Source organism: Mya arenaria, chromosome 17, assembly GCF_026914265.1.
Source record: "Mya arenaria isolate MELC-2E11 chromosome 17, ASM2691426v1".
In the NCBI taxonomy this organism is placed as follows: Eukaryota; Metazoa; Mollusca; class Bivalvia; order Myida; family Myidae; genus Mya; species Mya arenaria.
The window spans coordinates 23,569,068-23,641,156 of NC_069138.1; positions in this window are offsets into that span (position 1 = coordinate 23,569,068).

Sequence of the window (72,089 nt, forward strand, 5' to 3'; positions counted from 1 at the left end):
AAAAGTAATGTTTGAGATGCCTCAGTTGTTGCAAATTCCACGCGAAATGGAAAGTCAGAGAAACCGGACTCAGGTCGAGTTGGATTAGATTTTTGCTTTTACGATATATTACATTGTCGAAATCTTTTATTAAATATACTACAGTGTCATAAACCTGGTAGCACTAATATACTTATATTTCAAAAGTCATTGTTTGTTTAAAAGAAGTAGCTATACTTAAAATGTTCTCTAGGCCACACCAAATTGATATTTCGTTCCGCGGATTTACCGCTCCTATTTTTTTGATAATGTAAAAAAAATTTTTTTATTTTTTTTGTGCACCCGCACCTCCATTTTGATCGCCAAGCAGATTTTTTTTTCAGGTAATAATTTATTAAAAGGCTAAAAATAATCAAGTTTAATTTTTCTACGCTAGTTTTCGTGTTTTTGTAAAGGGAAGGTACCGATGCGTAGTGTTTTTATACTGTATATCGATCGGTTTAGCATGGGTCCAATAAATTCAATCAAAATGGCCGCTTCCGGTATAAACAATGTGGCTCGAAGTTTGGAAATTAAATCTTATTTTTGACAATAAATATGTTTTGAGCATGCTTGAAGTCATTGTTGATCGTCTCATGCACTAAAGGATCATTATTTAAAGCAATCATTATGCAATAAAGCATATGTATCTGAGACTGATAGCGATTATATTGCGTAATTAGTGACTCGTTTTGAATGGAAATCGGAATGATCAACTAAGTACCATTTTATTCAAGTCATAATACAAGGGACCAACATCATACCTCGTTACGACGATGCTGAAGATGTCACAGGTCGACTTAACTGGAACATGAGTCATTATTTGGTCCAAATTGATGTATCAAGCTCATTTTTGATCAAATTCTGACAAAGCAACAGTTTTGAACAAATATCTTTTCACAAATAGCGATATAAACACTGGTCTGGATATACCTCAACATCAGTAAGCCTAAATTTATCACCTTATATTTTGTTTTTATTTGCAACATAATCCGGGATTGTAATGCACTTGTCAATTGTAACCACTGCCCCGCCCACCCCTTGCCCTTGTTCCAGGGGTATACCAGGGACAGCAGAGGCATATTGAAAATAGTCGGGAATGGGCCTCACATAGGTATTCGGGGTTGAGGGGCCATTTGGCAGGGATTTTACCAGCAGTGTGTCCCTGCAGGTCGGGTTTTTTACCCGGTTTTGAGAGACCGGAAGTCAAAGTCCCCGCTATTCTGGACTTAGGGGGGGGGGGCATATACAATTGGCTGGTGCATAAAAACATCAAAATAACCAAAATAAGTACTCGAAAAATACCCTTGTTCTTTTTGTTTTAATAAGCACATGTCATTGCATTTCCTGTGATAATAAAAACAAACTTTAGTCTATGCTTTATGGAGTCTGATGTTTGATGATGCCAGTGTGTAAGTGATCATTTTTTACAAATCCAAAATCAATCCTAAGTTATGTCTAAATACAGTTGCATATTATGTTAAACTGATTCAGGTAGATTTATATAAGTCGTTTCAAACTTTACTAAAAGCAGGGTTATTTATTATTATGAATGGTCGTCATATTAAAGTACGTTTTAATTATATAAGAAATTAGATTTATCCATATAATGTTTGTACTAAACACGGATGAATAAATAGTATGTATTCCGACATTTTCCCAATGTCCATTAGAGGTTCAGTTCAAGATGGCATTAAAATGGGTTTAAGGGCAATCAATTATTTTGAACAATCTTTCTTATTTATATTGAATATAAGGAAAAATATATTTTTCGCTCTTCGCTCGCTTCGATTTTTATGAAAACTGACAATTTTTTTTTTTCGCTCGCTCGCTCCAATTGTTTTTGGCAAAAATCCGAGGAACTAAACATTAATTTGGTGTGGCCCTATAATCACGTTATCATTTTCAAATCATCAATATGCAAGGCCTAGCTTCAAAATAATTAAATTTACAGGCTCTCAAGCTGCATTCATGAGTGTGTTTTGTCTGGAGTTGGTCTCTGGGGTTGGAGTTATGCACTGGAACACAAAGGATGATAATTGTTTTTGAAATGTAAGTAGAATTAGAGGTTATTTATTCCAGTCTCGTGTATTGTAAAGCATGTAGTAGGAAGCAAATTTTGACTATCAATGACACCGTATTATGATTTGAAATTGGGTGTGAAAACTTACGTGCTTTCCAAATATGAACAATTCAATCAACTTGTAACGGTCTAGTGCATTTAAGTTAAGTCTGAGGTTGTGAGATGGTTTTCAAAAAAGGAACATGCACTTGAACAAGGTGTTCTTTGAATGGTCTGAATACCTCAGTGATCTGGTTCTGTGGAGTGTGAAAAGCACCGCGGAACATATACATATAAGTTGGCGTGCGCGTATGCACGTTTTTTTTTTTGTTTTTGTTTTTTTTTGGAGGGGGTGGGGGCGGGTTATATGGAATGTGTAAAAAACGTGGAACATGATAATTTATTTTATTCAACAATGGGTTATATCTCAATAAACTCATTGTTTGAAACCTTGGTTTTATTAAAATAAAATTTCAAGATTTGACTCGTTTGATTTAAGATAAAAGGTAATATAATCGCATAAAATGCCGGGAAAAAAGTGCAATCACGCCATTTAATTTTGTTGGAATTTCGCACAGTTTTCGATAAAATACCAATAAACATTTTGTTTTGTTTAATTTTATGCATGACATTAAAGTGTAGATTGCAATATATATCACCAGGTGAATAGATTCCAATATATATCACCAGGTGAACACCAAAAGAAAAGCCATTCGTGAACTATTACTTTTGGTGGACTCTCGGTGTTATATATTACATCTCTTAAACAGAAACAAACATTTAGCCTCTGAATATTATTGATATAACTTGCTATAATTTAGTATTTACAGAAAGTGCAACGTAAAGAAAATTCAAAGTGTGCATTTCTTTATTGTACAAGAAAAAATATAACTGTTTATTGTATTAGCCAGGTATCAACTATTGTAAGGAAGGTCACGAAATGGCGAACCGTCATACATACTTAAAACAAACCGACAAAAGAAGACAATATTAATATACATTATGGTCATAGTAAACATACGTATTGAGGTATTATTGTGTAATACTTATTTGTTGGCAAATGTCCATATGCTTAAGGAATGCAAAACACGTCATATGCATAGGGGATAACAATCATCTATAAATGGTTGTTTGTCTTAATCAATCTGCTCGGATATTGGTATATTCTACGTTTATTTATTATCATCCTCATGGGGGATGGTGCAAACCAATTTGTTACATGAATAAAGAGTTTGATATTATCATGTACAAGTGGGAATGTCAAAAAAGTCATCGTCACTGGAATGTCTAGAGTTATTTGTATCTATAATAAATCAGATTATCTTGTTTCAGTAGTACGGTGCGAACCATTCAATAATTCACCTAAAAGATCTTGTGCTTCAGCAAAAGTATTGATCAAACTTAACACAATGCCACTGTTTCAAATCTATCCAGCGGATTTTGCCAAATAAAATCCAAATACCTTTTTATATCGACATATATTAATTAAAGTATATGAAAATGTCTGTGAGTTTTTAACGCCTACTTTTTATCTGGTTTTAGAGTTATCTTTAATTAAACGTATCTAATGTTACTATTTGTAACAAAGGCTAATAAGTGTAAGTTTTTGTATTTTTGTTCTATTATATCAAATATGTTGACGAAAGAAATACTTCAACAAATCGGTTTCGACTGGTCGCCAATTTGCAAAGACTTTTACTTTATAGACTTACAAATTCTCTAGTTGCATTTATCAGTACGTTTGGTCAGGAATTGGTCTTATAGTTCTAGTGATACACAATTATACGAAAGATAAACACTGACCATTTTTTTTTTAAATTTTGTATTTTACTGATAAACGTTGGGACACGTTCGAGGATATAGCCAAACAAACTAATTTAAGCAACCAGTAGACTCGTGTTTAACATATCTCGTGTTCCACTCACCAGTCCAAGGCGGTTATTCCATAATTTATCGATTATTTGTTATTAATGTTTGGTCTGTCTGTGATGTTTGTATATGTGTTTGTGGTGTTCATACGTGTTTGTCCCTACCTCATTGTCGTTTTGACCATTGCCTTTTGCCAGAAAAGGGTTTCGTTTCGTTCTGTTAGCTACTGACCTTGTCGCTGTATTGCTTTTGTATCTACATAATTTATATTAAGTTTGTTTTTCCATGAAGTGAGTAAAAATGTTAGAATACCGAACGATTATTAACAGCTTTGAATGTCTGTGTATTCTTGTCTTCATTCACTAGCATATTAATGAAATTGATTACGGTTTGGCTCTGCTTTTTAACTGTACCTGGTAGTATTCTAACGGAAAAAAGTCACTGCATGACAATTTTTACAGGTTCTTAAATAAGTGAAGTGGACAACGTGTAATCCTCATACTACTTGGCATTATTTTGGAAATAATATTCGTATCATGCATGCATTGTTTTCCGCTGGTTGTTAAACGAACATACATTTTTTTTTCAAATACTGATACAATGTATAAACTATTTAGCGGTTATGTTATTGCAACATTTCTCTATTAAAGAAATTGCAAAAAGTCAAACCGCAATGAAACCTATATACCAGAAAAGGCACGTTTTTTTAACAAGATAGATATGCTGTTGGCTTGCTAAGCAGCAAATTCTATAACATGAGTAAGTTATAATATTAAGTATTTAATAAGTTAATCTATCGTTATTAAGAATATAGTTATATTTCAGCGATGTTTGTATTTGTTTTAAAATATGTAACCTAGAAAATTAGTCGAATATTGCTTAAATATCTGATACAGTAGCATGCTGATGTCTCCTTGATCGTAACAAAAACATGCGTTGTATTTCTGTTTCAAAACGCCGCCTTAATATCGAATTAAGTACATAAAAGGTTTTAAAATAGTATTAATTAATTTAATTTAACAGGTTTAACATGGTAAACAAACATTCCTGTCGTCTGATCTTTTTGTGTACACATTGATTAGTGACGTCACTGCTTTATGTGTATAAGGGAGGCAATCACGTCATGATTTAGCTAACATTTTGAAGTTATTTGCCCTTATTTGACATTCAAAATATCAATGCGGTTACATGACCTGACAGTGAATTTTCACTTGGTCACGTGTCAAAAAAGTTGAAAATGTTTCTGATAGTCAAAATACCTCTTTTTCGGGTAATGGGAATTTACCATTGTAGACAAAAGTGTAGTATAATAAATGCTTATAACAAATAGAGTACGTCGACAGAGGCTAAGTCAAAGAGTGTTTAACTGCAATCAACAAATATTATACGACATCTGTGATGGATGAGTAAGCACATATTTCTAAAACTGTTACACAGTATCTGTCTCAATTTACCGGTAATGCCTTGTTCAATCATTGTTCTAACCAAAAATGTAGCATGACAGATTCCTGCACTGTCGAAAAGGTCATAAATGTTGTGCAATCTGGGAAACATCCATAGAGCATTTTTAGAGAGTTGACAATGTTCTAGAAACACTATCAGATTGATACGATTTGAAAAAACAACAACAATGGATCATCGCTATTGGCTTCTCCTGGAAATCCAGTTATGTAGGTCAGAAAAATCACGAGGTCTGTTTGTATTTTAATACGACAATGTTTTCTTTCCATAACCTTATATGCTCGTCCCACATTGACGAGAGTCCATTTCTTACTAACGTATTGAGTCTGAGTTTCAGACTCAGACTCTGAAAACTGAAATCTGAATGTTTCAACACATCTATTATAGGGCTAATTTTGACGAAACAGGTATGCCTGTTTATATAACATATTATTTGTAACACATGCATTATATTTTACCATATTTGCTCCTATAATGACATTTTTACAACCAACATCAAATTTAGCTTATCAGAGTCTCAAACTCAGACTCAGGACGTTGGTGAATAGAGGCCCAGACTACTATAAATGAGCAAAGAACGAATATCCAAGTCGATCCAAAGAGGAAATCGAGCCAAGCGATATCGATCATACGAGATTCGACTGTAGACCTATTACAAACAGAAAAACACTTGGCTGATTGCTCAGAATTGTTTTTAAAGATAACAACGTTGTTAACATATTCGCTGTTAACTTTGAAACCTTTACTGAACTTGGAATTCAGTGAATACACTTATTATTGCCATTATTTTTTATAAGATTACTTTTAATAAGATATATGAGTTCATAAAATATTTAACCTTTGTAAAATAAACAAAGATGACGATTACAACAACAGAACAATCGACCCACTGTAAGTGACAATGTCCTTAAATTGTAATGGAACCACCAGGGCCAAACGACGCAACAATTGTTTTGCACCGAAACATTCTCAAATATAGTTTACACAAAGCATACTATGAAGTTGTTGTAGTGATATCGTGGTATTCCCCTTTGGATATATTGTGGCTTCATACTCTCCGCTAAACAGCCGTAATATGATTATGCACTATTTCACTCTAAATTGCGAAAAAAAAATGTAATCTTTATGTAAATGCTCTTACCCAAAGGTGTCATCAGATGACTATCTTTATGGGCCAAATAAAGAATGACTGTCCTTTAAGATACTGCCTTGGCCGCATGCGATATTTTTCAGACAGAATTATGTTATGGTTATGAAAATGGTGTAAATAGGAGAAACAATACGTAGTGTTAAGGCTTTGTTAACTTTTAAATGATAGTTCTCATTCATTCAATGAATGGCATTCACACTCGACTGTGTTCTAAGCGCGTGATATTGCAGTTACGCAAAGACACGATTGTTTATGCAGTTTGAATGCTCGAATCATATGTGCGGACTACTATGTTAGGAATAAAATCCAATGGATGGACGTTTTGAGCGAATATTAATTAAATGATTAAAAAAAAAACGTTTATTTTATTCTGTTTCGATTTACTACTTTTTCGAAATAAGAGAAAGAAAAGGAAAGATGTTTGAGATGTTCGTATTTGCATTTGATACATTGCATTGTGTTAGTCCGAATAAAGGTAGAAACGGGATATTAATTCAAAAACACCTTGCTCAATTGTTAAATGAATAACTGTTTTTCTTGTAGAAGGGATTTGGTTAGGTTTAGATTAAGGTATAAATGGCGATAGTTATATTTACCAATATAGTTATTTTCGGCAGTCAGCTTACAAACAGTATTCGCTCCTCCAATCCGCTTAAAGGCAAGGCTAATAATTTCTTGAAGTTATCTATAAGATAACACTGGTTTTCTCAGAGTGGCAGCGTATTCTATGTTTCTTGTAATCCCATTGACATTAAGAAAATATGACCGTCTAATCTGATTCGAGAAAGAATATAAGCATGTGTCGATATGCTATAATGAAGCACATTACGCTTTAAGACTCTCGTCATCATTTCTACAAAAGAAAGGTGTTGTCAATTGTCAGCAAGCTTTTGTTAGTACGAACGTAAAGATCAAACATCTTCCATGTTTTGCATTAAGTAGAGTCAGGTCACATAACGGATTTTAACTAAACGAAGGTCGCTACAAGCACGTTACAGTTTCATTTACATGTAATGGGAGATCAATATCAAGACAACACATTGGCGGATATATACGAGGGGTGTTCGGAACGTTTTGGGGCAAGTGCCGTAGCATTCTTATTTTTAATATGTGTACGCAATTGTTTAAACATACATGGCTCTATATACGTTTAATTCATTTTCAAAAGCAAAAATACAAAATAAAAATTAAGTTATTATTACCATAGCAACATTATGTAAACGTAATAAACGTGAATTATAATTAAATGCAGAATAACATGCTTCTCGTTTCTGTAAACCCAAGTTTAAAAGCAGCAGTTGATTTAGTTTTCTGTTGGTGTTCTCCTGATACACTCCCGAACTACCACTGACAGGCCTTTGTCGTCGACGAAACGACAATCTCTCAACTCGTTGTTGACTGCACCTAAAAGCGGTAATTTTGAAAACAAATAGCTGAACTAATTATTAATGCTAGTTTTACATTTAATATGTTATATTACGTAAAAAATTAACAAAAGCATATACAAACTAATTAGTACATTTGAATAGTAGAAGGCTGTCACCCTTTTGGCTGGGGGTACGGCGTGGCTACGGATGACGCCCGGCCACTGAGGTGGGACTTCCAGCCCTTCCATCATCTACCGCGTCACGCATAGGGTCTTTCTTGATAGTGTTTTGCCACCCATTGATCCGAGTCCTAGACCCAGCGGTAGCACCATTATATATTTTGGATCTTAGGTAATGTTCCTTGTCTGCTTTTACCCATCAAGACGCAAAAATTGACGGAATATCGTTGTTATGATTCATTTCTCATGAAGTAACTGAATGCCTCTACCTGTTTACCATGCAGAGCGGAAATGACGTCGTTGATGCCCAGTAGATTCCCGGAATAACGTCAACATACGTTACCTTCCATTTGCAAAGCTTATTAGGACCATAAATGTAAAACAAACCCGAAGTTCTACATTCGGTTTTGATATTGATGTAATAGTGCCCTGCTCACGCTTACCCGACGTTGCTATAACAATAAAATAAATCGTCTTATTCAAAGAATATGTGTATGCATAATTTGAATTATTAGTTGAAACTTGTAGGTAAAAAAACTGGAATAAAACGTACGAAAATGTCAAGAAATAAAAATATGACAGCAATTGTCCTGAAACTTTCCGAACACCACTCGTAGTTTGATAGAACTATCCTTTATTGTCCCTACGTCATGAAATTGATCAAATATCAGCGGGCAAGAAACAGAAAAAGACTTAGACAAAATACAACGTCTTTAATTCAGTAAGGAACGAAGCTCAATATTTATGGGAAAAGCTACAGAAACAAGCTCAGTAGCAAAAAGCTTAAACATAAACCCGGTTTAATGGCACTGGTTAAACGCCAAAGACATAGGAAATAAAATCACAAACAAGAAACATGGAAGAACAGCACAAAACTCAACAAGCACCACAGTGCATACATACTATATATAAAAAACTAGGTATGTTTATCATGGATTGTTAGGTACCGCCTTGGAACGGTCAGTAAAATGTAAATTTACTGGGAGGTTTAAACCAGTTTAAGTGCACAAACCTCAAACTTATCCCAACTATGCTAAATAAAGATATAACGCATAAGGTAAATCTTATCAAAGTATGCAAGTTCAAAACTTAAATCTTCCGAAAGAATGCTTTCAGAACGTTTGTATGTTCTTTCATTTAACCGTAAAAGTGATTTTCAAACCCATAAGTCCGCACAGTTACTAGCCGATCAATTAAAGGGCAAATCATTCCATCTCTGCAATGGTTTTGACATTTAAGGCAAGTCATCACTTATTTCTAAGCTTAAACAATCACCTTTATGTTAATTTCTCGGCTGTAGGACCGCTATTTTCCTTTTACGATCATGGGCAGTATTAAAAAATCTCAAGTATCTATAGTCTTTTATCTCTTTATAATATGATTTAATAAGTAAGTGTCATCTGAAATACTCCATTGTTCATACATTTATCAAAATTACACACTTCTATGTTAAACGCACTTATACTTATCTTTAAATTGACTGTTGGCATTTTAGGAAATCGACTAAAGCTAGGACTTAAGAATTTTTATAATTACCGCCCCTGGTTATGACATTTATCTTAGTTGCCTTTATTTAAAGTTTTACTTACGAAGTGACTAAAACATGCCCGTTTTTGAATCTTTTCAATTTTAATTAAATTTTAAGAGGTGTTTTGTATTTTGCTTACTTATAATAATAATTGAATCAAGCAAGTAGTTTACGGTTCTATTATGACAAATGTAACAATCAGTCCTTTGTGTCCCTTGTTCCTTCAATGGCAGCCTAACCACACTCGGCCTGGTTTACAAAATAGCATTCTGTTTATAACAAAACAAATATTGAATGTTGAAATGATCTTACTAGTATCTTTGTTAGCAGAAATACATAATTCATATTATTAACCAAACTTAAAGTACACATTCTCTCAATATGTTTTAAAATGCTTATTTAAGTTCTATTTTGTTCATTTCTACGACGAATATGTTTTTTTCATTGGATTCTACCTTGTTTCATATCGTTAAAAAGACAAACATGCATACGAAATCATTATGTATTTAATATTTCGATATGTATCATGTTACTTGATCAATATCAATTGTCTAAAAAGCTTGCCGAATTAAATCCCGTACTCTAAACGTTTCACAGGGTTTTCAAAATAAAGAGCGTTTTGACGCACGGCAGGCCGATTTGATGTTGCTAATGAAAACGTTTGACAAGTGCGATGTACCGAGTGGTTCAAGTGCAAAATTCCCTTTTAAATTCATTACCAGTTGGCTTTATTTAGGGATTTGTTTTGTACCGAACGCCTTAAAGCGAGTAATCTTCGTCGTCATGTCTTGACGCGAACGAACTGGTAAAGCTATTGAAGGAAACAAGCAAACATTTGCATGAGCAAACTACTTACTTTCTTGAAACAGAGTATATTAAAATGGCCGTACGTCAACTTTTTCTTACATGCCTCGTAAACTTACAAGTGTAATTATCTATGGTAGACACATATCATCTTTACTTCTTTTCTTCTCATTTTATATCTGTCTAATTCTTTTTTGGTTTGTCAAAATTTCATTTAGCGTAATATCATTTGGCCGTTCGGGTGAATGCATACATTTGATTTTTGGATTTATTGTAAAATGACATTCGTTCATTATGTGAACATTAAATTGACAATTAAAAACGATAGATGAAAAATAATATATAAATAAAAAAGTAAATGTAAACAAAATGATTAAGGTAAACATGTCAACAATAAAGATCTGCATAAATGATGTTATACCTAAATAATCATACTAAGGAATCGATTGAGATTCTGTTCGTTAAGTTTATAAAAGTTCGCGCCCATTACAAATGACTGTAACTCCAAGACATATTCACGCTACCCTTATATAAATACTACAACATTTACACGTGCAATATAACAATTTGCGAAGGAGTCGACAATCATCAAACTTAGGAAAAGCTATATAAAATATGATCCCTGTGATGCTGTCAATAAAGTCACTGACAAATGATCAAGAGGAACTGCATTCGAATGAAGCTGCCGGCATTTGTTTTGTATTTTATAAGCATCCATCTTCCTTTGTTATCTTAAAATTGTATATAGATCTCATTTAAATGTTTTTCAAAATTTTCAGAAATATTATTTGCCTTTTATTATTATTATTATTATTATTATTATTATTATTATTATTATTATACTTTTATTATTATTATTATTATTATTATTATTATTATTATTATTATTATTATTATTATTATTATTATTATTTTCATTATTATTAATATTATTATTATTATTATTATTATTATTATCATTATCATTATCATTATTATTATTATTATTATTATTATTATTATTATTATTATTATTATACTATTATTAGCATTATTATTATTATTATTATTATTATTATTATTATTATTATTATTATTATTATTATTATTATAAACCGATTCGGGGATTTCAGGATGTATAGTATTAAAATTGAAAATTAAATGTCTAAAAGGAATTCTGGTTTCAATTTAAACAATACTTTTATGCAATTTTAAGGGCTTCATTTAATGGATTATTCATAGGACTTAAAACATATTAGATGATGTAATCGGGATCAAATATTTAAGATGGACATCTTAAGGTTCAAGACAAACCTAGCAAGTGCGAAGAGGTATTAGAAAACAACTTAAGAGATTTATATCGTTTTTCTTGAATTTTCATTGTCTGGATTGAGATCATTCGTATGTAAAGACGTATTTTAAGACCGTTTTACTGTTAAGTATAAACATGTATTGATACCTAGAATTACGAGGAAGTTTTTATATGAGAAGAACATTAATTGTATTTCTGAAATGATTAGCACCTTGGCTATTTTGTGCTTTAATGCTGCATTCTGATTTGAGTAAACCGCTCACTTCAATGTAATTGAAGCAATTACAATAATAAAGGCTAATATTTTGTTTTACTTTTTGTGACACCACTGTAAATAATTGATAAAATCACTTTGGTTATAATGATCTATGCAGTTATATGAAGAGACCGTTTAACCGCTTGTTTAAAAGCAAAAATGCAGTGGCTTAGTCAACCAACTTAGACAGCTGTTACTTAACCAAAACCACCAAATCATCTCACAATGCACTGAAAAACATGGTTTAGTGCATGTTTACCGCTTTTTTATGCAAACATGGTTGAATTTTTCTGGCAAATTGCACGATATTATAAAATGATCGTTGAATTTTAAACAAACTAGAATACCGCTTTTAACACCATAGAGGCTAAAACATGTACCTTTTTAATGCACACCATTATAAAGTGCCTAACAGGTTAGGGTGCACCTTTGTGAATGAAATATGACAATGTTTCTAGCAAAAACAATCTGATAAAAATATAACAAGATATAATAAACAATTATAATTCAATCAAATACAAGATCGGGCATTGACACTTGACCCTCTAAGAGCTGTTTATATTCAGTATTATATTCCTCTCACGAACTTTCATGAGGTGTTTCTGTTAGATGAACTTGGTGAAATAAATATTATAATCATGTTTGATAAAACTTTAAAAGTAGATGAATAATGTTTGATCACTGCAATTCTTATATTGAATGATGGCCATGATCGGAAATGAAAAGAAAGTGAACACAAGTCTGGATTCATTTGTACTTAAATAAAGGAGGGGGTTCAGAATTTTGGGATTATGATGGGATTATTCTTTTGAAATACCATAAACTCTAACGTATATAGGTTTTAAGAACCGGACTGTCCAGTCTTGTTTGTAATGCAACATAATGCTATTTGGAATATATTATACTCCAATGTTCAATTTTTAACTATTCAGTTAGTAATTAGTCGGAAGAATGGCAATCCATGCTTTACATTTATGACTTCGATTGATATTGATGTTATACAATAGTTTTTCTATTCAGGCATCGTGCCTTTGTCTGTAAATAGTTTGGAATAGCCATCTGGTCGGTCATCTTGGTTTTGGATTGGTGAGTTAATCATACTCCCAGAGGTCGGTTATTTTTTCCGAATGACACGCTTATAAGGATGACGTTTTTTGTAAACAATTGTTTGTTCGGATAACTTGACCAAACAAGGGAGATAACCATTATGTGGTTAGGACATATCCATGTTTATACAAATGGCTACTCCATATCACTCGAATTAAACAAAATAAAGATTGATTGCAGGCCCTGAGGTAACTTAAATAGAATAATTTAAAATAGTAATTATGAGTATTTTTTTGCGTTTCATTCTCAAATGAAAGGTCGAACAATTAAACCTCATTGAGTTAACAAAATGCGTTTGCATATTATGATTATGATATATAAACATAAGACATAAGCTCATTTATGATAAATTCAACGTTTCTATGTTTAATACACTCCGCGAGAGATGTCCTAAAAACACAAAAGACATCCACAGTATGAACTCAACAGTTTTATTGAAACTGTATATTCAAGGCTATAAAATGTGCAATGTACCAACGAACTGTAGTTTTGTAGTTTGGGTCCTTGCATTGTGCTCTAAACAGGGTTGTTTGATTGTTCGACTACTGGGCTTGTAAATGAAGAGTTCATGCATTATTTTCGAGAATTATATAGATATTATATATATTCTAATCAATTGCATTTATTTTTGAGAATCATATACTAGATATAATATATGTCCCATACAGTATCCAGCTAATACTATATCATGCACGCAGACATCACAAAAACTAGGCGAGAGCAACTGTATTATTGACTAGCTCTGAAAGTGATAGTTCATGTCAAAATCAATGTTTACAGTTATTTCCTGATTCTGTCCCCGGCTGCATTCGATTTCTGTTGCATGTTAAAGTCGATTGCAAAACATATGTGCACGCGACATGTTTACATATAAAACTAAACTTAACACTGTCTGACAATGGATAATACATATTTTGAATCAGCCATATAAATACAATAATTCCCTGTTCATAAACAAAGCTAAATGCAATCTTTGCAAATAATAATTTGCCTTCACATAGCATTGAAATCTGAATTTAAATCTTGGGGTTATTTTCTTGTCATTCTTATTTATAGTTATTTAGTGTCCTTTCGCCGCGGATAATATACCAAGAATATACCTATGTTTAAATGATATGATATGATACCAACAACGTGCTTAGTTCAAATTAAATTTCATTACGAAAATGTTTAATATTATTAGAACTATAAACAACGTATATGCTTACACAATATGCTTATCAGCATCCAAAACTACTCTTTTTCAATCCATATAGTTCAGTCTAGAAATTATGTCTAAATAAAATATGGAGTATCTGTGACGGTTTCCCTGCATCTCATTTTCACATTATGTAATGATGAATGCAAATAAATGGATACAATCTGAAACTGTTAAGAGTAAACTACAAGTGTTTGTAGAAAAGAGAATAAATTATCATCTAGAAAATTGCTGCTGATCTTTATCAATCTGTAATGGATACTTATATAAAGTCTGTTCTTTTGCCATTCTAATGGAGAATGGTGAGAGAAAACTTATTTTATAGAAGATTGAGGAGTATCCCATTGTAATGTAAGACTGAAATCCCTTCGGGAATGTCAAAAGTCGGGGTAGCTTAAGCCTTAATTACTTTTTCTACTCAGCTACATTGGCATATCGATAGCTATTTGTATTTATGCCCTAACATACGACGTTTTATGCGTTACACGGTGCGACCATTATTTAATTCACGCATGTGCTTCAAAATTATTGTTAAAACCCCACCAATATGCCAATGTTTGAAAATCATTCAGTGTTCGTCCAAAATTGTATAAACGTCATTTTCAAACGATCGCAGTTAAAGTATATGCCAGTGTGTGTTTTGTTTTAAAGCATTGTTTTCATAGTCCAAGATATCATACAGTTATCCTCAATCATCATATTTAATCAGTATCATACGTAAAGATCTTTATCCCCTTATTAAGAATAAGCATTTGTTTTTGTTTTTATAACTCATGCTGACATAAAACTAGTAATTAATCTTTACACCATGCATCTGTTAGCTCGCCGAAAAATAGGATCGGATAATTATTGAGGAGTTCATATTCGACTTACAGCCTGACTCCTTAGCATCAACGACATTGGAGTGTTTTCATCTACGATTATGATGAGATTTCGCGAAATACATGCATGGGATAAATACAACTTCCACCTAATAATAAGTATATTACTACACGGCATACCTACTGAATAAAGAGGGACCAGAAAGGAAACGAAAATGTAAGATGAAGTAAAATAACTCATTTACAAGTTTTCGACGGTTGATTTCGAAAGCTTACTTTTTAAACATTTTTATGGCTGTATGCCATACAAGCGTATTTTACAATTTATTTTACAATTATGTTTACAGGCAATAAATATCATAATTCAAACAATATTTTGAGTGCCTGTCATCACCCAAGAAAAGGTAATGTAATTTGATATATTTGATACAATTAGTAAGTTTCATAACAGTAACCGACAAACCTTTATGCACTAGGATATATGAACATTGCTTTAATCTTGTTAGTGGTAAGTTAATTAGATGAAACCTGATATTAGTTGAGGATGTTTTAACTATTTGTAGTACGTAAAGTAAGTCTCTTTATTAGTCAATACATTTTCATTTTCTGCGTCATTATCTACAATTATCTATCCCCCTCGGTTCCTCGCCAATATTTATCTACGATTATTCGGCTTGCTTTCAAATATACATTAACTTTGCAATCTTCTGAACATACTAAAAGAAAGAAGTATTTTCATTCGCACTATATTAAACTACATAACATAATACGATCCATTTTGCAACCCTTACGCATTATTTCGTTTAACATGTAAAAAGTAGATAGATCGTTAAATAATTTCGATTAACAGTACTGAAGTATGTAAGTCTACGGCCGTCAACATAAAAACACAGTTTACTTTGATAACATTTGCCTAAATAGTCTAGTTATTCAGGTACATGTACATTCCACGCAGTTATAGGTGTGAGGTTTGTATGGAGGTGTCCGTAAAAGCAACAATGAAGGTAAGAGCCATGATCGGTACGTAGACGGAAATAGGTTGATATTCAGAATCATGATATCTTACAACATTAACTTCTCTTATAGAAGCATCGGACTCTTGTCGAAATAACCTTGGATGTAGCTTAAACCGTATTACAAATACTGCAAAGTGATTTACATGATAACTATATTATATTTTTTTCTTAAGTCATTGGTTGCTTAATCGTAAAGGAAAATATTTTCTCCCGCGTGAAGATTTAAGTAGTTAACCATACGTGATGTAGCATTGTCATGAAAACGCCATTTGTTTCTGCTTCAAACGGCCGTTGATTAACAAAGCCCTTACTAAGATTAGATTTACAGACACACAAGTGCTATAAATTGGTATTTTTGGTCTGGAATAGGTCCCTTTGGTTGAAGTTATGCACAAGAATATGCAAGATGAAATTTAAAACCATTTATTTGTAAGCAAAATATCAAGTATATTGGTATTTATTTTTCAATATGACAATAATTTGATGCGTTAATCGTATTTTAGCTCTAGTATTTGAAGGATAAGGAGGTTTTTTTCTACCAACCGGGGCGTTAGGGTCTGCCGAGGCAATAGAAGTCTGCGTTGACGTCTGCGTCTGTCAATTTGGGCATTTGACTCATATTACGAATATCGTTTGTTCAATTGACTTCACAAAGTTATTCAGGGCCCTCAGGCAATTTAGTTAAACCACTCTTTTTGGTTCGAAGTGCATGTTAAGGCACCTGATTGATTGATGCAAATATACCTATAGCGTAATCGTATTGAACCCACAGTTAGTATGACAATTACAAGTCATTTAGGCGTATTACAACATAATTTATATGGACCCATCTTGTTGATATATCAATATGGCAATGCTTTCAAACTCTCAGCTAAAAATGGACGCATACTGTCAAACTGGTGGGGAAAATACTGCAGACGTAAACCTATAATGCACTTTTCCGCTTGAATCTGCGCAGAAGTGAACTCTTTATGACTAAGCTTTTACCCGAGGTGTTATCAAATGGCTGTTTTATGGTCCAAATGAGGATGAACAGTACTTCAGAGACTGCTATGTCCGCATGCGAAAATTCACAGACGACATTATGCCATGATTATGCAAATGAAGTAAAGAGGAGTTACAATACGTCGTACGTACTGTTGGCATTTTGATATAATTGCATAGTTTATGTTTGTTTATTGCAGTCAAAAACATATTACGAATTTCTTCCTATAACGGAATTCACAATAACGTATTGAAAGCGCGTTTCATACCTATTCACATACACTTTGCTGTTCATATTTTATAAAGACTTCAATCGATGATGCGTAATACTATAATTATAAATGTCACGAAATTCAATAGTTTTAACCCATTAATCGTTAAGAAATACAAATAAAACAATTTATATGATTTGAATTCCGGTTACATTTTGTTGTTTTAAGGTAAAAGTATTAATTATTTGAGGTATTGTATAAGAAAGGAGACATGTTATTGGAGATTACTATATACTTTAAATATAACTATTCAATATATTTTAGTCTAAGCAGTGGTTTTAATGAAATACAGAATGGCTTCTAAGCACAACGCTGTTCCTATAAATGATTTATTGTTAAATTGATTCGGTTAGTTTTTGACTATTGCAAACTTAATAAAGGACGATAATAATAGTTGGAATAAAATAAATTTTGGTATATAATGTTGTTTCCAGTAGGGTTGTCTTGATTGAATAAAAGTATTAGTATAAAAAGAGGTCTCGTCTCGACACTTTTATTCGACAATGATGCACAAATTAAACTTTTGCTGTGGTAAGCCTAAGGCATTTTAATGTGGTCTCCGCTTCTACACTCAGCATATGGTGTTGTCTATTGCTAACAAGCTTTGGTTAGTTAAGAATAAACTACTAGCCATGTGTGGCATTACAAAGAGTCTGACAACAACTTGAAACTTCTAGAATAGAAATAGCTGCCAGACAGTTTTTTCAGGACGTGTGTGTCATATTAAAGGTCGAGCATTCCCTATAGTGCTTTTAATACAAACACAGGAAACAGAAGTCTACACTGAAAAGATAAACATGGGGTAAAATGAAGTTAAGTATATTAAAAAAAAAACATTAAAATTTATTGGAGAACTCAATAAATTATACACAACGTCATGAAAGCAGTACGAAACGAAGATTTAACCTTCAGCCTTTCCAAATTATGTTATTTCCTATTATTTATCGTCTCTACATAACATAGAGTACCTACGGTAGCAGATAAGCTGTTCCTTATCGTTTAAGTCTCATGTCACTTTCACATTCAAATCTATTTAGGTTTCTGCAGTTTACGAAAGGCTATTGTTCTGTAGTTACTCAAAGCGTATCGACTTGGTGACGGAGTTATTCAAAACAAATGCAATCTTTATTACTTGCGTTAATATAAACTAGGACTCAACTGGAGAACATTAAAAGTCACTGTTAAAGACACAAAAACAGCTTTTTAAACATAGTATCCAATCTGGTAAATACTATCTGGCTTCGAGTAATTTATAAAATATTTTCAATGGGTGACGAAATCTTCGATAGCATTTGTTACAAGGTCCCGCAGAATCTATAAATTTGATTAATATTTCGTTAATATTGGCCTCAAACCATAAACTCATTGTGCGCAGTAGGTTAGCTGCAGGGCCCAGAATAGCATGTGTCAGAAGAGTATTCTATGATTATTCAGTTTTATATAGACTATGAAACATACGTTAAAACAGATTTAAAACGATAAATCGAAGTTACTTTATTTTATTATTATGTATTGACTATTGAACATTTTTCCTTTTCAACAGATACAAAGGTTTAGTTAAAAAACGGTTTAACCTTGGCAATAAAACATGAACGACGGGCAAGTGATATATGCATACAACGAAATACTCATTACAGAAGAGAGAAAGAATTTTAACGCTTTGTTTTGGTTTTCTTACCCTGTTAAGCTCCTTGCCGTACTTGATCAAATTGTAAAGGAGAACATTAAATTAACATAGGCTCATGTCAGCGAAATTGAATAACTGGTAACGAAGGCAGAATGTATTTAGTATTGTGATATCCATCGATGTGGCATTTATATATCGAATGTCAACACAATATGTTTGATACTTGTTAAATACATTTCAAAAGGGAAAGTTCTTGACATTTGTCATTCTAGCATGTACTATGCTGGTAGACCTTCGCTAAAAAATAAGACTGCAAGGATAAGTCCGATATCCGCAAGTAAATCCGACCTTCATTAAAAAAAGGTACAGCGAAAGGTCAACGAGCAAACAAACAAGGCGTTTGCAATATCTTTCCAAAGTAATTCAACATAAAATATTTTTTGTACGTAACTTCATTATTAAGGTCAACGCCCGAGGTGGTTTGATCCTGGTAGTTGTATTACTCCAATGCTGAACGTCAACCATATCTCCTATATCATTAAGTTCTTAATTATTTAATTAAACAAAATCAGATTACCTACGTACATGTAGATGTTTTTTCTTTGAAGTAGGTGTTACTATTTCGTTCACATTTTTTGCAAAGCATCAGCAAGGTTAAAAGAAATCATTAAAACAACTTTAGGATTAGCCAAACAAATATTAAAACAAGAGGAATTTATATATTTTCAGTATTGTCTTTACGTATTTTAATAATGATATGAGGCTCTGTAAGAGATGCAGCAACAATACTAAATAGTCTTCCCTCATCTATCACGAAAAATGTAGAAGTACATTTGTATTAAGTTGAACAAATATATTTTGTTTATCCAGGACGACTCCTTGTAAAAATGTATTGCCATCGTTTGAATCTTGGTAAATGAGAGTAAAGTGCAACGTTCCCATTCCTATTGAATATGGAAATAACATTGAACTTTACAAATATGGGATTGCTGCTCCATTGTCAAATATTAATGCATTGCAATGTCTTGATTGATGCCAACAGTGCATTTCCGAATATAAAAGAAAATTATTGTCAAGTGAGACGGGATATTTTTGAAAATGTTAATTATACTATTTTTTCAATATTCTAGGGGCTTTAATTAATTGCATACATTTGTGTATTCAAGTTATGTAAATATAACGGCAGACACATTCAAAATTACTTATTTCAAACTGACAGTTAAAATTGCGCAAGGAAAGCGAAAATGTTTTGTCGAGACACTCTCGTGAATTCACGAATTTATGTGCAGAATGTTAAGCTTGTATGAAGAAAGTTATATGAAGAAAGTTTATTCATGGAAATATAACACACAACATACATTTGAAATAGGCCAACATGACCCGTGATCAAATTCATCGAATACAATAGCTCACGTATACAAATTCAAATAGCGAACAAGTAAACAAGTATAATTGTATCAAATAAATAGCAGCTGTACCTAGGAGAGTTTGATATACATATCATAAATACATAAATGATCTTAACTATGAAATATTATATTTATATCATATTATTAACAACAGTGTATATACAATTTGATAAATATATCATAAAAAAAATAAAAAAATAACAACAACAAAAAACTAACAGTATAAACTTCTTACCAATAAATCATATCATGCATACTTTCGTAATGATGTTTGAAATATTGGGTCATCACTGTAATGTCTACCAAAAATACAATAATACAACATGCATATGATATGTATTAAATTTGAAATTATTTTACAAAATATACTACTAATGCGTTATATTCTTAGAAGTACAAACGTGTCTAACTTAAATGAATATGTCCCATTCCCACCCCACTAAAAGAGCGAAAACGAAATATTAGGAGGGTTTACAGGGTAAAGCTATGTCGATCTTAGTATTGTTTTGCTTACAAAATAAAATGCATTGTGATTATAAAAGAACATGTTATACAGCTGAAAGCACACATAGTTTCTACTCATTAGAAATCTATACGTGAACATACGTTTTCCTTATTTCAAATGCATTAAATATATATACAGCTAATTTTTTTAAGATGTTTGCATTTTCAGACTTTAGCAACGAAACTGCCTTAAACATACTCGGTCTATCCCTATAATATTTCTTAATGTATTTACATCGTATGTTGTTGTACAAAAGACATTCAAATAACAGGTGGTACTCATCTTCTAACTTATTGCATGCTCTACATAAGCGATCATTTCTAGGAATATTTGTTCATCTTCCAGTCTCAACCGAGAGCCGGTGTGATGATACTCGTAATTTATTTAATGCTGTTTTATATTTATTAATGTTGACATTCTTCAAATATGACTGAAACTCAAAATTTGCAAACACTTTATAGAACGACGCTCTAGTTGAGTGTTCTAGTCTGCTGTACCAATTTTGGATACAGCTATCCTTTACTCGACGCTGAAAACTACTGATAAATGTTTTTGTGTTCCCCAACCCTTGGGCAATCCAGACTTTATGAAAACCATAATTGCACAACATATTTTTAACATTTACTGCCCAATTAATTTTTCTTGGGTTATATTCAATTTCATTTAACATCGTTTTATACATAACCTTTGAATACTTTCTGTCACAGCAATCTAATATTTTGAACCAGTATTTTAAAATGTACGTCAATCGCATAGAAAACAAATATATTCTTCCTAATTCACCATATACGAAATCATTTTGTGTCGAAGTTTTAACCCCTAATAAGTTCTTACAAAACATTGTATGAATTCTTTCTATATTGTTGGCACTGGACAATCCCCAGACCTCACAACCATAAAATAAGATGGGCTTAACTCATTTATTAAATAGATCTAATACATGTTCAGTTGATAAGTTGGCAAAACTCTGAAGATACCTTTTTAGTTTAAAAATAGCCTTATTTGCCTGACCTGATAGTGTTTTATAACATTCCATAAAAGAGCCCCCAGATGTGAAAACAATACCTAAATAACAATATTTTGATACAACATCTATTTCTGAGTCACCATAATGAAATTTCAAATTTTTAGGTAGTCTACGGCCTTTCCTAAATACAACAACTTTAGTCTTATCCTTATTTACAGATAGCTTCCATCTGTTACAGTAGTCATGTAAAATGTTTAAATTACGTTGCATTTCCTCACTTGTTTTGGCAAATATTACAATATCATCTGCATACATCAATAGAAATAACTTCATTGTATCAATATCTATTCCTTTGGCTCCATTCAAAAATAATTCATCTTCTAAGTCATTTAGGTACATAGAAAAAATAAACGGGCTTAAACATTCCCCTTGACGAACACTAAGAAAACTTTCAAACAATTCACCAGTTTCTCCAAAAAGCTTGACTTTTGTTTTGACACTACTATATATACCTTTTATAGCATTAAAAAGTTTTCCTCGAAGACCTAACTTATATAATTTATACCATATGTTAGGTCGAACAAGATAATCGAATGCTTTAGAGAAATCAACAAATAGACAATACAATTGTTCATTCGCATTAAGTACATGATTTATCGAGCTATGTAAAACGAAAATATTGTCAGTAGTTCCCATTTTTGAACGAAACCCGGCTTGTGATTCAACGTATATGTATTTTTTTTTCAGCCCATGATGCCAAACGTTCATTGATACATTTAGTAAATAATTCCCCTAATACACTCAATAATGTGATACCTCTAAAATTCTTAACGTCTGACAGACTGCCTTCTTGAGAATAGGCACTAAATATCCATCACTCCACAATGCCGGAAAATGACCTAATTCTAAAAGTTTATTGAACAACAAAGATAATACTGGTGAAAATGTATCATTTCCGTAATATAAAAACTCATTTAAAACTTTATCTGGCCCAGTACTTCGACCTAGATTCAACTCTTTAATATTTCTACTGATATCAACAGTAGTAAAAGGTGCATCCAACTCACTGAACATTATCTTCATCTCGTTATCAACTACATTTTCATTGAAATAAATAACATCTTCATCTGCTAGAAAAAATCTATCTTCAGGATTATCAATTGCTCTAAAATATTCCGTGAACGTATTTAAGGAGATGTTATGAGGGGATTTTACGCCAGAAGTTTCTTTTAACAAGCGCCAGTATAACTTTGCATTTTTGACTCGTGCCTGTAATAAAACATCTGTTTTATCCTTGGCCTTCACAAAATTAAACGAACGTATACTTTTCTTATAAATACTTCCTGATTGTACCATCGCTACTCTATTTAAATCACTGTTATCTTTTCTGTACAAATTAAGTTTACAATAAAAATCCTTCCGTTTATCTTGAACATGGTCAAATAACGGGTTCGAAATTCTTGATGTGTTACTATTTATATAATTGGTATTTCCACTATTAAGCAATTGACTGTTAATCCGTTTACTGAATAAAGGCTCGCATACACCTTCAATACATGATAACAGGTTATATATACATTGATCAATATTATCATTACTATTCGCTCTATCAATATTACAGTTCAGTTCAAACATACTTTGCTTAAATTCCTCACTAGATATACTACAAACAAAGTCATCTTTATTGCCTGACTTCCATTTGAAATAATGGCCATCTAACGTTTTTGTTACATATATATCATTTAGAATATTATTATTTACATTCAATTTATCAACATCACCTTCAAATGAAAATTCCACAAGACAATGATCTGATAATATATTAGGACCATTCGTGGTAAATGTCGTAAAATGCTTAAGCAACTTCTCACTAACAATACAATAATCTACAAGACTGGCTCCAGAACTTCCTATATATGTAAATGTACCTTTATCATCACATACACGTCCATTGGCAACACATAAGCCTGTCTGTTTTAGAAAATCCAACAGTAATGACCCATTAGCGTTAGTACCATTATCAAACGATAGCCTAGGTAAAATATTATCAATATTATAATCGTCTGGTAAAATATTCAAATGAATTAACGATTCTGTATCTTCCGAAACAAAGCCTGGCAAAAGCCCTATTCTAGAGTTTAGATCACCAAGTAACAAATATAAGCAATTTTCCTCATCATACTTATCCTGAATATGTATAATATTTTCCATGATAACATTGTATGTGTTAGTGTCAACAAGAGCATTCCTGCTTGACGTACTTGGAATAATATAACTAAGACAACAAATAAATCATTTTTGAAATTGAAAAATCTACCGTCAAGTTTAATCCAAATATGTGTATCACTATGCTCCATGATAAACATATCTTTACTCACAAATTTATATCTGACATAGATAATTATCCCTCCAGAATTACGGGTTGTGAGATTGGTATATTGTCAGTAAGAATAGTAATTTGTATTTGTAAATGTTGGACATATCTTTAGATTTGCGTTTTAATGATTTTATGTTTAAGAATTTGATGTCATTGAATGATATTCCTCGATTACATCATCAGGTGTAACAAAACTATAAGAGCTTAACTAGGACATACTGTAAGGTCGGATATTATTGCATACGTTACGTAATGATTCATACCGATATCATTTTTGTCATTTTCTATACTTCATTTGTCATGATCAAATGACTTAGTGTGTCCTAATCAATTATTTCTTGGAAAGGCAGTATGCCTACTGTGACAAGTTCCTTGCAATTAAAGATAAGACACAAATGTCTCATTGCCTCTATAATCTACTTGAACATTAATACGAGCAGCACTGACTTTTGCTTATTTTCTACTGTAGTTCCAGTTAACATTTGAGTTAAAGAGGCTAAGGCATTTAAAATGCACGTTTTCAGTGTCCCTTTGGCGTTCTGTATACTATTCAAAATTAGGGTTGTAGAATGTATTCCCATACATACCACAAAACCCGTAATCAAAAGGTCTTCAACAGATTGATCATTGTTTGAAGTTATAAGACAAACGTATGAAATTCCTAGTTAAGGCGATGACTTTGAAAGGGACTGTAGCTTACATGCATAGAAGGTAATAATTTGTACTCATACTTAGAAGACGCGATTCGTTTTTCCCCAGGTCCAAGGACAGGATGTGTGTCATACTCATTAACAGCCATACGAGGTATGAGAACTCTAACACATTACGAGTTTTCTTAAAATAATATAATAATTATGTTTCCTTGCTTCGAGACTTTCAGTTTCAATACAAATACCATTTTTCCGTAAAAGCACTATTAAAATTGTCATTTGGCCTTCAGGCTTATCTGCTTTCACCTAGTAAAGTTATAATTATGTACATAATCCCTTAGAATGTAGCACAGGAGATAACAAACACCGTAGCAATTTAACGCGAACAAGATTTGGGGTAAGGCAAGGGAGATAATAAATACCTTAACAATGCCAAGCGAATAACACATCGGGACATGCAAAATACATCACAAAGAATACAGCAAAACAATCATAGCACAGGGGTACATGTACTCGAGATGACAAAAACTTCCGTTTTGAAAACACACCTAACAGCATCTGGCTGAAACTGGTTTGAACAGAACTGAATAAAATAAGCCAAAACTGATTCAAATTCTTATAGCATTACGAACGCTGATCAGCAAAGTAGAGCATTTTTTGATACTTGTATCAGTACATGTTAACAATGGAGCTTTATTGTGAACTTTTAGACCATTTGACATCTGGAGTAAGCACGTTCTTCATATTTCACACGAACTAAGTTACTGTTTCCAAATCTGTAAAACGTGAATGAATCCATTCAAAGGCTTCGGATATTTTGAGTTTGGAAATCAGGACCATACATTCAGTCCATTTTCGGTACTCCAAAAGTGTACAGGAATGTTCAGATAAGCATCAGTGTTTGCTCTAAAGGTTTGTTGTTTAGGTTTAAAACAAATTTACAGTTTCAATCAAGAATACTAACTATCGATTCTTTAAAAAAGGGATCTTAACTACAGCCTGAGCGCATGTGAATTTGGATTAGTTTAAACATACTAAGTCGATTTCGTTGGCACGATTTTGCGCGAGAGGGTGGTCTTGCTGCTATAGGTTTAACCAAAGTACGACACCAAACATAGTGCGAACGAGAGTGATTAATATAGCGTTGTTATAATTTGTTTATCGTTGTTAAATAAATAAAATTAGACTAGACTAACTACAGTTGAAAGCCCAAATCCTTCGGATTGTATTATCAATCAAGGTCTTGACACACATCCAAGGGTTGTATAAAAGAGTGTAGACGTACATCGGTATCCATGTACATATTGATTGTTCAAAAGTGTTTGAAAGGTTACGTATAATTTAAAGAAATTATCATCTGCAAGTTGAATTTTTTTTCAATATGTTCCTTAACGTTGATATACTTTGCAATTAAATTCGATCCAAAATTAATCCAAGCTATTACGAATACTTTCATATAATCTATAAAATATTTTCATTCATAAAACAATAAATCATAGTCAAACTAAAAAAATAAGTGACGATTGTTTGTATTAAGACTGGATAAGTCTGGCTCAAGACAAAGTTGTTTGTGAAACAAATGTGAACCTTCTCGAAGTATGGTATCTTTCAGAACTGTACAACCTTTTATATCATCATCATCATCATCATCATCATCATCATCATCATCATCATCATCATCATCATCATCATCATCATCATCATCATCATCACCATCACCACCACCACCATCATCATCATCATCATCATCATCATCATCATCATCATCATCATCATCATCGTCATCATCATCATCATCATCATCATCATTATTATCATTTCAAGTAGTAAGTGTTAAAAATTAGCATCACGAAAAACAACACAGGTACTCCCTTTTAAAACACAGGTACACATTGTCCTAATACCGTTGAATTTTCATATTAATGTCTGATATAAATATGCTACATGTGAAGTTTGTTTCAATACAATGCTGTCCAAAAAGGAGACTAGGATTTCTAGTAAAGGGGATAACAATCATTTTTAAACGGATGCTTGTCTTAATAAATGTGCTTTAATATTTGTATATCCCATGTTTTTTTTATTATCATCCTCGTGGGGGATGGTGCAAAGCAATTTGCTACAGGAATGAGGAGTATGATATTATCATTTACGAGTAGGTCCCTATGGGAATGTCAAAAAGTGTTATAGTGCACTGAATGTCTAGCGTTATTTGTATCTATAATAAAACATATTATCTTGTATCAGTAGTACGGTGCGAACCATTCAATAACTCACCTATACGCGCTTGTGCTACGGAAAAAGTATTGATCAAACTTTATAACAATGCCAATGTTTCAAATTTATCAAGCGTTTTTTTTTCCAAATAAAATCCGAATACCTACCGATAATATCGACATATCTTAATTTAAAGTATATGGTCTTTTATCTAGTTTAAGAGTTATCCTTAGTTTAACGTATCTAATTTAACTATTGGTAACAAGGCTAATAAGTGTAAGTATTTATATTTCGGTTCTATTATATCAACAATGTTTAGGAAAGAAATACTTCCATATTTCTGCTTCGACCTGCCGTCAATTTGCACAGCCTTACACATTTTAGATGTACAAGCTCTCTAGTTGAATTTATTATTACGATTGATCTGGAATTGGAGTTCTGGAACTGGAATTGGAGTTCTAGTGATATAAAAGAATTTTGTGATTTACTGATCAATGTAGGGTCACGTTTGAGGTACAGCCATAAAAAACTAGTTTAAGCAACCAGTAGACTCGTGTTCAACCTATCTCGTGTTCCACTGAGCTTTCCAAGGCGGTTGTTCCATCATTTTCGATTATTTTCTATGAATAAGCTGTCTGTCCGTTATGTTTGTATTTGTGTATGGGGTATGTTCATACGTGTGTGTCTCAAACTCAATGTCATTTTGACCATTGTCGTTTGCCTCTAAGAAGGGTTTCGTAATTTTGACTACTGACCTTGTCGCTGTATTGATTTTGTTTTTCTATAGAAATGCAATATTTGTGTAATAAAGTGAGTTAATGCGTTAGAATACTGTACGATTATCTAGAGCTTTGAATGTCTATTTATGACACATGTGTATTCTTGTCTTCATTCACTAGCATAAATAAGAAATTGATTACGTTTTGGCTCTGCTGTTTACCAGGTAATATACTAGCGGAATTAAGTCACTGCATGACACTTTTTACAGGTTCTTAAATAAGTGAAGTAGACAACGTGCTATCCTCATAATACTTGGCATTATTTCAGAAATACTTTTCGTATCATGCAGTTTTTTCCGCTGGTTGTTACACGAATATACATTGTTTTCAAATACTGATACAATGAATTTAAAATTTAATGGTTATGTTATTGAAACATTCTTATATTTAGGACATTGTAAAAAATCAAACCGCAATGATATCCATATACCAGAATGGGCACGTTTTTTACATACACTTTGAAGTTCCTTGCCATTCCTTCAAATAGATATGATGTTGGCTTGCTCACCAGCAAAATATTTAACAAGAGGTAGTTATAACATTTAGTGTTTAATAAGTGGATCTATCGCTTTTCAGAATATAGTTCTTTTCCAGCGATGTTTGTATTTGTTTTCAAATATGTAACCTTGAAGATAATGTAATATTGCTTATATATCACATACCATGTTGATGTTTCCCTTATAGTAGCACAAACATGTTTTGTATTTCTGTTTCAGAACGCCGCCATCATTTTCTCCCTAGGTTACCTGTCAAGCACAGGAGGACTTACGGTTGATGTAATGGAAGCAAGAACATTTACGACATATAGAAGAAGGAAGAAATATCAAATGTTTACAGTCGAGTTTGTTGTTTGCTTGTCATAATCAGGAGATATTGAAGACAAACGATTCTCTGGTTATGTCACTCACGCGCGATTGCTTTAACCATATTAGTCATCTCCAGTACAAACAATGTCAATCTATGAAATACAACTGATATAATATTGGGCCTGAGTTAAGATATACTCGTCGACGAGGTACGATTTCAAAAATAATAAATCATCGCAATTGGCTGCTCCTGGAAATCTAGTCATGTAGTAAGAAAATCGCGGGGTCTATTTCTATTTTAAAACGACAATGATTTATTGCCATAACCTTGTATGCTCGTCCTATATTGACCATAGTTCCATTTCAACTAACGTTTTGAGTCTGAGTTTCAGACTCAGTTTCTGAAAACTGAAATCTTAACGTTACAAAATATCTATGATAAAACTAATTTTGACGAAATTGGTTTGCATGATTATATAGCATATTATTTGTAACACAGGCATTACATTTTACCATCTTTGATCCTTAAACGGCATTTTTACAACAAACATAAAATTAAGCATTTCTGAGTCTCAATCTCAGAACAAGGACGTAGGTGAATACAGGTCCAGACTACTATAAATGAGCAACGATTGAATGTCCCCTGAAAAATGAGTGCATCAATTACAATACAGTCGAAACCCGTTGACTCAAACCCAGAGACCGACCAAAATATTTCGAGTCTAACAAATATCGAGCCAATCGGGAATGCCTTCAAAGAGTTAAATAAAATCGGTCCTTTACATCCAGTTCGATCCGAAGAAGAAATCAAACATACGGGTTTCGACTTTAGTCCTACTGCAAATATACTAACACTTCGCTGATTGTTCCGAACTTTGTTAAAGACGACAACGTTGTTAACGACATCGCTGTCAACTATTTACTGAACTGAATATTCAATGAAGACACTTATTATTTGCAATATTTAACTTTTAAGGTAAACTAAGCTACCGATTAAAACAACAAAACAATCGGCCCATTGCTAGAGAAAATATCTTAAAATTGTAACGGAATCACCAAGGCCAATCGACGCAACAATTGTTAAAGATATTTAATACAATGCATACTATGAAGCTGTCATAGTGATATAGTGGTATTTCCCTTTGTAGATATTCTGGCTTAATAATATCCGCTAAAAGGGAGAAAGAATATCGCTAGGAACTGTGAATTTTTACGGACTAATTGCTTCAGCCGTAAAATCATCATGCACTCTTTTGCTCGAAATTGCGAATAAAAATGTAATCTTTATGTAAAAGCTTAACAAAAGGTGTCATCAGATGACTGTCTTTATGGGCCAAATGAAGATAGACTTAAGATACTTGTTCGCATGCGAAATTTCCCAGACGGAATTATGTTATGGTTATGAAAGTGGTGCGAATAGGAGAAACAATATGTACACATACAAATATGTATCGCTGCATTTTGATAAACTTGCATTTTCTACGTGATTTCATTAATTGAGTGTATGACTTTTTGATATTTTTGCACATATACATACATATTCGTCGTGTAATTTGTTGGTTAACTTTCAACTAATGTTTCACTTTCTTCAATGAATGGCACTCACAATGTTTGCAAAATACGTTATTTAGCAGTTACGCAAACACATAAAAACATGTTTGTGGCAAAACTATGTTCAGCATAAAGTCCGATGGCGTAACGTTTTGATTGTAAACAAATACTAATCAAACAAACAATTTAAACAATCGTTTTTTTTTGTTTTGATTTGCAACTATTTATCGTTTGACATAATTTATAGGAATGGAAACGTGTCTAAAATTTTCATATTTGTATTTGATAAATGGCATACAGTTAGTCCAATCAAAGGTAGCAACAGAAGATTAATTACAAAACAAAGAGTGCAGTGCATGTTAAATGAAGTATTTTTTGAAGAAAGGATTGAGTTAAGTTAAAATACATTGTTTATATGGCAATAGTTATATCTCATTAAATAATATTTTTCGGTAGTCAATGTTTAGTTTACCAACGTTCTGTTAATAAAAAAAAAATATTTGAAGATAGTTTCAAATTTATCGCCAAATGGCAACCAGTACGTTACATATAACGCGTTTGACTCCTCATGAGGTACGCTGGTACACTGCGTGTTATACATTCCAAACGATAAATGTTAGATAATTTCACTTAAGGTTTGTGTCCTTTAAATAACAAACCATATATCGGCGAATGTACAGCACATTGTAGTACGTATTAAGTCTTCCGCGATGTCTCAGCTCTTGCATTCGGTGATCGCACTCTTTTGTATGTTTGCTGCTGTTCGCCTAAGGCAAATTAATGTTGTCGTCCCTCTTCCGATCCGCTTATAGGCAACGCTATTAATCTATAGAAGTTTACTTTAAAAAAAAAACTCTGGCTTCCTCAGAGTGACAGCGTCTTCTATGTGTTGTAATCCCATTGACATACAAAAAGTATGACACTGTATTCTGATTCGAGTTAGAATTGAAGCATGTGTGGATATGCTATGAAAAATCACATTTCAATCTGAGACTCTCTTCATAAATGTCACCAAAGAATTGTATTGTCGATTTTCAGCAAGCTTTTGATAGAACGTATGTGGAGTTCAAACATCTAACATGTGTTTCATTATGTAGAGTCAGGCTACATTACGGGTTTCAACTAAAGGCACTGCGCTTAAGGCACTTTTTTACCTGTTATGAAAGGTCAATATGAAGACAAAACAATAAACAATTTGATAATATCTTTGTGGTTCCTACGTCATGGTATTGCTTAATAATCACCTTTCATGAAACAGAAAAAAAACACAAAAAAAACCCACACAGTCTTGATTCCAGTGACGAACGAAATTCTAGCCTTCAATCTTTCCAAGGAATGTCTTCAGAACGTTTTCATTGGGCATCTTGTTTTGAACGATAACTAAACGGGACATAATATTCTTGCACGAGCGATACTCTAGCGGGAATCCAGTGAAGACGAGATCAACTTATGTGCGCAATATTTTCACCGGGATTTGAGACATTCGATGAAATGAAATTTAATTCAGTTACCATAAAAGTGATTTTCCTATCCATAATTCCCTAAAATTACTAGCAAGTCATTCTATCTTGAGCTTTTTTAATGCAATTCTTTGTTTTTGCTCACTTAAAAGAATAATTAAATCCAGCGTTAAGTAGTTAAGTGTATTATAATCACATTAACAAAACTGCATACCGTTTGGTACAATACACATTTTGAGTGTTTACAAATTCTTAGCGTATTAGTTTGCAGAACGATATCATTAATATTGTTAATAGAACTATCACACTACAATTATTCTACATATATTTTAAAATGATTTTCACGTTCTACTTTACTCATTTCTTACAACTTTGTTTTGAATTTAAAACACTTTTTGCAATTTTGCTTTAAGTGTTGAGTTGTTCATGGAAAGTATAAGATTATCCCGATATGCATGTAAAGTATGATAATGTATGGTTGATAAGTGTTATAATTAAACAGTAACTCCAACCGCTGTGCACACGACATACTGTGTGTGCTATCTGCTGGTAAAAACGTCATAAAGTATATTAAGGAAGACTGTCTTGAAACGATAGACACAATATAGCAACATTAAGTCAATCATCCATATAGGTTAGGTAAATATCGAACATTGTCGAAAGCAACTTACAATATTAGCTAGGACCAAACAACCTTGCATGTCATGACCTTACTAATGTCAATGTTGACGGAAAAAAGTATTTTATTAAATGTTTTCGCAAACAATGGCTCGTTCCAGGATAAAAAACTAAAAAAGTTGTCAAAACGTTCAATATGTGAGAGTTCAGCTTTAAACTCATCAAGAATGGTTCTCCTGACTTAAGCTGGTAAAAAATATAAATGAAAACGTATGTGTTTCAATATAGTAACAAACTCCTGTGCATTAGCAATTATACAAATGGTACCGTTGTAAATTATGAAAACGTTAAAAAATAGACTTTAGAACTAGGAAGATTCCCTGAAATTGACGTCATTGTTGCCAACCAATCTCAATGTATAAACGTGGTCTATTTTGATTGTAAATTTGTACAATTAAATAAAATATGTTCAAACAGGGCTTATCTATATACAGTTAGGGCAAGATCTTCAGAATGTTGGTCTCAACGCAGTGTCCTGAATACTGTAAGATTTTGAAATTATTTGAACACAATACAAGGAAAACATTGTTCTCAAAATATAACCTTTTGTGTCACTCCCTCACTGTATTTGTTTCAGGGTTCCGTGAATACGTTTCATGTATACATTTTGGGTCACCTAATCTTTATTGACTCTTCCTGTTTTCTATTCAAGCATAGTTGGGAATCGAACGTGTGTGGTCCGCCATCTTTGTTTTGGATAAGTCAGTTAACCATACTCGGTCGGTTATTTATTTCCAAATCACACATTTGGCTGCTAATGGCTAATTATCACTCGAATTAAACGAAATAAAAGGTTGATTACGGGGACTGAGACTTTTAAAATATATTAATTTAAAATTGTAATTATAAGTAGTTTTGCGTGTCATTTGTATATGAACAGTCGACATTAAATAAACCTCATTTGCATTAATATAATGGGTTGGCATATTATGATTTAATCAATAAGACATACGCCCATTTACTACAGATGCAACATTCAATAGTTCATACATTTTGCGAGAGATTTCCTTCGGAAATTTAAAGGACATCCAAATTATGAACTCAACAGTTTAATTGAAACTAAGCATACAGAGTTAAGAATTTTGCAATGTTGCCAACGACCACTGGTATTGTTGTTTAGGTGATTGCCTTGTGTTCTAAACAAGTATTTTTATTGTTGTTGTCCCTTCAGTTTTCATTGTATTGTTAAGAGTTATTTTATTTTCGAGAATTATTTAGATATTCAATAAATGGTTGCAAATGCATTGTCGTCTGTTAAGTATCCAACGAATTATTACATCATGTAACTTCACAAAGGCTAGGCAAGAGAAACTGTATTCTTGACTAGCTATGAAAGTGATAGTTCATGTCACAATTAATGTAACAGTTAACTTCTGATTATGTCATTGGCTTTCTATTGCATGTTAAAGTTGATTGCAAAAAAGTGCACGCGACATGTTTACATATATAACTAAACTAAACACTGTCAGACAGTGGCTAATATATATATTTTGAATTAGCCACATAAATATTCATTTTAGGTAAAGATTTGCATGTGGAAGGCTACGAAAAGGGAGATGTCAAATATGTTCATGTGTTAAATCCGGAGCGTTATATTTAGAAATAAAGGATTATTATATATTTCCAAACCACTTTGAAAAAAATATTTATAGCAAACATATGATTAATTTTGAATCAATTTGTTTAAACAATGAAATCAAATTTAACGCAAAGACTTATCAAGTACGACCAGCTTCTAATATGTAAACACTGCATGTGATATATACATTTAGCATATTCAATGACAAATATGAAAGCATTTAAATCTCACTGGTACACACTATTTAGTTCCATTTACCAAACATTCTGTTCAATCATTTCTGCAATCATTTAAGACGCCGGTTAAAGTTTCCGCATTGTCGTAATTGTAATGTAGACTGTAAAATCTCCATTATGTGGTGAAGTCTTCTAAGAGAAGTGCACCATGTACGAGAACCACTAGTATGCCAAGGACTTTACAAACAAAGCTGCGTCGTAATACCTGCGGTGTCTAGTTGTAATTTGTCTCTTGGGAATCAATCTAGATATATAAGACAGACGCAAACGCGGCTTTTAGTTGTAATCATTACAACTAATGTTCTCTTTCCATAACCTTGTATGGTGGTTGTCCTAACTTATAAGTACAAACGAGCAACGGTGACATGCTCCCTTATATGAATATATGGGTGGTATTAAAATAAGTTTGCAATTATACCTATATTGGTACTGAAAAAAATTAGCTAATATATATCAAAGTAATGAAGCCACAGTTTGTATAACCATAAAAAGTCATTAATTTATTTGTATGAAATAATTGCTATGAGCCAATCCAATTGATACATAGATATAGCAATGCTTTAAAATATCTGCTAAACAAGGAAGCATACTGTCTATCTTTCGGGAAAATATACTGCAGACGTAAAACTATAATGCACTTTTCCGCTTGAATCTGCGCAGAAGTGAAATCTGTATGCCTAAGCTTTTACCCAAGGTGTTATCCAATGGCTGTTTGATGGGCCAAATGAGGATAAACGGTCCTTCAGAGACTACTATGATCGCATGCGAAATATCACAGACGACATTATGTCATGATTATGCAAACGAAGTGAATAGGTGTTAAAATACGTCGTATGGTCTGTTGAAATTTTGATATAATTGCATAATGTATGTTTGTTTATTGCAGTTAAAATATATTTCATATTTGTTCTTATAACGAAATTCACAATAGCGTATTGAAGGTGCGTATCATACCTATTGCACGGACACTTTGCTGTTCATATTATATGAACACTCAAATCGATGATGCGTATTACTATATTAAGAAATATCACGAAATTCAATAGTCTTAACCCTTTTATCGTTAAGAAATTTACATCAAACAACTTATTTGATTTGAATTGCGGTTACATTTTGTTGTTTGAAGGTGAGAGAATTAATAATAAGAAAGGATACATGTTATTGGGGATAATTGTACACTTAAGAAATAACTATTAAAGACGTTTTAGTCCAAGTAGAGGTAATAATGAACTACTTAATGTCTTAAACGCTGTTCGTGATGAATGATGTTTTACCTGATTTGGTTAGTTTTTGGCTATAACATTATAAATATACGACAATAATGATATTTTAGATATAATAATTTTCGATATATAATGTTGTTTTCAGTAGCGTTGTCTTAATCGAATAAAATAAGCTTAAGATTATTCCAGATATATCTTCAAATAGCAACCTTCAATTTGCATTCAGGTCTTACACTCAGATTCCCTTTCGCACGACGTTATTTGTCCCGAAAGGAAGAATCATGTCTCTGTATTTATAAACAGAATCAGTCGTTCGCATTGAGTTCTTCATTAGTATGAAAACGAAGTCTCGTCTCGACTCTTTTATTCGACCATGGTGCACAAATTAAGCTTTTGCTGTGGTAAGCCTTAGGCAAAATAATCTGCTCTCTGCTTCTACACTCGACATAAGGAGTTGTCTATTGATAACAAGCTTTTGTTAGAATAAACTACTAACCATGTTATGCATTACGGAGAGTCAGGCAACAACTTGAACCTTCTGGAAAATAAATAGCTGTTAGACAGTTTGGTTAAGACGTGTTTGTTTTTAGGACGGGCATTCCCTTCAGTGTTTTTAATACATACTCGGGACACAGAAGTTTATATTTAAAATATAAACATAGGGTAAAGTGAAGTTTAGAACATTAAGAAAATAATAAAAGTTCTTGGAGAACTCAATCAACTAAACAAATTAATATTTCGTTATGTTTTGCCACAAAACCATGAACTCAGTGTGCGCAGTAGGTCAGCTGCAGCTTACAAAATACCATCCGTCATAAAAGTATTCTTATATGATAATTTCATTTTTTTTTAAAGTTTATGAAACAGAGGTTAAAACAGATATAAAACAATAATTTGAAATTATACTTCGTAACATTTGACAATACATAATGAAAAACAAAATATGTTCGTTATTTATTGTTTAAGCTTTTATTTGACAATGTTTAAAAGTAATTGTATGTAATATATAATGCTTAAGTAATGTATAATACTACACGCACACGTGCGCGTACTCCGTGACGTCTAGGAAACTGCTTGGTAGCTACCATGCTAAATAACAAAGATATTATATTAAGGGGTCTGGCACGATATGTCAATACACATGAACGCTGCATAAATGTCATAAATTATGTGATACAGCCAATATATATTTTTTTTGATAAGAATTCGCACATTTTAAGTTTAATATATTAAACTTTAAGGACGTTCTGTTAACGATGAATATCGAATTCTAGGTGCATGTGTAAAGACATTTAGAAGGTCACCAGTATGGACTCGTTTTGGACATCCTTTGTTTACGGAGTGGATTGTCAAACTGAATAACCAATTATACTAATGCCACCATTGGAATGTAAATCCTTTAGTTCAACACATTCAACATTGCTTCTACTGTTGCCGTACTTTTTCATAATGTATTTAAATATAGCACAATTTCAATTTCACAATATACAATGGTTGAGTATAAAAGGATAAGCCTTTGCAAAAATACATGAACAAAAGACAAGTGATATATGTATAAAACAAAATACTCAAGACAGAATAGAAAAAAAGAAGCTATAACATTTGACCCAGTTTCATCACCCTGTTAAGCGTCTTGCTGTATTTGATTAAATGTAAAAGAGAACATTGCATTTAACATAAATAAGCTCCTGTCTGCGAAGGGAAAAACATATTTACGAAGGTGGAATGCATTTAGGTTTTCGGTACTAATCAATGTGGCATGTCAATAATGAATGTAAATAATAATGTTTGATTCATTTTTATACATTTTTAAAGGGAAAGTGATTTATTTTTAGATTTGTCATTCCACTATGTACTTTACTTGTAGACCTCTGCTATAAAATCAAGACTGCAAGGACAAGTCCGGTATCCACAAGTTAATCCGATTTGAATTTAGAGGGATCAGCGAAATGTCAACGAGCAAACAAACAAGACTTTCACAATCTAGCCAAAATAATTCAACATTAAACTTTTGTTTTATTTTTGTACGTAACTTCATTATTATAGTCAAATATCCAGGTTGTTTGATCCAGGTGGATTGACTACTCCAATGTTAAACATCAACCATATGATAACGTGGATATCTCAAATGTCATTAAGTTCTAAAATATTTAATTGTAAAGATTTATCAGATAACGAACACAGTTGTTTTTCTCAGAAGTGTGTGTAACTATTTTGTTCGCATGTTTGCAAATCATCACAAGTTTAAGAACAATCAACATACGGAATATCTATGAGCATATTTTAACAAAACAAATTATCTTTTTTGTTCTCTATTTTCTTTACTTATTATAAAGAGAGGCTCTAGCAGTGATTACCAACTAATTAATTGTTAAATAGTTTCATTCCCATTAAGACTCGTTATTGTCTATTCAAGATATGGTAGGAATTTTAATAAAAAACAATTGCTTATCTTTTATTATTAAAAGGGTAAAATACATTTAGTTTAACCAGGACGACTCCTTGTTGAAAGATATTTCCAACCATTTAATATTGGTAAATGAAAGACAACTGCAACGTTCCCTTTCCTTTTGAATATTGAGATAACAAGTCTTACAAAATATGGAATTGCTGATCCATTGTCAAATATTACTGCATTGCAATGTCTTAATTGATGCCAATAGTGCATTTCCGAATGTAAAATATCATAATTGTCAAGTGAGACGAGACTTTTCTGAAAACATGTTACTATTACTATTAAAAAATCAATGTCATGGCTTTAATTAATTGCCTATTCAGGTTATATTAAAATAACGGCATAAACAGTCCAAAAGCACTGGTATAAAACTGACACAGATAATTGTGTAAAACATGATCCCTTTGTCATTTTCAAGAACTAGACATACCAGAAATATGTATTGACGGGAGTGTTATATGTCTTTTAATTGATGGCGATTTCTTTATGTTTGCGTTCTTATGAGTAAATGTTAAAGAATTGGTTGCCAATGAATGTTAGTCCCCGTTTACAATATCATGTGTGACAACACCACAAGGATTCAACTATGAGATAATGTAAGGTTAGACATTATTGTTAAACTAAAGTAGTAAGTCATGATAGAATCAATTATGACAGTATTTTTACTATGTAATTGGGAAACACATATTTGCAGATCACTTTTACGAGGTCAAACCATTATGTAGATGCATCGCTAAAACAATAGCAATATATCAAATGCTACTTTATTTACCAAGATAATGCAGCATATACATTCACACATTGAGGAAACGCTAATGCGATGATTCCCTTGTCCTTTCATTTAGTATGACTTAACGACGTATAATGTCCTAATCAAGTATTTAATGCAAAGGAATTTTGTAACTACTGTGACACGTTCCTTGCAATAAAACATAAGACTTTAAAGTCTTATTGCCTGTATGATATATATGAACACTTAGACGAGCAGTACTGACTTTTGCTTATTTTCTTCTGCAGTTTTTGTTGACATGTAGTCAAATAAGCATGAATGTATGTTTCTTGTAGATGACTTAGGCTTTCATGTACTTATGCGGTGTCCTATTGCCTTTATGTATGTTATTTAAAATTAGAATGTAGAACTTTTTTCAATCAGAACGCAAAACTCACAACAAAAACGTCTACAACAGACCGGTCATTATTGTTTGAATTTAAAAGACAACCCTATAAAAATCCTAGTTAAGGCGATGACTTTGACAGCGACTATAGCTTTCATTAACAGAAGACAATAATTTGATCTTAAACTTAGAAGACGAGATTCAATTATTTTTGCCTCAAGTCCAGAGTCCAATAGGATATGTGTCAGACTAATCTACTTCCGTACGAGGTATGAAAACTCTAGCACTTTAGGAGTTTTCTAAATATAATTGAATAAGCTTTGCTCCTTGCTTTGAGACTTATAATTTCAATACAAATTCCTTCTTTCTGTAAAAGTATTATTAAAATTGTCATTTGGCCTAAAGGCCTATCCCCTTTCACCAAATTAAAGCTATTATCATGTACGTATTACCTTAGAATGTAACTCCAACGGTAGAGGGGATAATGTTGGCAGCGTCATAAAGTAAAGGAGCAAACAAATGCGTTTCCCTTTCCCCCCAAATTTCTGTGATCCTGTACTCATTGAAATGAACGGCATCTTATCGACTCATTTACAAACTTCTATGTTAACAAAGTGTAGCGTGTACTAATATCTAACATTAAGTGGCATTTCAAAAATTTCTACTGATATTAGTACCATATTATCAGCAATTAGTACCAAAACATATCGCAACTAAAACACTTGTGCTCAATGGCAAAGTGAAACATAATTAGTCTTAATTGGGAATTTATTCCAAGCACACCAATTCTAATCGAACAAAACAAGGGTTCATACCAATGAAATAGAAAACATTTCATCAATGTAACGCGAACAAGACATGTGAACATGAAAAGGAGATACTTAATATTACAGATATACCAGTTGAACAACACAGGGGGACAAGCAAAAGAGATAACAACCATTCACTGCAGCAATATAAAGTGAACTAGACAGGGACATGTACAGGAGATAACAACACTGCTGCAATTTAATATATAACAATATAAGGGGTAATGCAAGGGAGATTATAAGTATCTTCCATGGCCGAGAGCGTAGGGTATTTTGCGGAAACGAGGTTTACCGAGTTTCCGCAAAACAACCTGCGCGAGGGTTGGGATAAACCTATCTTACACATGCGGCTATAATATATGTTTTTCCTCCCACCTCAAATAAACGAAATTAAGTGGTTTTTTTGGCTGGAACTCTTTTGTGCGTACAGAAAATAAATGCGTATGGATATGTGAGAATTCGTGGTTGTCATGGATATGTGTACAGTGATTCTGAGTATGTTAACAGTCAAATCGGTCTTTAAATAGTTCTTAGGAGAGTGAAGTATTAGTCCTTGAAAGGTGCGTGAAAAGTTTTTTATGGTGCCATTTGACGCGAGAAATAATTAATTAGCATTCTAAATATTGCCACAAGACACGGTTTTGTATGATGCTACAGACGACAGTTTTCAAAAAGGGAGGTAATTACATTATGATGACCATTAAAAAGGGGGTTCCATACGGATATTTTGCCCATGGGCAAAATAAGAATGTCTAGCATGGTTGAATATTTGGATCTACTTATCTGAGGTGGGAGAAAATAAATACTTTAACGATGCTAGGCGGATAACACACTGGGACAGGCAATACATCACAAAGAATACAGCAATACATAGCGCGCAAGACAGGGGTATATGTAATTGAGATGACAAAAACTTCCATTTTGAAAACACACATAACAGCAACTCGCTGAAACTGATTTAAACAGAATTTGTTAAAATTAGCAAAACCAAATTCAATTTATAATAGCGTTGCGAATGCTGTTTGTTCTTATGGTTTTTTAGGTTTTAAACAGGTTTAGAGTTTCAATCATAAATACTAATGATCGATTCTTTACAAAATGATATTAAACTTCAGCTTGAGTGCAAGCGAATATGGTTTAGTTTAAACATACTAAGTGCCTCTCGTTTGCATTATGTTGCGCGAAAGTGTGGTATTGCTGCGATTGTCGTCGTCATCATCATCATCATCATCAACATCATCATCATCATTATCATCATCAGAGATGTACACCTAAATATATGGATTTTTTTTTAAATCATCCTTTAACATGTAAATCTCTCTAAATATGATGCTGTCCAAAAAAGCAACTGAAAGGTTTCTACTAAAGTGAACAACACTCATCGAAAAGATGGATGTTTTTCTTCATTAATGAGTTATTATATTACTATAGTATACGTCCGCTTTGTTTTCATTATAATAAAAGGTTGTGTGAACCATTTGTTTTGGGGATTTAAAAGCATACATAATTGCTCAAAGCAAGACCGGCGACAATATATTCTCCCTAGGCTTACTGTCAAGTGCAGCGGTTGTCGTGAATATAGGAAACGAATGACAAGAACAATGGGCTAATCGTGTGCCTGTTGTTTGCTTTTAAGAACCAGTGGATAATGCAGATATATGGATCAAGGACTATGCCAGACACGCCAGTTCCAAAGTACACAATAACTGGAAACATGTTCGGAATCTCGGATGTTAATCAGGTCTAAGAAATAAATGAGACCGATCTGGTTTACATGAATATTTTTCTTACAACAATTAATTGTATGTCCATGAGCTATATTACACAATACTTGAGCAATCACTTTTCATTTTAAGAACTTTTTTTATGAACGACTATAACGGCGTACCTGTTAATAATATTTGTAGCTTATTTTGACGAATCAATGATTAAGCAAAACGGATTGATAGCCTAGACCGTAATATTTGTAGCGCGATGATCTTATAATTTAATACATGTACAGAAAAGTTAAACAAGTCAAATAGCAATAGACATGCGTTGCCTGAAATGAAGCTACGAAATTAAACGCACAAATACTTATACATAACCTAAGGCTAATATTTTATAAACTTCAAGCAAATGTTTATTGTGTCTTTAACATTGCAAAGATGTGTCTATTCGTTTATTTATTAAGATGTTAAACGACTTCTATGACAGATGAGACAAAATTCTGACGTTAATACACAATATCTGCCTCCTTTTACCGGTAATGTCTTTACTTTACATGATGTTCAATCATTTCTGAAAATCTGTACTAATCAAAACTGCGATATGACAGAGTTGTATTCTGTCATATCTGTAAATGCAAATGTTCCATTGAAACATTTTAAGAAAGGTGTAAAATATGTTTTAGTAAACCATAACGAACATAGGATAAAGACACAATTTTGAACATTATAGCGTTTGCCCCCAGGTAACAATTACTGTTTTAAATCGAAAAAACGCAGATGCAAATACCTATTTGAACCTTACATAAGTATTGTCAAACATTGTATGTTTAATGAAAACTTATCACATATTCTGTAAGATAGTTCATGTTGACCTGATGAAGTAAGTCAAATTGGAATAGACCTACCGTAGTGATGAACACTAACCTATAACTCTTATTAAACTAAGAGTACGCTTCAAAATTGTTTAGCTGAAGCATAACTGTATACCTTCCCATAATAAAAAGCATCTGCGTCCACAACCCAAGTCTATGACATTTAAATCAAGACTATAGTCGCTGATAAAACTATTCAAGTATCATGTTGTTAACTAGAGTGCAGGGTAAGTAAATAGCGCTCTAATGTATCCGCACGCGGAATATTGGTTTGTTTAACTACGCCTACTTAATACCTTTCCGATATGAGTGTTAATGATGAGATCAACAACAAAAAACACCCTCAAATACGGTTAAATAATAATTAAAGTATCTTGCATTGGTATTGCTAGTGAAAATCTGTGATATTCAGTTTGCGTGTATGAAAACAGCACAACGTTTAAAATAAATGGAATATGAATGACGTTCCCCAAGATTTGTAAAACAATGGACCAAAATGATCTTTATTTGCTTCCGTGACAAAAGAAAGAAAGGATATTGCGAGGATATGTCGAAACTGACCGATTATATTCCGTCATCCGTAATACTATTATGCACCTTTCCGCTTCAAACGTGAATTAGTGTCATCTTTATGTAAAACCTCACACATCGACTCGCCATTTTTATGGCCAAATGAAGATAAACTCCTCTTTAGAGGATGCTATGTCGATCATGCGAAAATTTCTAGACGTCAGTATTATATATTATGCAAATGACGAAAATTGGAGTAACAGTGCGTGCACTTAATTGCATCGTAGACAAAATCGACATAATTGCAAAATGTATGGTTCTCCATGAATTGTTTAATGTTGCAGTTCATTATGATCATATATCAGTGCAATGAAAACAACGTAACTAACGCATATATTCATCTTCGTACAGTTGTTTGCCAATTATATATATGCTTTCCATAAATTCATCACATAATCGCCTATTTGCATTGCCTTATACAAGAACGGAGAAATGGAAACAACGAAGAGAGCCCATTGTTCATGCAATGCTAATGATCAAATAGATTTTTCCAATTCAAAGAGCGAGAATTAGCCGTAACAGAGAAACACCTTTGTTCATGCCACATCGACACTCGAAACCATGATGTCAATTCAAAGATCGTAACATAGACATAGCGGAGATGCCCCAGGTTCATTCAGTATGAAAGCTCGAATAGGAAATGCCGATTTAAAGAGTGTCATACGCCATAATGCTTAAATAGAGAAACCCGTTATGCATGCAGACTGAACGCTCAAATCGACGATGCCGATTCAAAGACCGTTACAAAGCCATATCACAGAAACCCCGTCGGTCGCTTATTACGAACGCTTGTATCCATGAATCCCACTACTTCAGTAAACTTTGGCGAAATTTACTATTAAATTAAACTATTGAGCTGTAAACCTTAATTAATCAAACAGTTAATATGTTATTTCAACTTGATTTTGTTTTGGGTAAAAAGTCGTTCGTTGGGGACAAATATGAAAGAAGTATTTTGTTCAGCATAATGTGCCAATTTAAATAACAACAATCTCTTTGATGTTCAACGTTCAATAAATGAAATTCCGTTAGTACTTAACGAGGTAATTAATGAATGAAACAATGTGATAATTTAAATAGGACGATATTGGTATTTTTGAATATTATAATCATTGGTTCCATTTATCAACGTACTTTAAATACACCTTAGCTCCTTACTAATATCTTCGACAAACGGAAAGTTCTTCTTTCATGCGACGAGGCATATTGATCATAGCCTTTATGTATCAGAGCCTGCTAGTTGCACATTCAGATTGATGTCATGAAAGGAACAAGCATGTCTCTGCACCATTGGAAAGAAAATTAAAATCCTCATTTAGTTCTGAATTGGGCGACGAAAACACATTTTACTTGCTGCAGTCAATCGAAACACCTCGACATTTTACATCGAAAACAATATTTAATGTATATGGACGGTCTACAACGTCAGACTCTTCACATTTAACTATGCTGCAACTAGATCACGTAAAACACATATAGAACTGTTAAACATAACGACATAACTCGTAGGAATCTGAAGTAATAATGCAATTATAATCTTCACTGAAAATCTATTTGAACTGAGTAATGCAAAGAACACGTCAAAGCACTACCATTTATTGATAATATTACTATTTATTTAACGGACTACTTCCTAGGTTGTTTCAAATTTTGAACAACGATTTTGTGAATACTCTCTGTTTTTCATCAGATTTATTCATTATTTATTCATTTCACTTTGCCGAAAATAACACTACTTTTAAAGGTGGGTTTCGAAAACGACTCCAGATTAACACCCTCATTCTTCTTTCATGTAATAGTTGTGACAATGAAAATGTATTACAATCTAGTTAGGTTCAAGGCAAATCAAAGCATATTCCAAGAAGATTTAATAAATTGCACACCCACTCTATCACTACGACAAACATATTTTCGGTCGATAACAAGATTTGTATGTTTGGTTCGGACTCTACAAACATACAATATGCACTGTATTGCATAACGGAGTCTCATTACTTATGTGGAAAACTACAGAAACAAGCTCAGTAGCAACAAAAAAATAACATAAACCCCGTTTAAAGACATAGGATAAACGCCAACGACATAGAACACAAACAAACAAAAAATCACAAACAAGAAACATGGAACAACAGCACAATACTCCACAAACAGAACAGTGCAATATATACTATATATAAAACTAGGTATTTATCAAGGATTATTGGTTACCCCTTGGAACTGTAAGTAAAATGTAAATTTACTCATGTTACAAATGTTGTAATGATGTGACTAATGTCGTATCATGCCATATTATTACAATTATAGTTGCATAATAAGTCAATTTGTTATGTAATGAAAGGTCTTTTAAGAAATGTGACCCCTTGAACCATATATAAAATAAGAACATTTTACTTTTTCAAGTCTGGTAATCACACATTATATCATTTCGATACTGTTTGAAAGCAATTATACAGTTCTTGTCAAGCAAATCAAACTAACATACAACGATTTTCTCGAACATGCGATTCTCTCGCGAAATTTGAAGTGACTCACTTATGTTTTTGCAAAATTCATTTTCTGATTGACGAAATCAAGTGTGAAAAATCATTGTTATAGGAGTATTAAAACTAAAATCATAGCCTGAACTCTTCAACAAATGTATGCTCAAATTCTGTCCTTGAAATCCACGAATTTGAATAGCGTTAGTAACATAAAATATAATTGTTCTGCAAAATCTGTATCAAAAGGTAGAATAGTCATAATATAAGTGTTTTCCGATGCATAACCGGGGAAAAATCAAAACATGAGCGACTCCCTTTAACGAGACGAGGGACTCACTGGGAAGATATTGTAGAAGTGCTGTAGCTAAATGGCAAGGTCGGTATTTGTTTGGAAAGGTTTAAAATTGGAAAGGGTGGTCGAAATCTAATTATTCTTTGAATTTTAAGAATGCATCACGGAACTATTTAGCGGAGGTAAGCTTGTTACGCGCTCGCTAGCATTCAGGAGCAGCCTTTCCCTCATCTTTTGATATCTGGAATCAACGAATAATATTAATGCCTCCTGGTCATTCATGATCTCTCTTGGTAATTGGTCTGACATGATGCACTGATTAAATATGGCATAGCACTTTCAAGTTTTCTTCAATCTCGTTTCTACAGCCCCTCGGAAAGTGTTTTCTGCTTTACAAATTCAGCGTACGTAGTGACTAAACATAAAAGCTTTCTGTTGTAAACATAACAGTTGAAAACGTTGCCGAAATTATATTATAGGATAACCGGATTTTATACGAGTCTGGTGTTTGAAAATTTATTAAGAATAACATAAATCTATGTTTTTGTCAATTAATTATCGCAATCATGGCCAGACTGACTTTTCCAAGAAAACAGTTAACATATATACTAAAACTTGGTGACCGGCCGTTAAGGCAAAAATACTGTCCGGTAGCGTTTTACAGACCAAGATGAAGTTAGGTCACGGCCGGAAACAAATATTGCGAATTGTAAAAAAAACTATAACTACTTTTTACTCGAATTGTGACTAATTCGATGTGATAAAATGAATAATTACTTGAGAGGCAATGAATTGATTAAACTGATACATCCGAAACAATACACAAATGCATTATTAATGATTTGCTTTAAACCGATAGTAATAATGATCCTTTCGCAAATGATCGCTTAAATATTTGACAATGTCAAACTAAGTATCTTCGTATGGCGGTGATAATTTGTAATAAGAGTCTAAATCGTGTTATATGTAAGCGGTTCTAAGTCATTTTACACGAGTTACAACCACCGTGGAACAATTGTCTGATTCCCTGCGGATAAATTCAGAAAATTGTTATAATTTATCAAGACCCAAAATCACTACCAATATTTGCTAGTTGTACTTGGCATCTTTACATTGCTGTTATTTTAGGATACAAGACGAATTACTCAACTAGTTTAGCAGCAGCACTATTATAGAAAAAAACAAAACAAGGTTAAATCAACGCACAATGGCACTTGGATAGTATCAATGGCTTACCAAACTCTTTTTCTAGTCACAATAACTATGTTGCTTTGTAACGTATTAACCATATTCTGCCTTAAACAACTACGGCAGAAGACACGTTGAATATGTCAGAAGCCATATCCAAACAATAAAACAGCTTTATTACAAACCTCACAACAGAGACGAGCCACTTTGCTGAAAACGTATCATGTTTCATTAGAGACGTAAGTAGGACGAATCTATATTGTCATTTCTATCGACAAATTTTAAATAATTTGAATGAATTGCTTTTAGTTGAATCCAGTTTTTTCCAGTACGACGAAAACTGTTGTCGTTCCCTTGAAACAAGTTTGTATATTTTGTAATACAAGATCTATAATCTCTTCATGTCATGTAAGTATTTATGAAAATACACGAAGCTGATTGTTGCATGAACTGACAAAATCTAGAATAAATTAAATGCAAGTCATTTTGACCATTAAACCAGCCGATCGACTATAATAAAAGCTGGAATTTTCCCATACCATTCTCTTACTCCGAACGAGACCCTTCCTTTATATAATTGTGTCACGATCATGTCTCAATGGGTATTATTTTACTACATGGACTGTATATCGACAAATGATCCGAAATTGTGACGGATCCATAGTGAAGTAGTTTGGTGGTAAGACCGCCGTCTTAACACTAAACATAACTAAACTGTCATCGGGAGGGAGTTTTACGGAGTTTGCTGGGTGCCAATGTTGTGCATTGGCTATTCTTTGTCACTTTTTAGTATTACAGCTAAGTTATAACTAATTTCAAAAGAACAAAATGAGGTCCAGGATGCCCTCTCTAAACTATTTATTGAGAGTGCTACTTCATATTGATATTTTGGTTAAATCTGAGCGATGCACATAATTTATAGCTTTTAAACTTTAAATTCAGTCCAATATCTGTATTTAGAATGATGAAATTCATCAATATATCAAATATTAAATATTTTTGCTTGATCAAAAACTTGCTAACCTCCAGCCTGATGCAAAATTTTAAAGTGAGTGAACTGTCTTAGAAGAAACGATATACCTTTTTATTTTTAAATCAATTAAATTTGTAATGAGCTTTAAGAAAATATATATGGTTCGTCATATACGTGAAACGCTAGAAATAACACTTTTTCCAATCTAAAGTGCTGTTTGTTTGCATTGAATGTTTAGGAAAATTGATTAGTATTGTAAAACAAAGAACGGCAAGGAACCAGGTTAAGCCCTTATACAACTTATTTCTGAGGGTAACATCATACATGAAGTACGGTGAGATCGTAAAATACGCACGCATCAAGTAAGGATAATCTGTTGTGAAGTGTATATGCAACATGTTGTTATACATTATATTTCCCTTCCTCTTATGAGAAACATGTTATAGTATTTAATGTTTAACTTATTAAACAAATAGCAATTCAAGGGTGTAAAACTACATGCACACAAAGTCATGTTTTATTCCATTGGATTTAAAACACATGTCTTCCTACAGCTTTTTGAATTTTTCGCCGGAACGCAGTGAATTCTGCTTAACCTTTTTACCAATAACGTTAATAATTATGTCTTGCATAGTATGTGATTTCATTTGATTTCTTCATTTTGTTCATATTATACTTTTGCCTAATCAGTGAGGATACCTGGTGCCGAAATAAAATGCAATGCTCTGAATAATTTCTGAATAAAACAGACGTTCATGGTGTGTACAAAATTATTTGACTTAATTAAAATATACTGATGAAATGGTTTGAATGTAAATGCTCGTTAACGCTCATGGCACTTATAAAATAAAACAAAAACTTTATTTTGGCTATTTATATTTTGTTCATACAGAAATCAAGCTATAAATTATTTGCTAGTAGAAATCCTATTTTGGAACTGTGCGAAATGGAACATATCGTTGAGTGACTATTTAAGATTTTAATATGACACAAAAAATTCACAAATATAGGTCAATTTCCCCTTCAACCCTCTACACAATTGAAAGAGCATGAACATATGTCTTTGCTTTAATGTTTGGTGTGCTGTGATAGCTTTTCAATGTTATTCTAAAGCACAAACAACTGTTAACTGAACGATCATTGCCAGCCTTTGACATTCATGGAGACGTTCTACGGTATGGTGTGCGATGTTCGTAAGTAAAATTTATGTTTAAGCCTTTACAGCTATCAACAATTGGATTGCCGCCTATTACATTTATGAAGACGAATGTGTCTAGGAAATGGACACTGAAAGTTCAATGAACAATAAACTTTGAAAGCTTGCTTGAATTATTGATATTTTTGAAAGCGCATACCTTAATGTTATAGTAAATAAGGTTTTTTTTAGTTTCAGTTGGATATAAATTGTTGACAACCGACGAGTTTTTTCTCAACTGAAATGACGGTTCCAAGTTGGTTACTTTCAACATGTACACATGTTTATCGGATCAATGTTTATTGTCTTGTGGCGGTGGGCACTCTTCGTTGTCTGTCAACTCATCCTGAATCCTTGTGCCATTCGGACTGCATTAAAACATTTGCTTCATTGGATTTTCTGTTTCGTTGGTACAATGACTTCTACCAGTATAGTCCGTACATTGTACTATTGGCTGCGTGGCTTCTAGCTGTATAGTCCTTATATTAAAATAATGGGTACATGGCATCCCCCTGTATAGTCCGCTGTATGTTTAATATTTTTTATTGAAATTGTAAAAATAGATATTATTAGTTGAAACAGTTAATCATGCAAATGGATGTAATCTGACGGGACAACAATTGAAAAATATCAAACACAAAACTATGACCAACATGTATTAAGTATACCATATGTCAAGGAATGGGTCCATATTTACATTTACCAATATTTAAAGAAGGTTTTTGGTTAGATGAACTTTATGGAATATATATATACATATATATATATATATTACTCAGTATTACTATGAGATATCCTACACAGGCCAAGTGCATCAACTCTGAGTAAGATTTTCTGTCCATTCTCTCATGAGGTTGACAGTAATGACACACTTATTTACTGTTATTTGGATCCGTTTAAATCAACTTGTAGTAATTTCCAGAATATTGCGATTATTACTGAGCGCACCAAACACTTTCTAAGACAATTAATATACTTCTGAATATATTGTGTTTTTTTCTCGAAAGTAGGCTAAGGCCAAACCAAATTGAAATTTTGCTTAGTCTTAGGCAATTTCAAAAACATCATTCTATCAGGAAAAACAACAACAAAGTACCTTAAAAACATAGTAAGCTTGATACATTACACCCTTTCGGTGAATTGTTCAATGAAACCCTTATGATTCTTTTGTGTGTCTATATTATGACAAGGAATCTAAATGTTCACAGTGACTGTGAACACAACTTTCTTTGACTCATGTTATCCTTATTATTGTGGCTTAGTTTTGAGTTGTGTAATAATATTGTTTATGTGTTAGTTATTGCTCTCCTCTCCTGATGGCGATACATATAACTCATTTGGCATTAGTTTAATCGCTGAAGAAAATTGATACTCATGCAATACAAATGTTTGTTAGAGCATGACACACGCTATGGGTTCGTCTTTTTTGCGAGCTCTTTTTTCATGATTTATTTTGTTTGGCTCTTAATCGTGAGGTTTGACCAATGTCTGTTTGACGACGGTATAAACCACAACACTTTTAATAATCTACTTTCATATATGTTTTCTTTTTGTATTGTGTTATGGCGTGGTGTGTTTTAAGTGTCTGTTAGGATACTAAACACAGCTACCGTTTACTATTTGGTTACTAGGCTTGTAAGATTTTGGCTACTGAGCTTGTTTCTGTACTTTTTCATATAAATGCTGTATTAACAGTTTAACATTGTATTGCTAGAATCCGGGACGCCTTTTAAATCCTTCAATAAGTGAAGGCATTTGGCTATGTTTTACATACGTGACAAGATAAATTTACTTCAAATCGCAAAGATTAAACTCTCGCGAGAGTCAAACAATCTGCAGTATTTCTTTTAGATGAAAAATTTACCGAACTTTGCAATTATTGAACTCTCGCGAGATTTAAACAATCTGCACCATATGTTTTTAGATTATTAAGTTAGTTTTTGCGGTAAATGATACGGAAACAGGTCGGAACATGTTTCGTCGATGTAAAACATACACCCAGAACTAGTGGTTTTATATCACTCCCATCACATAGTACATGTATGTGTTTTGAGGCCAATAACATGAATAATGCATTTTTTAAAATATTTATACAAGTTCAAGATCAAGTATATATATTTTCCAAGCTGCATGGTTATAATTTGATCAGTACAAATCACAAAGAAGAGCTTCTTAAACACTTGATATACTAATAGAGAAACTTATTTACCGAAGAGTAATTAGTCGTCATTAATGGTGCCTTTTGTCTGTACGCTACGTTGCTACTTCGAGAATGTCGTAGTAAATAGAACAGTCAACGTCAACTTTTTTAAATTATATCGTCATTATGGATTATTTCTGCGGAAATTTGTTACGCCATTTTAAATGTATCTTCGTCAAAAATAATCTAAGAGTAGTGGAAAGTATATTTTTCACAAAAATTACAAAATCAGTTTGTGCCTTACAAGTCACCGGAGGAAATTAAGAAACTGATGAGAAAACCAACATATTCGGATATATGGCATTAATCAATGCGGCCATTTTGAATGATAATGATCTGTAACACTTTCTTAATATATAATTAAAATGTTAAGCATTGTTAAACTAAGTTATGGTTTCCAATTTAATGTCGTGTCCATGTTCAAAATATTATAAATACTGATCATTTAAACCTACTAGCTGAACAATTTCTAAACATCACCATGCAAGGTTTGAACTACAAGGACACACTGTTCCAAAAAGGCATATTAAGGGCCTAATGCAAGCACACAAATGACAATGACTGAAACGTGAAACTTTTATCTTGAAAGTTCTTTTTTTTTGGCATTCAGAAAACAGTAAAATATTCCGGAAAATGTTGAGTTACAGACACATATAGCACTCGAAAAGAAAAAGAAGGCAATTATCGGGAATTATAACGTCGTGATTTAAAGATATACAAATTATAGTAGATAGGTCGGTTATTTCTGTCAACGACGTTGAGTTGAAGGGAGAAACTGTGTATCAAGAGGGGTAAGAAAGGCATGTATGATATATCTCTTAACCTACTTCTCCAAATATTTGTAATCTCAACAAAGACGAAGATATATACTGTGTATGTGTTAAGAGTTTGGTGTGTGCTAAACGGATCCATCAATTGCCACATAATCCATTGTTCAAAACTGTTTACAAATAAAAAAGCATTGAACGAAATCATCTGATTTAGACACAAGGTGAATGTGTATGACTTATTACAAGCATACTCAAATAAGCTCTAGTTATGAAACAATTATCAAATGACCTTTGTTCTCATAAATACATTTAAAGTAGCAGACTTACTTAGACGCATGGGACTAAACAATCATTAAACATATTTAGCAAAGTAACGTACTCATTTAATAATAAAGACACGAGTTAATGCAAAACAACGGCCTTGCTATCTATTCCCTAGATCAAGATCAAATATAAACGTTTGGCTTATGGGCTTGTCCCTGTATTTTCCATTTTAGAACTAGAGACTGATGTTAAGCCATCAACTGTTTAGCAATGTTAAGTACGCATTTCATAGATAAAACAGTTACAGTTAGTTAAATAAAAATTGTCTGTTAGGCCTTGATATTTGTACCTTAAAAGTCGGTCAAAATATTTACAAAAAATTGGTTGTTTGGCCCTCTGTAGTTTTCCTTGTACAGTTATGCACATCGGATATACATGTCGTGTTTATATGGTAACTGACGTTTCGAAATTATAGCTGTGCTTGTAAGTTCTAACTAGGATATTCTATACATATAATGTTGAGGTAAAAACCGCCTAGACACTGATCGGAATTGTGATTTGATGCATACAGATGTGAGTAGGGTCGAAAACTAACTACGTGATTTAGTGAGTGGATAAGTAAACGTACAGAGTGTGACTTTAAAATTCATGTAAAAATGCATGTCCGAACACTGATAGCTGTACCCTGCAGTGCATAACTAACTAAGTTAATTAACAAAAAAATAACGAATGTAACATCAAACAATTTCTTCAAAAGAAATCGTATTCCAAAGACAACTTAAGATTGATTAATGATTGATTAATCTTGTTGTGTTAACACGATTTGAAAATATCGTCAAGTGGATAATTTAAATTATCAAGATACGATTTGAACAACTTTACGATCTGCCTTAAATTGTCAAGGACAATTATCGAGGAATAACTTAATCTGGTATTTGCACTGATCCATAAATTCATTGAAACTAATTGAAGAAATAATTAAAATTGCAATATCTGATCAACATTACGAATGCAGAACCAATTGTCCTTTTGAAGCACAGTATCTGTGATTATTTTAGTTATAGATTACTGAATTAGTTCAAGTGTGTCTGTTTAAACCGCCATGGCGCAATTGCTAGGCAGTGTAGGACACTCAGTGCTATAAGTGTATTCCATGGCCGAGAGTGTAAGATAGGTTCATCCCGACCCGAGCGTAGGGTGTTTTGCGGAACGAGGTTTACAAAGCAAGAAATATTTAATTAGCATTCTAAATATTGCCACGAGACAATGTTTCTATGATGCTACAGACATCAGTCTTCAACAAGGGTGATAATTACAATGTGATGACCAATAAAAAGGAGTTCCATACGAATACTTGTTTTTTCTTTGCCCGTGGGCAAGATAAGAATTTCTAGCATTGTTATTTTCTTTTTATCTACTTATCTGAGGTGGGAGAAATTATATTTTTGGGGGCCTATTGCCGATATTCTACTGATAATAAGATTATCTTTATGCCTGACAGCTCGAGGAATACTCGCCAGCATAGTTATTATATTGGCTATATTTTTGTAGATGTTTTAGTTTGTACAATGATGCATAATTGGGACACTTTATGGACACACTTTTGTAATCCTAATGATTATATGGGCGAGCTAGGTTGAAGAGCTGTCTTTATATGAATGTGTCGTGTTGGTATGCCTTGATATAGCTACTGTTTAAAGTAAAAGTTGCACTCATCTTAACTGTATCCTATATATTTGTTGAACCTAGCTACACCCCGACAGTCCATGTGCGCTATCACTTACTTAGTTTTGGCCATGACCGAATGAGCAATCACTTCACAGTTTTGTATCTACATTCGTTAGGCATCATTTCATTGTTCAAATGTTAGGGATAAAGTGATCATAATATTTAAAGACATTTTACTTTTATTTTTCGCATTTCATACACATGTCATGTATGTACATTTACTGTAGATTGCTCCCAAACCTGCTGATATTGAGTAAGACACATTAAACTCATTTAATAGGCGTTTACAACGGCATTGTGAAACCGCAAATGACTATTCCCGCGAGAAAATGTATTGCTATGATAAAGTTTACAGCTACCGGGATAAGACGACCCGTGACAATGACCTAAATAGACATTTCATCGACGGCCAAAATGACGATGAGCTGCGATTTCAGCAACAGTTTAACGTCCGAACACTTTAAGGCTTTGCATTGCGTTACAGACTATGAACAGGTGATGGAGACGTCGGTTCATTAGGGACGGCAGCGTCATGCAAAAATAAGAGCTATAAGAGGTTGAGCAAGAAACAGGCTATAAGCGGACTGGCATGTACGATCAGGACAACTCAATAGCGAGAAACAGTGGTGCATTGTGAGGAAAATAACACTCATACGGATTTAATCTAGGCAGTACTGACTCTTCGGGCCAAATGACGGTCCGATTAAGCTGTATCAGTATCTTTGCGACTGGATTCATTCGATGTCTGTACCGTGATAAATGAAGACTTGAAGAAAATAAGTCTTTCAGTTGGTGCGTGCTACGAATTGGTTGAACATTCAGTTTTTCAGGTTGAATACTCACAAATTAGTTTAAGCCTTTCAATGAACTCCTGTTTGGCCGACTCTCCCAAGACCATGACTGTTCTGATGTGGTATATTAATATTTGATGCGTGTGTGGTGTAACTACGATGTCTGTCTCTCGTTCAGTGCATGCTTGGCCTTAGTCTTGTGTCTATTAAAAATTGTTTGCTAACTGTTTGACTATTGGGCTTGTCTCTGTAGTTTCTATTAACATATTAACGTATCATTTACTAATGACGATATTTTGATATTTGTGTCCTGTGTGTGTTGCCTTTCGTTTAGTGTTTCTTTAGTATCATCAATTGTGATCCTAATAGGATGTAGGTTGTGGTTTTGGTTCTTGTTGATAGAACTTCGGGTATTCATGAAATGATTAAATGTATCATAAAGTAAAGGGAAAAGAGCGAAAGAAAGTTCTTAGCATTATTAAAACTAATTTATAAACCCATAATCTCCCAACACATCCTCCAATCCCCGTGATATTTTATGTTGTTTAGATTACCTGCGACTCAGTAAAACTAAAATGGAATCACTTGGAATTCTTTGGAGTCTTCAGTTGCAACATAACAACACAAAAATGAAATAACTCAAATCCCTTCTCTTGTATTGCTTTGATTAATTAAGTAACAACCTAGTGTCACAAAAATGTAATTATTTAAAACTTGAAGTTTTTTAACTGAGAATCCCTTTCTTAGAATATACTAATGTATTTTTTATTAGAATTGAAGTGTACAAATGTGTTGATGTCATTGTCATTTGACGTTCATTTTAAGGTGTGTGTTTTTGTTATAAAATTATGTTTTAGATTTTCTTCAACTGATACAGTGAAACACAATAGGAGTAAGCAATAACCCTCATTCGAGACATTTGAATCATTTTAATGCTAATTGTAGCTAGCTTCAGAGTTTAAAAGAGCCTGAAATGTTAAGCTGAAATCAAATGTTCGTTCTTCGACTATTTATTTATACAGATATTATAATTTTTATGCGATTATAATTTTATCTGCTTTCTTCTTGTGTCCTCCGTTGTAGCGTAATATTGCTTTAAAATGATAAAATGAATCCACTGAAACGTACAGGTAAGTTAATGCAACGAAATCAATACTAACGAGACAACAATTGGTAAAAAACAATATAGGGCAATCAGTATAAGTATTTGTCTAGGGAATAAAAAGCGCATTTTCAACAAACAAACCAATATTTAAACAATAATGTTGGGTACTAGGTGAATTACGTGTAATATGTATGAGCACCTCATTATTACGATGTTATTTCTATCAGTCTTGCGCACCAAGGTTGAATTCTCTCTCGTATCGTTGTCAGAAAACGTCTATTCAATTACTCTAATATGTATCCGTTAAAACTACAACCTGCTAGTTTCCAGCATATTGCGTTTACTTCTTTAAATGTGAAACTCAACAAAACCCAATACATTTGATGAATGTCTGATTATATTTTTTTTCTCCAAAGGATGCAAATGGGTTAAAGGCTAAAGAAATAAATGAAACTCATTTACTACGACCAAGATTTGCTAAATATTTAATTTCTCCCCTGGTATGGAAAATTTTCTAATAGCCATTGGAATTTGCCAAACACCCGCGGAAGATCTTAAATCCAATTTGTTGCCAACGGTAGAGATCAAATTTGGAATTAAAAGGTTCATAATGTTGTGGTTCATCGAAGTTAGCGTCATAGGCTTAGCGTACATCTAAATATTTATTTGGTAACTATTATAACAGCTTATTTATCAAAAGTGCAGAGATACAATTTCAAAACTTAGTTGATACATCATATTTTCATGCCGTGATCTATTGCAACCATTTTTTATCGCAAATAATTCTCCCACCACGCATTTTATTTTCTGTCAAATCTTCGAGAGAGTTATCCTTTTTTTCTGCAAAGTTGCAAAGGAGAAACTCATAAGACGTATACACATATGTATATAAAGCGCAGTGCTTAATAAATTATCTGCATACTAAGAGAGTGTGTGTAACTGTATGCTGGTTTGTGAGAAAGGGGTTCAACGGCTGCACACAATGAACACAACGTAAGATTAGGTTAACATTCGTACAATGATACTTTTAAAATGTATTGTAGACGCCACCTTGTAGTGATTAAATGCTTTTCTTTTTTTCAATAATCCAAACAATAAAGGTACTATTTAACAAAATACAAAACATCGAATTCATAACTCACCCATACAGAAAGTAAAGAAAATTTTAGTCTGGCTTTGTTCTAAATGCTCGCATTTGGTTTATAGGAGTATTTGCGATTGGCTTTCTCTAAAACACGTACAATGACACAGAAGGACTAGATTGAACATATGACACTCAAGACAAAATACGGGGCGACTTTTGGCAACTGCTAGCGGTAGTGAAAGGTTAAACATCCTTTGGAATCATGCAATAAACTGTATCCATCACGTATATATATATAGATTCTAGTACAATGAAGACTGCAGGGACAAGCCCAGTAGACACTCTAAAAATATGCCCTGATTAAAAGCACAAGGCAAGGGCCCATACATGAGGGCAGTAAATACACTTGGTATTTAGAAATCAGTTAAACGCGATTGTACATGTTGCGTTATTCACTCATAACAATAAAATGCAATATCGTGAATAACGTCGCTATTTTAACACATTCACATTTTAATAATTGAGGCGACAATGATGTTGAGGATGCTATTACTGAATTCGATCTTAAGTTAAAAGAGGTGATGTGTATCAAAAAGGTTAGTACGGCATAAATAATACACACTACTAATAAGTGCATTTCCAATTGTATTAAAAGAAAAAAAAAATTCAGACGATGGAGTTAAAATGTTTAATACATCTGACTCGAATCAAAAAGTTTACATTTAAGGGCATTCCACAGTGCAAATGTGGGTGGGGAAGGTAAAAGCTTGACACATTTCAAAATGTTATGTTTTATTTAGTTTTGAGCAACGATCTTTTTGGGGAGTAAAACAAACATGGGCGTTTCAAGAAATAACTACGTGGTAACAAATTCCCAAGTTAAAAAATCACCCAAAAATCGTTATTTTGTATTGCTATACAAACAATATTTTTTTTTGTTTTAATTTGATTATTTAAATCGAATGAGATAAACATAAAAATGATTTTTTATTATTTATCTTTTGCATATATCAAGTGAAAATCTGTATTGTGCCCCTTTAAAGGACCATGTATGTTGTATTTGAAATTCGTATGCTCTACGAACTATGTATGTTGTGTCTTGAAATACTTCTGTTTATCAGTTTGCCATGTATTGTTCGTTGTACACTATGTTATGCACATTGGAGATACACAGCGTGTGTAAATCTTTTGCGGTGCATTTATCGTTATTTGGTATATGTATAAAGCAACTGTAAAAACCACAAAGCCACTAGTCAGAATTGCGAGAGAGTCATACAGATATGCTAAGGATCGAGAACTAACCATGAAATGAACGGATACGTGAGCGTACAAAGAGTGACTAACTGTTTCACTCATTTGTACAAATGCATTTACAAATACTCGGACAACCGAGCTCTCCGTTGTGACTGCACTAATGTAGCGCAATAGCCACACAACTCTCCAGAACTTTCTATAACTCTATGTCATTAACCAACAAATGTTCCCATGTTCATTCTTTTTTTTAAATGTTCTATCTTAATACAATGATGTAGTTCAAGGTACAATATAACGTCCTCTATCTCATTAATAAAACCTAACTCAAATCCAAACCGTACTCAACCCGGAGTATCCGACCTCTCCACAATACTCAAAACGAATGAGTTTAAATACTCTGAATATAGGTCAATACCGTCATAAACAAAATTCACCATAGTATATATTTTGACAGACACATTAACTAACCTACGCCTATTAAAGCTTTTATAGCTATTAAACGACATCTTCCTTACAAAAATAGCAATTCCTTATACAAATATGTACAATGAACTGTCTTCACAGAATTGTTAACATTTGCCCAAAATGAGCACTATAGCTTGCGTTCTTCAGAAAACAAGGATCTTTTGTTGTAAAACCTACAACAAACTATATCAAAAATACATTTGCCTATAAAGCAATGAAAATTTGGAATTCACTTCCTACATACATTAAATGTCAAGATAAGCTACCAGCCTACATGCATTAAAAGGCTACTTATTGACAGAATAATATTATCACTTATGAAAAAAAATCTTGACACTTTATTTAATTCACATTATAATAAATAGTTTATTTTTTACATGAATTGTGTTAATGTACGTATATGACATTCTTGCAACAACGTGTAATGGATACTACCAAATGTGTAAATGTTGAAAATATATTGATTGAATGTAGTTTTACTGAATATATCTACATTATTTACAAGATGAAATTATTGTAAACTATAAAAAACTGAGTTGTGTTTGTCTAAGTAATGTTGAATACATGTATAATTATGTTGAATTACATGAGAAAGTATGATAGTGATAGTGTAATTGTATGTTTTGTATGTTGCTTAATATGTAAGTTAGTATATGTGTTTTTGTAATACTTTTTGTGTGAAGGCCATGCTGGAAATAAGTAGTATGTCTGTAATGATTGTACACTTAGTATGTAACGTTCGTTAAATAAAGTTGTTATTATTTTTATTATTATTATTATTATTATTATTATTATTATTTATTATTATTATTATTATTATTATTATTATTATTATTATTATTATTATTATTATTAATTGTTTTGAATGGTCATATTCCATTAGACAACCATATGCTGTTGACAATTAACATGCCCAAGATGTGCGCTAATTAGTATTTTGTTACCGATTAATTCTGAATTAACATCGGTACTAAATGTAACCATTAGATATTACTTTGAATATATGTTTTGTTAAATCAATGTTAGTTTAATGAAATAAATTTATCTTTATACTTTAAAAGAGACTCTGTAACTTTAACCATTTAAACTCGCGTTACGCGACACTAATATCCGCGAATCTAACGGATAAGTTGAAACCCAAATAATTGTAACAGTAGTCAATCACTCAACAAAGAACCTCGTTCCTAAGAAAAGTAAAGTAAGATTAAAGAAATTTATTGTTCTAGATGTGTGTGCACAATTTGACGCCAATTTGACAAGCGTCAAGTGGACAATTTAAACTCTATTACACGATTTGAACACCTTTAAAATCAGCCTTAAAATGCAATTGGCAATCTCGAGGAACAACTTAATGTCATTGCACCAATCCTTTGCTTTATTCATACTCATTGAGGAAATAATTGAATTATATTCCCTTATCAGCAATCAGAATGCATTTCAAATTTTAGTAATAGATTACGACTTTTAATTGATTGTATCTGTTAACACATCGACGGGGTAAATTGGAGACAATCGTTATTGTAATTGCGGGCGGCACTGTGTGAAATGGCAAGTTCTTGAGTGCCTATTGCCGATATTGTCCTAGATAAATTAGACTTCACTTCCGGCTTCGGTACTCATCCTTGGTTTGCCGATGACAGCTCGATGATTATTGGCTAGCATTTGTATTTCCTTATAGACATTCTATATTTTATAAGGGTGCAATCATTATGTATTGCCACATATTAATAAACCTTTAAATTATGAATAAATAATTAGAGAAAAATCTGCGTATATAACAATAATAAAGTCTCAGATAATGTAACCACTTAAATGGAATCATCGAATATTCCCCTCTTATACTCACTGCTTGGACTTCTGAAGTAACGACAAGGTGTCACTATAATGGTGTCATTAAAAACTCGCCACTCCTCTCCTTATATATCTGCCTAGGATTCTTTTTCCTGGGAATCAAGACCGCAAAGTACTGGTTTGTAAATATCTTATCTTTAATGCGTTCTAAATAGCATACAATTTACAACTCAATGTACAATACAATTCAGTGTCTATTTATGAACTTTATGAAGATAAATGCGTCTAAGGAATCTTTGTTAGATATAAGGAAGACAAATATGTTGATTTGTAATGCGTTTTAAATCACATACAACTTTCAACACAACGTGCAATGCGATTCAGTATCTACTTATGAAATTTATGAAGATAAATGCGTCTAAGAAATCTTTGTTAGAATTGAGGAAATCAAATGTGTTGATGTCATAGAAAATTGACGTTAATGTTCGTGTGCTTTGTTCGTGTGTGTTTTGTTTCTAAATTAATTATTGTCTAGACGCGTATCACCTGATACAAAAAAATACACAAGGACGATAGGAATTCGTTATTGAACTTATTGAAAATATGTATATTTCAATAATTTCAATGATATTTGTTAGTAGGCTAAGCCTTTAAAGAAACTTGAAATCGTGTGACAAAACATACTAAATTCTAAACTTAACTTAAGGTGTGTGTTGCAAGTCGGTAACCCCATCGTTCATTGATGAAGATGTTTTAATTTCTATGTGATATATATTGGTTGCTCTGTGCGTAATATGAATTGAGCCTTGAGTATTGTGTCTCTGGCCTCAATTTCTCGAATCTTTTTTATGCTTAACAAGCTAATTTCAATAAGATCAAATACAAACTTAAATGTGATTAAGGTAAATAAAATCTGACTATAGAGTGAATTCCTATTTAAAATCTAATAAGGCTTTATGAAATTAATATTACGCGAATTAAAGACATAAGATTAGTAAATCCTGTTATGAGGGATATATTAAGTAACGAGAAACTGGGGCCAAGTGAACAGTGAAATTTTGAGTAACTAGGGCGCTCCTCGTGTCTTCTGATTTATCGTTTAAGACTTCCTTTAATTGATAAAATCACAGAAACTGACATCTTATTTAAAGCAACGGAAACAAAACTAATAGGACACTAATTAAAGAAAATCAAACAAAATGGGGCAATCAGTAGAAGTACCTTTCTAGGAAAATTACAATGGTTAAGACTTACAAAACAATATTTAAACAATAATGTTGGTTACTAGCTTTACTTCGTTTATAGATGAGCACCTCAGTATAATTACGATATAATTTCTATCAGGCTATGTGCACCTGCTTTGAGTTCATTCAGGGATATCGTTGGCACTAATGGCCCACTCATTTACTCTAATTTGTATCAGTTAAAATCGCGATGTCCTAATTTCTAGCATTTTGCGTTTATTTCTAAGGGCTTTATAAGTATGAAACTAAACAAATCTAAACATATTTAATGGGTGTCTGAAATGATTTATATTTTCTCCGAAGGATGAGAATTGGTTTATGGCTAAAGAAATAATTGAATCGTATTCACTACGACTATTTGTTAAAGCATAAATGCTGCTGTGGTTTGCTTCTATTCGCAATTGCCCTTGGTTGCGTTAAAATTTCGAAGTTTTTGTGTCCATCAGAAGGCGGTTTAAGACATTTTTTATCAATATATCCCCATTCATATGTCCTTGTTGAATTTTTACATTGCGTGTTTCTCGTTAAATGTTGGGAAAGGCCTGTAGCCTTGTGCCTCTAAATCCTGTTGTCGTTTGATATATGGTTACTTGGCTTACGAGTAAATCATTTAATTGATTGAAAATGGTTAAATGGTTAGTTTTTGAAAGTATGATATCTAAAGGTATGTAAGGAAAATTAGAAACATCTTATCATTGACAATCTATAGTTATATTATATATTCGAATAGACATGGGCTGTACATTTCTGTAACTATAATGACGAATCTACAAACAAACTTTAATTCCACAAAATAAATTAGTTTATATGGCAACAAGATATTGGTGGTAAATTGTTATGTTGCAAATTTTCTGATATTGTTGACTATTGCAATGTTCGACCTAGCATTATGCAGCGTACATTTGTATTAATCATCACTTTTAGAAATACTGACAACATGCGTCCACGTCAATCCTAAGCAAAGTCAGTCAATGTGTCCCAATTGATTTTTTTACATTAATACATTGTTCTGAACAAACATCATAACATTCAGCATTCATCTGTTTCAGAATTATTCAGCTATTCGTCATACATTTCAAGACCTTTCCAACTATGTAAGTAATGCTCGGCGCTGACAATTTACTTCGATGGCTTAGCGTACATCTGTATTATTGTTTTGTCTAGTACAATAGTACAATGAATTATTATCTTAACAGCTAATTCATCAAACGTTCAGAAATTTATATATGAATAACGATGCAATTGATACATAATAAATCAATGCCTAGACATATTAGAACCATTCATCATCGCAAATTAGTCTACCACTGCGTGTTCTTTGTTCTGTTAAATTGTGAAGTCAATTCTCCATTGCCATTTCAATTTGTAAAAAGATAGACTCTTTAATATATACATAGTTCATATAGATAGGAAGTGCAAATTGCACGAAGCGCACCCAGGGAGCAGTGATTGATGAAATACTCAAACAGAATGTGCATGGGAATACACATCTGTATGATAAGATACTTTACAGTTTCAAGTTTCAGTAAACTCATGTGCATACATACATATTAAGAGAGGTATATTATATTCTAAAGTGAACTTTGTTTGAAATATGGTTCCTAATCTAACAAAATAAAACATATAACATTCTGGATTAAGTTTCATAACACGTTTAAATGACAATATATTTGGTGTTTTTATAGTTAAAAAGTATTCATGTTGTTTGTCTTTCGTTACTTAATTACAACAATCTAATAAATAATGAAATTCATCACCGATACGATAAGTATCACAAAGATGCCGTTTGATGCATTCAGGCTTATACTTGGTCAACTACGTTATATCCTCTACAACAGGGAAATAGTTGTTTCTTATTTTTTACTACTAAGTTTGACAGTATGGGCGGTGTTTTGATCAAATTTCAAATTCAAATTCAAACCTTTCTTTAAACAAGGTATAATTTACACAAGTATTTGGTCAAATCAGATCAGACAGTTGCTGCATAACACTATTCTGTATTTTGTATTTGGAAATTTGTGACTTTGCCACACTTGATGAAAAAATATTAACATTTTTAATCAATTTAGAGTTATTAACTTTTACATTTGCACAATAAATGAGTCCACTCATATAACATTATAAACTGCAATTCAATGCTTATGACAAGACAAATGAACCCATTAATTGGCCATTCGTGATACTATATCTCGATGTGACTTTTTTAACGTATCAAAACAAAATATACATTCAGTAATAATGCTGGCTTGGCTCGCATTTCCCGAGGGTCGAAGTAATTTTGCCGGTCCCTCGGAGTTCGAGCCTGCGATGTTCGAATGTATTTGCACAGGGTTGACACCCGTTTTACAATATGTCATACATGTGGGCGTGCTACATTTAGCATCTAGTAAATATTTATGAAATTTCACTTGAACTTGTTCTAGAACATAATTTGAACTAACTCCCCAACATTCATAATCGAAAACTAAAAGAGGTTTTATCCTTTTGTTAAATACAGACTAGTATTCATAAGTCAATAGCTAACATATATATCTATATTGACTTTTTAAGCAGGCAAAATATGCACTTTGTTGCCCGTTTGCAATATTGTCTTTTGTTGATCAATACGAACCACTTTTACCAACTCTAACAATTAAATATTTAAATCGGTTACATCTTTTGTTTCATTATATTAAGAAACGTATTGTCATTTACATCACCTTTAGAGAAAAACAACAATCTTAAGTTTTCATTTATTAACAGCTAAATTTTACTTTATGAACTAATTCTTTTAAAGGTATAGTGGATTCTGGAAATTTGTAGCTGGTTCAGACAAAATCGTCAGCAAAAAATAGTACAAACAACTTTAAAAAATAAAATAGTCTGTACTCATTTTCATGTTAATCAATATCAACATCATTTACGACCAATTTATTTACATTTTTTGATGCAGATCATAAGCAAAAGTGAAAATAGTAAACAAGATTTCTCCTTGTCCGATACCAACAGCTTGGAGAATATTCCAACTAAGTCTCATTGACTTTTAAACAGCGTTTTGCATGTCCACTCTTTTTCATAACACCATTTTAAAAGGTTTCCTTATAAAAGAGTTTCTGTTGCTTTGTGAACAGGACATTCAACGGATGCACACGATACACATTGAGTACGATGGCTAATTTTACTTGTACGTGATCAATAATATAGGGTTATTACAGCGTTTTGAGGTCGTTTCCATCTGCAAAGACCCGTAAAATGGTTTACAGTTCGAGTGCGTAGCACGAAGGTTGAAAACTATTTTATGGGCCTTTGCAAACGGTAACGACCATCGACCGAAACAAAGGTGTATTATCGCTATTTTTCGTAAAATACATACCTTCAGTTACTTTAATGGTTTGAATAGCTGTTAACAGTCATGAAAATGGCAAAAAGATCAATTAAAAATAACCTCAGGTTACTTGGGTGACGTCATTAGCGGTGTTGTTGGGTTTTTTTAATCGCTTGATCAGGGCCAAAACAATGAACTGTAGTTGCAATTGCGTTTCAATGCCATTTTTAAGTGTTCAGTCGATTAGAATGTGCGTTTTTTTTAGAAATTATACCGTATTTCTTGGATTATTCACACACAACACCTATCGGGTAATCGATATATCATATGCCTCTTCTTTAAACATGGATATAGTTTTGCCACTAATTTAAACCGGAAAACTGCGTTCAAATGGTCTGGCTTAAATGCCATTGAATTCAATCATGGATTTAACATGTAAATATTTATTTATTGCATACAACGTAATGGAATAAAATCCATATTAGTGGTTTGTTCTGAATGAAATCGGTTGAAATAAGGCGGGAAGAAGTTGAATTGAAAATTGCAAACTCAGATCGTTCAGCATTCATTGGTATGATGCGGACCCTGACAGGACGTATGTAAAACATAACAAAAACAATCAATAAAGGCACGTAAATGTACTGAATAATGCGAATTAACTTCGATAACGCCCCATTAACACAACCATATAACGGACGGAAAACACACATATTATGCAATAACTAGAGGTTAATACACGGCGCAGCCGGGCCGTTGTCTCACTTACCAGAGAAGTGATATATGTGGAATTAAGTGAACTAAAATAATAGAGTAAGATAAAACAGTTTATTCGGATTTATGCGTACAGTCCATCATCCATCAACATGGTCATAAATATATATAAAATACTCAATATACCATTTAATGTATTGCATTTAAGATACATTACAAACATATCATATATATACTATTTACTATACTAAGAGGACAATACATCAAAACATGTATATAACCTTTGTTAAAAGCTTAGAAGAAATATATCTTGTTAACTAAATATGGCTGTGTCCATACAACACCGTAACCATTGATATACAACACGTTTTTGACATTTGAAAACCAGTTGTTATTCTTTTTCATTAAATCAGTAAATCATTCAAGGAACATACATGTTATGTTTTAATTATGTAATTTACAGCAACTTTAACAAGTACTTTATTATTCAATAATTATCTGTTTATAAACTGCGGGTGTGTTCCCAATTCTATATAGATAGCAGCTTTTCTTGCAGACAATTTAACACCGAAAATCGATTGTAGAGACGACAATGTATATGCTCTGAATCTTAAGATATTGCAGAGCCCCAAACTTCTGATTAATAATTGAGAATAGACACTACAAACGCATTAAAACATTTGCATTTTGTCTTCACAGTAAAACTAAAATCTTCAAATTAAACAAAGGCAACATAATGTCACTTCTGTTAGCTGCTATAAACAAGTAAGATAACGACTTGCAAATGACAGTGGGGAACTTCATCATGGATCCGAAAAAGAAAATGTCGGATGCTAGCGATATGACCTCCAGCAAATTACATGCAGGAATATAACGTCAAAACGTATTTATTGAACAAAAACATAGTTAACAATATGCAGCAAGTCTTCGTTATTGAAGCCGTAAGGTCTTTAGTTTTAAGATAAAGTTTCCATCACGAGTACTCTTATTACCGTTGTGTCTTATCATTCCATGTGGGTAAGAACTACGATAATGCAATGACCTTTATCTATCGTGATGTCGATGAACTCTTGATCTGCATTATAATAGTGATATTAACATCAACCTTTACGATAGCAGTCTTCGTGAATAAGTTGCTGGATGGCATGTCGCTGGCGTCCAACACCTTATTGTTCGGATCCACGATGAGTTTCCTCACTGCTATCTTCAAAACGTGTTTGTATTTGTTGGCTGCAGATAGTGGAAGGGGCATCATGTTGATTTTGACTTGTTCCCTTCTTTTTGTTTTGATCAACTCGAAGTTCGTCCTGATATGAGTTGTGTTACGTAAGTTGCACTTGAACAATGGCTTGAAATTCCGAACGTAGCCGGTCATGTGCTGATAGAGTTCCACCAAATATCCAATGGGAACTGTCTGTGCAGCATTGTGCAATTGATCGTTGTAATACCAGATGTAGTGCATGTACATATTCTCGTACATTTTTGTGTTAATGTTCAACACTTGTGGCTGGTTTGGAACACTGCAAAAGGCGTAGAAGATGGTGTCATTATTTTTTGAAGTTCTATAACTTTGTGGTCATGTCCAAAAACTTGTACTTTTCGTAGTTTGACATGTCTGTCTGCAATTGATAACTCCAATACGTATGGGTCACACTTTGAACGGTTGCATCAAGTACACGTAAGTATCTGGTGCAGTATTGGTCAGCTGTTGAAGCGGGGAACCTCACTAAGACTTCGTGTTTGTCATCATGTATGTTGCTTGTATTCTTTAGATCATGTAAAATGATGTATGATCGTGGCTCGTGTTGACATGTTTAGTGTTGAAATAATGTTTTTGACGATTCTGGACCATCTGGTGTCTAGTCCATAGCATACACAACTCAAAACAGTAGGTGTATTGCCAGTCTTTGCAATTTTATTATGACAAATGTGTCTAAGTGAAAGGAAACTGAATTATTCATGAACAATAAACTGAGAGAAAATTGCTTTTATTATTAAAATTACGAAGACAAATGCGAACATGTCATTGTAAACTAGCTTTTATTTTATATTTAATTTGAAGAGAACTGGAGAAAATTATACCCATGGAGGACAGTGGTGTAAAATGGCATGGAAGTACATACAATATTCTTTGAATATGCCTGAGATATGTAATAACTATTTCCCAAATATAATCCTAAACTTTCACTTTTGTTTTAAGACTGATTTAATATTATTTTAACAAGCACAAAAGAATGAAATTTAACTGATTACTTATGTTTATAAGGAATGTTGTATTACTGCAAACATGATCTTGGTGTATATCGATTTAACATATAAAGATTTATATTTGACAACTTTCTTTTGTGCATAAGTCTGATAACTATTTATTTATTGTCTGCCCGGTATGGAGAAAATGCTCCCTCTCTCCCTCCCTCACTCTCTCTCGTTCTCTCGCTCTCTCGTGGCCTTTTTTCATGTAGCTGTAAGTTGATCAGTATGACTAGTAAATAGAAAAGAACTGTTTGTCTCAGTGTCAGATGCTAATATAGTTTACAGAGCGAGCATCAATTGTTATATACCACGCGTAGCGTATTCGCGAGGGAAATACTCATATTTCACAGACCGAGCACTAAATGTTATATACCACGAGTAGCTTAATCACGAGCGAAATACTCATATTTCACAGAGCGAGCACCAAATGTTATATACCACGAGAAGCGTAATCACGAGTGAAATACTCATATTTCACAGAGTGAGCACCAAATGTTATATACCACGAGTAGCGTAATCACGAGTGAAATACTCACGATGTAGCGTAATCACGAGTGAAATACTCACGAGTAGCGTAATCACGAGTGAAATACTCATATTTAACAGAGCGAGCACCGAATGCTATATACCACGAGTAGCGTAATCAAGATTGAAATACTCACGATGTAGCGTAATCACGAGTGAAATACTCACGATGTAGCGTAATCACGAGTTAAATATTCACGATGTAGCGTAATCACGAGTGAAATACTCACGAGTAGCGTAATCACGAGTGAAATGCTCACGATGTAGCGTAATCACGAGTAAAATACTTACGATGTTGCGTAATCACGAGTGAAATACTCACGAGTAGCGTAATCACGAGTGAAATACTCACGATGTAGCGTAATCACGAGTAAAATACTCACGATGTAATATATATTTCTATATTTCACTACAACAAAGACATTTACTGACATGTCATTACCAAAACATCCCGTGCCAAATTGTATGCGCACGAAACATCATTTTGGAAATGACGTCGTTGATATTCTGGCACAACGGCTAGGCATTTCTGGTGAAGGCCGTGCTCGAAAAGCTTCTCTTGCTCATCGAATGGGCATTTCCGGTGAATATAGCCATGCTGGAAATTCCCCATTCTAGATGAGTCACACACAACAATACGCGCCGCTTTTTATTTCATGGTTAATCAAGGTACACGTGAGCTCAGGTGATATTGGTTTGTGGTCACCAATCCGGTCAAGGTGATTTCTTCCGGGTACTCCGGTTCCCCCATGACATAAGACCACACTCTCGCGTTAAATCGTGCCAACGATATTGATTAATATTACGTTGTAATAACTTGTTCCACAATCGTTGTCAAATTAATAGGTTTAAATATAAACAGCAAAAGTAAAGTAAAGTAAAGTCATTTCAAGTTAAGGACTTTTAATTGCAAATGAAAACAAAAAATCGTCAAAAACGCGACTTTTAGAGAAACGAATTGACAATGTTCTTAAATTGCTACGCGTTATGTCGTGAGTCTACAACGTCGAACGCTTTTTTTGGTGAAATGTACAAAATGCGTTTTAGCGACATTTTTTTCCACAAAATGATAATGTTATCATTTTTATTTCACTGAGTATTCATCACCCGGAAAACACAAAATAAAATATACTGTAATGATTTAATCGCAACAGGCCAATTGCACAAGTTTTGTGCTAGATTTACTTTTCCTTCTCCTTTCAAGTTGACAATAATGGCTCACTTATTTTCTCTAATTGTATCTTGTAAAATTGTGACGTAGTATTTTCTAGAATGATGCGTTTTACGTATATTGACGGCGCTGATTATTTCCCAGTACATTAAGTGTATATCTGAAATTACATCAAAAATATACCCGAAGTAAGTTAAAGCCATGCCAATTTGATGTTACTCTCAGTCAGGAAAACAACAAAAAAGTACCTTTAAAAAATCATCATCGTCTGGTTTCTTGCATAACAAACGCTTAGCACATACATTTGTAGGTTCGTATAATACAAACAAATTTATCTTTTCCCAGTACCCACTTTTTAATTTATTGAAAGACATTTTATCACTCCTTATATTTGATAATTGTTTATTTTATTTTTAGGTTTCCTTCCCGCCCCCTTAATATAAAGTAAATTTGGCAAGCCCGGCTGGATTTATGGGGTAAATTATTTATTAAACAGATGATTATAGTATCTGTTAGAGCAAAACATATACTCATTAATAGACTTTGCGAGTTGTTTATTTCGTGATTATTTTTATTTTGGCTACGCCGACCATTCCAATTACACTTACAATTTCTGTTTAACATTTATTTTGAAAACGTGCATTTGGTTTAAACAATATTCATTTCGATATAATATTTACAATTAGTTTAGTTCTACAAATTTGAGCATAATTAAAATTAACAAAGACCAAATACGTAATGCATTGAAACAGAAAATCATGTAAATTATGCACAAAACAATAGTGTTCACAGAATTGAAAAGAAAGCCTTGAGGCTTATACTATGTCTCCCTTCTTGCATTTAAACGTGAGCCCAGAAAATAGTTTCTCATTAGTTAATGTTTCACATATTGTAGATCAATGATTATTGACGATAGAATGTGTGTTCTGCTTTTAAATGTTATTAGAAAATGACTAACACGTATCAAAATAATCTATATTGGATTTAATACAAATGTTTGATATTTTTGTAAGCTTATATATATATCAGACGTTATAAATTATTCAATCACAATCTTTTATCCATCTAAACACACATGGTTACATTAGTAACATTCCTGAAAATAAAGTTTCAAAATACTTTTCGATACAATTGCATAAGCATTTATCTAGAAATTTCTTACATAGTGGTTTGGTATAATAACAGCTCATTTATCAACAGTAAAGAGATATAATTTAAATTTAATCTTTTAAGATCCATTGAAAACTATATAATCGCAAATAAGTCTGCCACCATATATTTGGTTTGCATTGTCATGCCAGACGCATTAAGATGTTCGATGTACAATGAAGATTGTTCATGCAATTTGCCATAATGTTAAATTTCGAAACAGTCGATAAAGATAAGAATAGCAATTTCAGGAAGCGCATTCAGAGAGCAGTGATTGAGAAATTAGTCTAACAGGATTGCATGTATATACATAACAGCATGCTAAAATATTTTATAATATGACCATCATAAATCTTCACACAATGCCTATCGCAAAATACGGTTAGCCATTCCAGTACAATATTGCCGTATTCCTCTTGACTGACGTCACGTCATAATATGCATCATTGCGCGATGTATGACTTATGAGACCATGTGTCTTATGAAATTATTATTTGCAGATTTGAAAAATCTGAAAAACAATCGCCGCGAGTCAAATACATCATCCCGGATATAAAATCATTACCAATAACACAATCTTATCCGATGTAATGTTTATTGTGAAACTAACAGATCCTATTGATGCAGAAAATGCACGCAAATTGGGACGAAGTTTCAATGAGTACTTATGGAACTTCCCCAAACATAGTTTACTATAACTACCACCTACTATTGAATTTATTTTTATAAACATTAATATATATGCAATGATGTCGAGGGACCAGATAAAAAATATAACACTGTGCCAAAGGTTATGTTCAACTTTTGACACTTACGTGAAGGATAAATACACATTTTGGCCCGTACAATACAAGTAATATTAATTGTCTTCCAGCAGGAACGTCACATTGGAGTCCCGTGTGACAGTGCTATACACATGTGCACGCCACTAAAGAACTAGGTTGGCTCTTACCATAGTTACATTCTGCATGTGCACTATGCTCCGAAAACCTTATATAATTAACAATCATTGTTTTTCAAAAATCTGCTAAATGTTCCGGAAAATGTTGAGTAGCACACATACAGCACTCTCGAAAATAAAAGGCAATTGTCGGGTTGTCGCGGTTTTCCTACATACTTACTATAATAATGAGGAGGCCCTTACTGACAATGACAATCAGTGAACATTGTAAAATTGG